Raw genomic sequence first — 72089 nt, forward strand, 5'->3', positions numbered from 1 at the left:
CCGAGGTTTGATCATCGGTATCACTCTATACCTTGTTCAACCTCGTCTCCCGACAAGTACTCTTTACTCGTACCGTGGTATGTGGTCTCTTATGAACTTATTCATATGCTTGCAAGACATTAGACGACATTCCACCGAGAGGGCCCGGAGTATATCTATCCGTCATCGGGATGGACAAATCCCACTGTTGATCCATATGCCTCAACTCATACTTTCCGGATACTTAATCCCACCTTTATAACCACCCATTTACGCACTGGCGTTTGATGTAATCAAAGTACCTTTCCAGCATAAGTGATTTACATGATCTCATGGTCATAAGGACTAGGTAACTATGTATCGAAAGCTTATAGCAAATAACTTAATGACGTGATCTTATGCTATGCTTAATTGGGTGTATCCATTACATCATTCATATAATGATATAACCTTGTTTATTAATAACATCCAATGTTCATGATTATGAAACTAATCATCTATTAATCAACAAGCTAGTTAAGAGGCTTACTAGGGACTCATTGTTGTTTACATAACACACATGTATCAATGTTTCGGTTAATACAATTATAGCATGGTATATAAACATTTATCATAAACATAAAGATATATAATAACAACTTTTATTATTGCCTCTTGGGCATATCTCCAACAAGAGGTGGCCACAAAGCCTTTGCTTTGCACTATTGCTACGAGGAGCTTGCCACCAATGAGAAGTGGATTCGAAGGAACTATGAGACCACACCAAAGAGGGCAAGGATTATCCAAAGGGAGGAGGCCGATGATGAAGATGAAGACCTCAACAAGAGATCGGAGGGTATCAAGATAGCAAAAGAGAAGAAGAAGAGGGGAGGTGTCGGCGCCTACACATCATTGAGACAAAAAAAAGCATTCCATCGAAACGCAAAGAGGACAATGAGGATAGGTGGAATGAGCTCAAAATATTGGAGGAGGAGAAGTGGTGTTCCGAATTGGCGGTGGAGGAGCGAAGGATTGCACTTGAAGAAGGAAGGATGATGAAGGAGAAGAAGATAGAAGAGGAACGGCTAGCACTTGAGAGGGATAAGTTGGACAAGGAGAGGGAGGATGCCGACCGTAACATCCTGTTCATGAACCGAAGCACATTAGATGACAAAGCTAGGGCATATTGGGAGATTGCCCGTGCGAGGATCTTTGCTCGAGAGAGTGGTGGTGGTGGTGGTCTTTGAGGTGGCCAATGATGTCTACGTGTGCTTCTATTCTTGTAGACAGTGTTGGGCCTCCAAGAGCAGAGGTTTGTAGAACATCAGCAAGTTTCCCTTACGTGGATTACCCAAGGTTTATCGAACTCAGGGAGGAAGAGTTCAAAGATATCCCTCTCAAGCAACCCTGCAATCACGATACAAGAAGTTTCTTGTGTCCCCAACACACCTAATACACTTGTCAGATGTATAGGTGCACTAGTTCGGCGAAGAGATAGTGAAATACAAGTAGTATGGATGTATATGAGTGTAAATAGCAATCTGAATAAAATATGGCAGCGAGTAAACATGCAACAGAACAGTAAATAAGCAGTGTTTGCAGTATTGGAAACAAGGCCTAGGGATCCTACTTTCACTAGTGGACACTCTCCACATTGATCACATAAATAAGTTCTCTTCCTTTGTGCTACATATACTCTTGTTTGATAATGAACACCATTCGTTGCGTAGGGCTACGAGAGCACCTCAATGCCGGAGTTAACAAGCTCCACAACATTCGGCATTCATGTTTAAGTAACCTTTAGAGCATAATAGATCTTTGCAATTTAAACCGAGTACTAACATAGCATACACACTGTCACCTTTACACTATGAAGGGGGAATAAATCACATCAATACTATCATAGTAATAATTAACTCCATAACCTACAAGAGATTATGATCATAACCTACGCCAAGAACAACACGATGCACACACTGTCACCATTACACCGTGAAGGAGGAATAGACTACTTTAATAACATCAGAAGAGTAGCACATAGACTAATAGTGATACAAAGCTCATCATATGGATCTCAATCATGCAAAGCAATTCATGAGATCATTGTATTGGGGTACAGAGAGAGAGAGAGATTAACCACATAGCTACCGGTAGAGCCCTCAGCCCCGGTGGAGAACTACTCCCTCCTCATCATAGGAGACAGCAGCGGCGATGAAGATGGCGGTGGTGTCGATGGAGATGCCTTCCGGGGGCACTTCCCCGTCCCGGCGGCGTGCCGGAACAGAGACTCATGTCCCCCGAATCTTGGCTTCGCGATGGCGGCGGCTCTGGAACTTTTCTCGTCTCGTGGCTTTTCCGTATCGAAGATTTAGGTTAGGGACCTTTAAAGAGGCGAAGAGGCGGAGTCGAAAGGCTGACGGGGCCACCACACAATAGGGCGGCGCGCCTGGCTCCTTGGTCGCGCCGCCTTGGTGTGTGGGCCCCCCAGGGCCCTCCTCTAGTGGCTCTCGGGTGTTCTGGAAGCTTCGTGGAATTATAAGATGCTGGGCGTTGATTTCGTCCAATTCCGAGAATATTTCCTTACTAGGATTTCTGAAACCAAAAACAGCGAGAAAACGGAACCGGCACTTCGGCATCTCGTCAATAGGTTAGTTCCGGAAAATGCATCAAAACGATATAAAGTGTGAACAAAACATGTAGGTATTGTCATAAAACTAGCATGGAACATAAGAAATTATAGATACGTTTGAGACGTATCAAGCATCCCCAAGCTTAGTTCCTACTCGCCCTCGAGTAGGTAAACGATAACAAGGCTAATTTCTTAAGTGACATGCTACCAACATAATCTTAATCATACTATTGTAAAGCATATGAGATGAATGAAGTGATTCAAAGCAATGGTAAAGATGATGTTTAAACAACTGAATCATATAGCAAAGACTTTTCATGAATATTACTTTCAAGACAAGCATCAATGAGTCTTGCATAATAGTTAACTCATAAGCAATAAATTCTTAGTAGAAGGCATTGAAGCAACACAAAGGATGATTAAGTTTCAGCAATTGCTTTCAACTTGTAACATGTATATCTCATGGATAGTTGTCAACACAAAGTAATATAACAAGTGCAATAAGTAAACATGTAAGAATCAATGCACACAGTTTACACAAGTGTTTGCTTCTAAGATAGAAAGAAGTAGGTAAACGGACTCCACATAAAGTAAAAGAATGGCCCTTCGCAGAGGGAAGCATGGATTACTATTTTTATGCTAGAGCTTTTCATTTTGAAAACAAGAAACAATTTTGTCAACGGTAGTAATAAATCATATGTGTTATATATAAGATATCTTATAAGTTGCAAGCCTCATGCATAGTATACCAATAGTGCCCGCACCTTGTCCTAATTAGCTTGGATTAACATGGATTATCATTGCATAACATATGTTTCAACCAAGTGTCACAAAGGGGTACCTCTATGCCGCCTGTACAAGGGTCTAAGGAGAAAGTTCGCATTGGATTTCTCGCTTTTGATCATTCTCAACTTAGACACCCATACCGGGACAACATAGACAACAGATAATGGACTCCTCTTTTTAATGCTTAAGTGATGTCTACGGGTGCTTCTATTCTTGTAGACAGTGTTGGGCCTCCAAGAGCAGAGGTTTGTAGAACAGCAGCAAGTTTCCCTCAAGTGGATCACCCAAGGTTTATCGAACTCAGGGAGGAAGAGGTCAAAGATATCCCTCTCAAGCAACCCTGCAACCACAAAGCAAGAAGTCTCTTGTGTCCCCAACACACCTAATAGGTGCACTAGTTCGGCGAAGAGATAGTGAAATACAAGTGGTATGAATGAATATGAGCAGTAGTACGGCGCCAGAAAATAGCTTGCTGGCGTGCAGATGATGGTATTGCGGGAAGTAAACATGCAGTAGAACAGTAAACAAGCAGCGATTTCAGTATTTAGGAGCAAGGCCTAGGGATCATACTTTCACTAGTGGACACTCTCAACATTGATCACATAACATAATAGATAAATGCATACTCTACACTCTCTTGTTGGATGATGAACACATTGCGTAGGATTACACGAACCCTCAATGCCGGAGTTAACAAGCTCCACAATTAAATGTTCATATTTAAATAACCTTAGAGTGCATGAAAGATCGACACGACTAAACCAAGTACTAACATAGCATGCACACTCGTCACCTTCACACCATGTAGGAGGAATAGATCACATCAATACCATCATAGCAATAGTTAACTTCATAATCTACAAGAGATCATAATCATAGCCTACGCCAAGTACTAACACGGATGCACACACTGTCACCATTACACCGTGCAGGAGGAATAAAACTACTTTAATAACATCACTAGAGTAGCACATAGATAAATTGTGATACAAAACACATTGCAATCATAAAGGGATATAAATAAGCACTTCACTATGCCATTCATAACAGTGAATAAGTATTCCGTGAAATATAGCCTAAGAGACCCACACGGTGCACACACTGTCACCTTTACACACGTGGGACAAGGAGTCTCCGGAGATCACATAAGTAAAACCCACTTGACTAGCATAATGACATCTAGATTACAAGCATCATCATATGAATCTCAATCATGTAAGGCAGCTCATGAGATTATTGTATTGAACTACATAGGAGAGAGATGAACCACATAGCTACCGGTACACCCCCGAGCCTCGATGGAGAACTACTCCCTCCTCATGGGAGAAAGCAGCGTTGATGAAGATGGCGGTGGTGTTGATGGAGAAGCCTTCCGGGGGCACTACCCGTCCCGGCGGCGTGCCGGAACAGAGACTCCTGTCCCCCAGATCTTGGCTTCGCGATGGCGGCGGCTCTGGAAGGTTTCTCGTACCGTGGCTTTTCCGTCTCGAGGTTTTAGGTCTGGGACCTTTAAATAGGCGAAGAGGCGGAGTCGGAGGGGCGACGAGGCGGCGACACGGTAGGGCCGCGCGGCCGGGGGTGGGCCGCGCCGGCCTATCATCCGGGGCCTGTGTGGCCCCCTCCGGCGGCTCTCGGGTGTTCCGGATGCTTCCGGGAAAAATAGGAACCCGGGCGTTGATTTCGTCCAATTCCGAGAATATTTCCTTACTAGGATTTACGAAACCAAAAACAGCGAGAAAACGAGAACCGGCACTTCGGCATCTTGTTAATAGGTTAGTTCCGGAAAATGCATAAATATGACATATAATGTGTATAAAACATGTAGGTATTGTCATAAAACAAGCATGGAACATAAGAAATTATAGATACGTTTGAGACGTATCAAGCATCCCCAAGCTTAGTTCCTACTCGCCCTCGAGTAGGTAAACGATAACAATGATAATTTCTTAAGTGACATGCTACCAACATAATCTTGATCCAATAATGATGTAAAGCATGTGAACTGAGATCAAATCACTCAAAGCAAATGTCTATATTGATATAAGAGATGATAATGCAAGAGTTAAACAAGCTAGAAGTTTTCATGAACTATTGCTTCAAAGACATGAAACCGCACAAAGTTCATTAAAGATGTGTTAAGTATTCAGCATAGAAGTTCTATCCTTCATTCCAAGCATCAAGTAAATTTTCACAATATAAGAAGGATTCAGTCAAGTAAACATAAACATGAACGTCATGAATCAACTGTTTCGAAGTCTACTCAACCGGTGAGCGCAAGCATTTAGTATTAGCACCAGGATGTTATGGCATAAAGAACGTTAATGGGGGTTTGGAAGGCCAATGAGAGAAAGTCTCACAAAGCTATAATTGATTACTAGACAAGAGGAAGTCTTATAATCGAAGCTATGCAAGGAGTAGTGATTGCCATGCAACGGATGCACATAGAGCTATATGTGTATGAAAGCTCTCCAATGGAACTAGTGGGGGTGCATCCAACTTGGTTGCTCACGAAGACCTAGAGCACTTTTGAGGAGGCTCATCATTGGAATATACAACCCAAGTTCTATAGTGTAAATTCCCCACATAGTTATACTAGTAAAACATGAAAACTCTCTCATATGGAGTGTAGGTGCTAAACATGAGCACAAATGATGACTAGGAATATGCAGGTGCTAAAACATGAGCACAAGTGTGGATAAAAGATAGTAATGCTGCCCCCTTTTTCTTTATTCTCTCTTTTTTTTCTTTTTCTTTTTTCTTTTTCTTTTCTTTTTTTTCTTTCTTTTCTTTTTCTTCTTTTTCTTTTTGATGGCCTCCACGGCTCTTTTCACTTTTAGGGGCAACATCCTAATATGACAACACACTTTTTGGTACAAATAACTCATAATGAATAAAACATGATGTATGAAACTGTATGCCTCTGCCAGTGTAGCAGGATGTGCAATGATCTAGCGTAACATGGGTAAACCACACATCAGCTGTATAGAATCATGCAAAGCAATATATAAATAATAAATGACAACATGGCATGTAATGTAAGATGGATGTTGCATGGCAATATATCTCGGAACAGCTATGGAAATGCTGTGGTAGGTAGGTATGGTGGCTGTTTTGAGGAGATGTATGGGCTTATGTGTAGGAGAACAAGAGAAAGTCCTCCCAAGGGTTTGGATGTACCGGCGAAGTATGCACAATTCTCAATGTGAGCAAAAGGCAATGCACAGTACCGAAGAGGCTAGCAAATTTGGATGGTGGAAGTGCCAAAAACCGTAGCTTAACATTAGTCAAAAAGAACTCACAAGCTTATTGCAAACGACTAGCAGTTTCAACATTAAGAGCATGATTTAAAATTTCACTGACCTTCAGCACAACTTAGTCATTACGATGAACCTTTAGACATGGAAAGCTATCAAGTCCAACTACTCCTTCAACTATTTAAATAGAGTTTGTAGTACGGCACAAGCTTAAAGACAACAATCCACTACTAATTTTAACTTATTTATCCAACAAGCTCTACCATCTAAATACCTCAAAACGTTTGCAAAGAATCAAGTTATCAAAGCTCAATGATCTACAAGATTATGCAAGTGTTTTATTATACCACTACCACATGCAACATTTCCTTAACCAACCGAATAGCAATGAACGAAGCAGTTTTCAACCTTCGCCATGAACATTAAAAGCTAAGAACACATGTGTTCATACGAACCAGCGGAGCATGTCTCTCTCCCACACAAGGATGAACTTATTCAAACAAAAGCAAAAACAAAAACAAACAGACGCTCCAAGTAAAGTACATAAGATGTGACCGAATAAAAATATAGTTTCAAGAGAGGAACCTGATAAATTTGTCGATGAAGAAGGGGATGCCTTGGGCATCCCCAAGCTTAGATGCTTGAGTCTTCTTGAAATATGCAGGGATGAACCACGGGGGCATCCCCAAGCTTAGACTCTTTACTCTTCTTGATCATAGTATATCATCCTCCTCTCTTGACCCTTGAAAACTTCTTCCACACCAAACTTTAAGCAAACTCATTAGAGGGTTAGTGCACAATAAAAAATTCACATGTTCAGAGGTGACACAATCATTCTTAACACTTCTGGACATTGCATATAGCTACTGGACATTAATGGATCAAAGAAATTCATCCAACATAGCAAAAGAGGCAATGCGAAATAAAAGGCAGAATCTGTCAAAACAGAACAGTCCGTAAAGACGAATTTTACAGTGGCACCATACTTGCTCAAATGGAAAAACTCAAAACTAATGAAAGTTGCGTACATATCTGAGGATCACTCACGTAAATTGGCATAATTTTCTGAGTTACCTACAGAGAATTAGGCCCAGATTCGTGATAGCAAGAAATCTGTTTCTGCGCAGTAATCCAAATCTAGTATGAACCTTACTATCAAAGACTTTACTTGGCACAACAATGCAACAAAACTAAGATAAGGAGAGGTTGCTACAGTAGTAAACAACTTCCAAGACTCAACAAAACAAAAATTGCTGTAGTAAAATAAACACATGGGTTATCTCCCAAGAAGTTCTTTCTTTATAGCCATTAAGATGGGCTCAGTAATTTCAATGATGCACTCCCAAGAAATAGTAGTTGAAGCAAAAGAGAGCATCAAAAAGCAAATTCAAAACAAATTTAAGTCTAACATGCTTCCTATGCATAGGAATCTTGTAAATAAATAAGTTCATGAAGAGCAAAGTAACAAGCATAGGAAGATAAAACAAGAGTAACTTCAAAAATTTCAAGCATATAGAGAGGTGTTTTAGTAACATGAAAATTTCTACAACCATATTTTCCTCTCTCATAATAATTTTCAGAGGCATCATGAACAAACTCAACAATATAAGTATCACATAAATCATTCTTATTCACATGCATAAAAGTATCATTACTCTCCACATAAGCATAATCAATTTTATTAGTTGTAGTGGGAGCAAATTCAACAAAGTAGCTATCATTATTATTCTCATCATCAAATATAGGAGGCAAAGTATCATCAAAGTAAATTTTCTCCTCAATGCTTGGGGGACTAAAAATATCATGCTCATCAAAGCCAGCTTCCCCAAGCTTAGAATTTTCCATAGCATTAGCAACAATAGTGTTCAAAGCATTCATATTAATAACGTTCCCATTAGTTTGCATATAAAGTTCCATGGGTTTTTTAACTCTCTCTTCAAACACATCATGTCCTAATTCAAGATAAAGTTCATAAAGATCACTCATATTTTTGTTGTTTTCCATTATGCCTAGCTAGTGTAAACAAGAAACCAAATGTCGCAATTGCAGAGTCTAAAGGAAATAACTTCGAGTACTTACAACGGCGCCAGAAAATAGCTTAGTAGCTGAGATCCGGAGTGTGAGTACCTTTTACCTTTCCTCCCCGGCAACGGCGCCAGAAAATAGCTTGATGTCTACGGGTGCTTCTATTCTTGTAGACAGTGTTGGGCCTCCAAGAGCAGAGGTTTGTAGAACGAGCAGCAAGTTTCCCTCAAGTGGATCACCCAAGGTTTATCGAACTCGGGGAGGAAGAGGTCAAAGATATCCCTCTCAAGCAACCCCGCAACCACAAAGCAAGAAGTCTCTTGTGTCCCCAACACACCTAATAGGTGCACTAGTTCGGCGAAGAGATAGTGAAATACAAGTGGTATGAATGAATATGAGCAGTAGTACGGCGCCAGAAAATAGCTTGCTGGCGTGCAGATGATGGTAGTAATATTGCGGGAAGTAAACATGCAGTAGAACAGTAAACAAGCAGCGATTTCAGTATTTAGGAGCAAGGCCTAGGGATCATACTTTCACTAGTGGACACTCTCAACATTGATCACATAACAGAATAGATAAATGCATACTCTACACTCTCTTGTTGGATGATGAACACATTGCGTAGGATTACACGAACCCTCAATGCCGGAGTTAACAAGCTCCACAATTAAATGTTCATATTTAAATAACCTTAGAGTGCATGAAAGATCGACACGACTAAACCAAGTACTAACATAGCATGCACACTGTCACCTTCACACCATGTAGGAGGAATAGATCACATCAATACCATCATAGCAATAGTTAACTTCATAATCTACAAGAGATCATAATCATAGCCTACGCCAAGTACTAACACGGATGCACACACTCGTCACCATTACACCGTGCGGGAGGAATAAAACTACTTTAATAACATCACTAGAGTAGCACATAGATAAATTGTGATACAAAACACATTGCAATCATAAAGGGATATAAATAAGCACTTCACTATGCCATTCATAACAGTGAATAAGTATTCCGTGAAATATAGCCTAAGAGACCCACACGGTGCACACATCTGTCACCTTTACACACGTGGGACAAGGAGTCTCCGGAGATCACATAAGTAAAACCCACTTGACTAGCATAATGACATCTAGATTACAAGCATCATCATATGAATCTCAATCATGTAAGGCAGCTCATGAGATTATTGTATTGAACTACATAGGAGAGAGATGAACCACATAGCTACCGGTACAGCCCCGAGCCTCGATGGAGAACTACTCCCTCCTCATGGGAGACGAGCAGCGTTGATGAAGATGGCGGTGCTGTTGATGGAGAAGCCTTCGGGGGCACTTCCCCGTCCCGGCGGCGTGCCGGAACAGAGACTCCTGTCCCCCAGATCTTGGCTTCGCGATGGCGGCGGCTCTGGAAGGTTTCTCATACCGTGGCTTTTCCGTCTCGAGGTTTTAGGTCTGGGACCTTTAAATAGGCGAAGAGGCGGAGTCGGAGGGGCGACGAGGCGGCGACACAGTAGGGCCGCGCGGCCAGGGGGTGGGCCGCGCCGGCCTATCATCTGGGGCCTGTGTGGCCCCCCTCTGGCGGCTCTCGGGTGTTCTGGATGCTTCCGGGCAAAATAGGAACCTGGGCGTTGATTTCTTCCAATTCCGAGAATATTTCCTTACTAGGATTTCTGAAACCAAAAACATCAGAAAACAGGAACTGGCACTTCGGCATCTTGTTAATAGGTTAGTTCCGGAAAATGCATAAATATGACATATAATGTGTATAAAACATGTAGGTATTGTCATAAAACAAGCATGTAACATAAGAAAATATAGATACGTTTGAGACGTATCATTAAGCATTTAACAACAAATAATATTCTCATAAGAGATTGAGGATTTGTGTCGAAACTGAAACTTCCACCATGATTCATGGCTTTAGTTAGCGGCCCAATGTTCTTCTCTAACAATATGCATACTCAAACCATTTGATCATGAAAATCTCCCTTACTTCAGACAAGACGAACATGCATAGCAACTCACATGATATTCAACAAAGGTAAAAGTTGATGGCGTCCCCAGAAACATGGTTACCGCACAACAAGCAACTTATTAAGAAATAAGATACATAAGTACATATTCTTCACCACAATAGTTTTTAAGGCTATTTTCCCATGAGCTATGTATTGTAAAGGCAAAGAATAGAAGTTTAAAGGTAGCACTCAAGTAATATACTTTGGAATGGCAGAGAAATACCATGTGGTAGGTAGGTATGGTGGACACAAATGGCATAGTTTTTGGCTCAAGGATTTGGATGCACGAGAAGAATCCCTCTCAATACAAGGTTTTGGCTAGCAAGGTTATTTGAAGCAAACTCAAGTATAAAACGGTGCAGCAAGACTCACATATGAACATATTGTAAGTATTATAAGACTTTACATCGTCTCCTTGTTGTTCAAACACCTCAACCAAAAAATATCTAGACTTAGAGAGACCAATCATGCAAACCAAATTTTAACAAGCTCTATGTAGTTCTTCATTAATAGGTGCAAAGTACATGATGCAAGAGCTTAACCATGATCTATATGAGCACAACAATTGCCAAGTATCAAATTATTCAAGACATTATACCAATTACCACATGTAGCATTTTCTGTTTCCAACCATATAACAATTAACGAAGCAGTTTTCAACCTTCGCCATGAACATTAAAAATAAAGCTAAGAACACATGTGTTCATATGAACGAGCGGAGCGTGTCTCGCTCCCACACAAGGATGAACTTATTCAAACAAAACAAAAATAAAAACAAACAGACGCTCCAAGTAAAGTACATAAGATGTGACCGAATAAAAATATAGTTTCACTAGAGGTGACCTGATAAGTTGTCGATGAAGAAGGGGATGCCTTGGGCATCCCCAATCTTAGATGCTTGAGTCTTCTTGAAATATGCAGGGATGAACCACGGGGGCATCCCAAGCTTAGACTTTTCACTCTTCTTGATCACATTATATCATCCTCCTCTCTTGACCCTTGAAAACTTCCTCCACACCAAACTCAAAACAAACTCATTAGAGGGTTAGTGCATAATCACAAATTCACATGTTCAGAGGTGACACAATCATTCTTAACACTTCTGGACATTGCCCAAAGCTACTGGAAGTTAATGGAACAAAGAAATCCATCAAACATAGCAAAAGAGGCAATGCGAAATAAAAGGCAGAATCTGTCAAAACAGAACAGTCCGTAAAGACGAATTTTCCAGGGGCACTTAACTTGCTCAGATGAAAAAGCTCAAATTTAATGAAAGTTGCGTACATATCTGAGTATCACGCACGTAAATTGGCAGATTTTTCTGAGTTACCTACAGAGAACTCTGCCCAAATTCGTGACAGACAGAAATCTGTTTCTGCGCAGTAATCCAAATCTAGTATCAACCTTGCTATCAAAGACTTTACTTGGCACAACAATGCAATAAAATAAAGATAAGAAGAGGTTGCTACAGTAGAAACAACTTCCAAGACTCAAATATAAAACAAAAATGCTGTAGTAAAATAAAGACATGGGTTATCTCCCAAGAAGTGTTTTCTTTATAGCCATTAAGATGGGCTCAGTAATTTCGATGATGCACTCTCAAAAAATAGTGGTTGAAGCAAAAGAGAGCATCAAAAGGCAAGTATGAAACAAATTTAAGCCTAACCCACTTCCTATGAAAAGGAATCTTGTACACAAATAAATTCATGAAGAACAAAGTGGCAAGCATAGAAAAGCAACACAAGTGCAATTTCAAGATTCTCAACATAAAGAGGGGAAACTTAATATTATTAAGATGCATATAACCATGTTTCCCTCTCTCATAATAACTTTCAGTAGCATCATTAATGAAATCCACAATATAACCATCACTTAAAACATTCTTATCATGGTTCATATGCATAAAAGTATCATTAATTTTGGCATAAGAAGAGTTCTTCTCATTAATAGTAATTGGAGCAAGATCATTATCAAGAATTTGAACATGGTAAACAAGTTGCATACTAAGGGAATTGTTTTTGGCAACCCAATCATAACTATGACAAGTTTCATAAGGATAGTTATAACCTATATCATAGCATTCTTTATAATAATCATCAAAGATTGGAGGCACAGTGTCATCATAAGAAATAGAATAGTTATCTTTCACAATATGTTCATCTGTGACCATACCATCATCGTTACTAGAAGGAGATGTATCAAACATAGAATGATCAGTAGCAAAAGGATTTTCAAACACCTCATCCCCAAGCTTAGAGCTTTCTATATCATTATGGGAGGAAGCATGGATAGTACTGATACTATGGCAATTATTAACATCATCATTTTCAGAATTAGTTTCCCAGAGATTTGCAATATCAAAAGTAGTGTGCTCTTTCAAATCATTATCACTAATGTAGGTAAAGGGCATAGGAAGATCATTGTACTCAGATTCATTATCATAATAATCATCAGGAGCAACATACTTACGGTTACCTATCGTTATCTCATACACGCGGGGATATGCCGTTACCTCTTTCTTTTTATTCCCCTTGTTCTTATTCTTCTTCTTCTTCTTCTTCTTCGTTCCCTTCTTCTTCTTCTCCTTCTCCTTCTCCTCGTTCCCTTCTTTAGGAGGGAGAGGCTTGATGAGAGGCTTCTCCACATAACCTGCTTTATTTCCAGAAACAATAGAAGAAACTTGGGAGGATTCCTCCTTTTCATTAATAAGTTCAAAACACACAGCGGTTTGGCAAAGTGTCATCTTCTAAAATATTTTGTATGTAAGTATTTGTATGGCAATTATCAATGCAATAAGAAAAACACCCATGCAGGACATCATCGATATCAAGATCACTCATATGTAACAAAGAGATTTTTCTTGATAACTCTTCACACCATAAAAATAAAGTAAGTTCAGCATACTGATTAGGAGTAATTTCATCATTACAATACAAATTTGCAGCACTCATGGGGTGCGAATTATCATTGGAGGAGCATTGAAAATTAAAATGACCTGCTCTATGGCAAAGTTCACAAATAAAAGGATAGAGGGCACAAACTTTTTTACCAAGATCATCTAGAGCCCTAGACCACTTTCTAGTTTTTTCATTCATATGGTGGATACAATATTCATCTTCGATTTGATTAATTCCATAGGGTCTATGCATTCCACAAAAATTAACATGCTTATAGGAAATAGCATTCTTAGGAGTTTGAGCATGTTTATTGCAATCATTAACAACAATTTCATCCTTCATACAAGCCTCTTTAAAAGGTTCATGATACTTATCAAAATTCTTCCTAGGCAATTCAAAATGAGAGGCAAAAGCTTTATAAAGATTTGCGGCAACTTGAGAGTCAAGACCATAGGTAGCACTCATATTTCGAAATTTACCAGTATCCATAAAAGTTTCAATGCATTCATAATCATAATTTATACCCGACTCTTTACCTTTGTCGTTCTCCCAATCTTCAGCGTTCTCCTCAATCCGATCAAGAAGGTCCCTTTTAAAATCTTCTTTGTTGCGCGTGCATGATCCAGAACAAGTAGTATCCAGCAAGGTTTTATCTTGAAAAGAAAGTCTTGCATAGAAATTATCAATGATGATATTACCAGGAAGCTCATGAATGGGGCATTTGAGCATTAAAGACTTCAATCTTCCCCATGCTTGGGCAATACTCTCTCCATCATGAGGCCAGAAATTATATATGCGGCTCCGGTCTTTGTGAATTTCACTTGGAGGATAGAATTTAGAATAAAATAGAGGCACAATATCCTTCCAATCAAGAGAGTCCCCATTCTTCGAAATTTGTACCAATGCGCCGCTTTACCGGACAGACGACATAGAGAATAGTTTCTTCTTCACTTCATCCATAGAGATACCTGCACACTTGAATAACCCGCATAATTCATGCAAAAACAGTAAATGATCTCCAGGATGGATAGTTCCATCCCCTTCATAGCGGTTATCCATAACACGTTCAATAAATTTCATAGGGATTTTATATGGAATACTTTCAGTAGGTGGATTTAAAATATCACAAGCATCATTAGAGTTATCGCATATGGGAGATAAAGTATTATCAGAGCAAATTTTCTCCCCTAAAGATGGGAAGCTAAAAATATCACAAAAACTAGCTTCCCCAAGCTTAGACTTCTCCATAGCATTAGCAGTAATTGCATTCATACTAATAACATTGCTACTATCATGCAAATAAAGTTCCATAGGTTTTTAAATTTTCTCATCAAACAATTCTAAATTAGGAAAAAGATTAAAAAGCTCACCAAATTTTTTGTTGTTTTCCATTATGCCTAACTAGTGAAAATAAAAACAAGAAACAAAAAGATGCAATTGCAGGATCTAAAGGAAATAGCTTCGAGCACTCACACACCGGCAACAGTGCTAGGAAATAGCTTAGTAGTCGGAGGATGTGAATACCTTTTACCTTACCTCCCCGGCAACGGCGCCAGAAAAGTGCTTGATGTCTACGTGTGCTTCTATTCTTGTAGACATGTTGGGCCTCCAAGAGAAGAGATTTGTAGAACAGCAGCAAGTTTCCCTTAAGTGGATTACCCAAGGTTTATCGAACTCAGGGACGAAGAGGTCAAAGATATCCCTCTCAAGCAACCCTGCAATCACGATACAAGAAGTCTCTTGTGTCCCCAACACACCTAATACACTTGTCAGATGTATAGGTGCACGAGTTCGGCGAAGAGATAGTGAAATACAAGTAGTATGGATGTATATGAGTGTAAATAGCAATCTGAATAAAATATGGCAGCGAGTAAACATGCAACAGAACAGTAAATAAGCGGTGTTTGCAGTATTGGAAACAAGGCCTAGGGATCCTACTTTCACTAGTGGACACTCTCAACATTGATGACATAAATAAGTTCTCTTCCTTTGTGCTACATATAATCTTGTTTGATAATGAACACCATTCGTTGCGTAGGGCTATGAGAGCACCTCAATGCCGGAGTTAACAAGCTCCACAACATTCGGCATTCATGTTTAAGTAACCTTTAGATCATAATAGATCTTTGCAATTTAAACCGAGTACTAACATAGCATACACACTGTCACCTTTACACTATGAAGGGGGAATAAATAACATCAATACTATCATAGTAATAATTAACTCCATAACCTACAAGAGATTATGATCATAACCTACGCCAAGAACAACACGATGCACACACTTGTCACCATTACACCGTGAAGGAGGAATAGACTACTTTAATAACATCACAAGAGTAGCACATAGACTAATAGTGATACAAAGCTCATCATATGGATCTCAATCATGCAAAGCAATTCATGAGATCATTGTATTGGGGTACGAGAGAGAGATTAACCACATAGCTACCGGTAGAGCCCTCAGCCCGGTGGAGAACTACTCCCTCCTCATCATAGGAGACAGCAGCGGCGATGAAGATGGCGGTGGTGTCGATGGAGATGCCTTCCGGGGGCACTTCCCCGTCCCGTCGGCGTGCCGGAACAGAGACTCCTGTCCCCCGAATCTTGGTTTCGCGATGGCGGCGGCTCTGGAACTTTTCTCGTCTCGTGGCTTTTCCGTATCGAAGATTTAGGTCAGGGACCTTTAAATAGGCGAAGAGGCTGAGTCGGAAGGCTGACGGGGCCACCACAAAATAGGGCGGCACGCCTGGCTCCTTGGCCGCGCCGCCTTGGTGTGTGGGCCCCCCAGGGCCCTCCTCTGGTGGCTCTCGGGTGTTCTGGAAGCTTCGTGGAATTATAAGATGATGGGCGTTGATTTCGTCTAATTTCGAGAATATTTTCTTACTAGGATTTCTGAAACCAAAAACAGCAGAAAACAGGAACTGGCACTTCGGCATCTCGTCAATAGGTTAGTTCCGGAAAATGCATCAAAACGATATAAAGTGTGAACAAAACATGTAGGTATTGTCATAAAACTAGCATGGAACATAAGAAATTATAGATACGTTTGAGACGTATCAGCCAAGATGGTGAAGGCCTCATTTTTGGAGCTAACTTGCATGATTTTTGGAGCTAACTTGCTCGAAAGAGGGAATGTCCAAACATAGTGAGAGTAATCATCTAAAATAACAAGATAATATTTGAACCCTAAAACACTTGGGACGGGAGAGGTCCATAAATCACAATGTAATAACTCAAACGGAAAAGTACTAGATGTAGTTGACGTGCCAAAATGTAATCTAATATGTTTGCCGCATTGACAGACATTACAAATAGAGGAATGATGATAAGAACTAGAACTAGGGATGCTAAACTCTTGCAGCATGGATGACATGGTAGTTTTATTGGGGTGACCGAGACGACGATGCCATAGGTTAACGGAGGCAATTATGGCTTGAGGTGTGGAGGTGGGTGCGGCATGGAGAGGATAGAGATCGCTCGAACTATTGTAACAAGCGAGAACCACCCCCGTTTTCAGATCCTTCACAGATAAACCAAAGGGATCAAATTCTATGGAAACATTATTGTCAATGGTGAATTGTCGAACAGAAATATTTTGAAGAATAAAATTTGGTAGATTTTTAAAATTTGTGTTTGGATTAATGATATAAGAGTGACCGGTGCATGAGATTGGAATAGAGGATCCATCGCCAATGGTGATGGTAGAAAAGGGAGATGAGGAACAAGCTGACAGAAAATCCATGTTTGAAGACATATGCGAGGAAGCACCAGAATCAAAAATCCAATCCGTAACTTCACGGTTGTTGAGTGTGAAATTGTTCATGGCAGCGAGGAAGACGGCTTGGTCCCAACTTGGTGGAGTGGTTGACGGAGCGGGAGATGCAGGCATGTACTGAAGAGCCGGAGGAGCGTCGTACATGTGGGGCAGCGACGTCGGCGGAGCCATGTATTGTTGTGGCGACACCATGTAAGTCGGTGAAGCATGGGCGGTGTAGACCTGCTGTTGAGGACGAGGTGCAAGAGGCCCGGGTGCACCGATGGAGGGGCGGAGGCCGGGACTCCAGTGGCCGGTGTAAGCTGGTGGGGCGCCGTACGGAGAGGGGGCCGACCAGGGCATTGCCAGGCCTGAACGAGACCCATCGATGGGTCATGCTGTGGCGGCCAAGGGGCCATGGCGGAGGGCGGTGGCGGTGCTGGTCGTGTCGGTGTGGGTGGAGCTGGTGCAGGAGCAGGTGGCCGCGGTGGAGGAGTCGGCGCTGGAGCGGGAGGCCGATATAAGAGATTTTTGATGTGGTAGTTGGGGCTCGAATGCCATATAGGAGGGGCCATCGGTGGTGTAGCAGGGGTAGGCAGGAGGGGCGGGCAAAGCGCTGTGTGAAACACCTGTGGAGGACGCGCGGCCTTGCGAGCTTGATTCTGAGCTTCGAGTTGCAAAATAGATCGCACTTCGGCGAAAGTTGGGTAAGGTTTGAGCAGCGGGATGAAGGCGACTTGCTTCTCAAATTGATCGCCGAGACCGACGAGAAGGGTGTTGATGAGGGTGCGGTCGTCGACGTGATCACCGAGACCGACGAGAAGGGTCACTAGTAGGAAAACCCCTATAGGCGGAGCTTAGTTCTGTGGCGCACCCCTAAGAATGCGCCACAGAATGTTATTTTGTGGTGCACCGGGAACGGTGCGCCACAAAAATAGCTTAATTTTGTGGCGCACCATGGAACCATGCGCCACAAAAACTTGGTGGGGCCCACACCCTGTCACGCCCAATCATTGGTTTTACTTTTTCTACGGCGCACTGCACTTGGTGCGCCACAGAAATAACCTATTCTGTGGCGCACTGGCCTCCGTGCGCCACAGAAATAACGTGTTCTGTGGCGCACTGTGGCAGGTGCGTCACAGATATAACTTCTCCTATATCATGGCCGTACCCCTCCCTCGCCTGTATACCACTCTCTCCTCTCTCCCTACTGCCCCGCGCCGCCGCCTTCCATGGCGAGCGCTGCCGTCGCCGTCGCCGCCGCCGCCTTCCTCCGCGAGGGCCGCATGCCGCCACGCTCCACCCATCCCCGCCACCAGCAGCACAAGCCGCTGCGGCGTGGAGGAGGAGGGCCGGCGCGGCGTCAAGGTGGAGGAGCCGCCGCCGCGTCAAGGTGGAGGAGCCGCCGCGACCTCCACCCCTGCCGTCGTCGTCGGTGAGCTCCTCCACAACTGTCGTCGTCGTCGGTGAGCTTTCTCCCCTACCCTCCCTCTTCCTCTCCCGCGCGAGCACAACGTGCTCGACGAAATTTCGTCGTCATCGGTGATGCCCTGGTTCGATCCCCTCTTTGAATTTGATGCCCTGCAGGTTTAGGGTTCATAGGAATTTGATGCCCTGGTTTAGGGTTCATTTGATGCTACTGGTTCATTTAAATGCATGAAATGCTGGTTCATTTGTTGTGCTCAGTGAGGTTAACTGTTAATCTTGATGGCTTATTACTATTGGTTCATTTGTTGTGCTCAGTGAGGTTAACTGTTAACAATTTTCTTGATGGGTTCATAGGAATTTGATGCTACTGGTTCATTTAAATGCTTGTTGTGCTCGATCAGTGAGGTTAACTGGTTCATAGTAATTCTCTGTTGGGATTAGTTTTCTGGACCCCAAGTTTTCTGGACCCCTGATGATTTACTTGATGGATTCTTGTGAGCTTATGGTATGCTACTATGCTTATAATGCTCTGATTAGTGGGATGCTTACTGGATCATGTGCATATAGTTCATATAGTTCCCTAAAAAGAAAGAATGCTCCCTGGCCAGATGCTTGATGTCTTGGCTCAGCCAATGATGCAAAGGCTGAGGCAAAAACTTGGATAAGAACAGATACTAAAATGTGTGATTTAAATGGAATGCTTATGATGGTATACTAAAATAGAGATATTCACATTAGGGAATCATGTAAATGAATGCCACTGTGGTATCCTTTGAAGAAAATGGGAAGTTTCGATGGTTTAAAAGACTAGGTGATGCTAGGTTATTAAGTTGGTCTGTCAAGGTTGGTTTTATCTCGGTTAACTTGGATAGGCTATGTGTTGTTGCTTACTTATGCATATCCATCTCTATCTGGATTGACTAGCTCGGGCTTGGCCTCTCTCTTGCCGACATCACTTGGTTACTACCAAGTGATGAATAATCCCTTATGGTACCCCAGCTTTATTTTGAACTCAAGCGAGTAATGATAAATTTCTATTTCTTGTTGGCTTTGATGAAAATAGAGATATCCACAGTAGGGGATCATGTAAATGAATGCCACTGTGGTATCCTTTGAAGAAAAAGGACTGTTTCGATGGTTTTAAAAGGCTAGGTGGTGCTAGGTGATTAAGTTGGCTACCAAGACTTGTCTCATCCGGTTAGGCTGGGATATGCTATGTGTTGTTGCTTGTTTAGGCATATATATCACTTACTTGGATTTCTCGGTTCTTGATTGGCCTCTCTTTTGCTAGCATCACTTGGTCTATATACCAAGTGATGAATAATCCCTTTGGAGCATCTGCTCCATGCATGCTATGTGTGTTTGAGCATCTTGACTTATGTCACCATGGTTGCTTGTTTGGTGGTGTTTTTGTACTTGCCGATGATTAGATGGTTGGTCGATCACTCGTACACTCGGGGGTGGAGCAAGTGAGCCTGGTGTGATGGCACAAATATCAATATCTTGTGCATCCTACCTGGCCTCACTTACTCCATCCCTAGAAGTTAATATTTGTTTCGACCAACAAAGTATGAGGCATTCCATTTAGTTCATACTAGCTACTTCTTAATTGCATTGGCCTTTCTTCCATTTTAGTGCCGATGATTAAATTGTTTGGTCACTTGTACACTCTGGGGTGGGGCCACTGAGCCTGGTGCGATGGCACAAATATCAATCTCTTGTGCATCCTACCTAACCTCGCTGACCCCATCCCTGAATGTTAATATTTCTTTCGACCAACAAAGTATGAGGCATATGATATCTAGTCGAGATACCACTTGGCTCTTTCTTCCATTTTAGTGCCGATGATTAGAATGTTTGGTCACCTATACGCCGCAATATACTTTGTAGACGGCCCCCCTTTCCCCGGCCGCCGTTCCGTGAACGAGTCCTTGACGAGACAACAACGCCGACATGTCTCTTCGGCGCAGAACCACGCCAGTCCCAGCGTCTCCCTTGTGGCCGTGTCTCCTGCGCTCTGCGCTTTTCTCCATGGCCGGACCACGATTGGACTCACCGGGGAAATAATGATAATCGCCATCACCACTATCGTCAGACTCCACAGGTGTAGAGTACTTTGCAGCAGATGCCACTTTTCTTCTCTCGCCGTCCAGTGAACGAGTCCTTGATGCAAAGACCGTGCCGGCCTCTGGGCAGGCCGGCACGGTCTTTGCATCAAGGACTCGTTCACTGCACGGTGAGGGAAGAAAAGTGGCATCTGCTGCAAACTGCTATGCTCCTGTGGAGTCTGGCGATAGTGTTGATGGAGATTATCATTATTCCCCCGGTGAGTCCAATCGTGGTCCGGCCATGGAGAAGAGCGCAGGAGACGCGGCCACAAGGGAGGCGGCTGGGACTGCTGTGGTTCTGCGCCGGAGAGGCAGATCAGCGTTGTTGTGTCGTCAAGGACCCGTTCACGGAACGGCGGCCGGGGAAAGGGGGCCCTTCGCAAAGTATACTCGCGGTGTATACTGCAACTATGGTTTCTGACCATAGTGTTTGTGTTGACCAACAATGTATGAGGCACTTATTCCATTTTGTCATTCCATTTGCTTTGAGATTTTCAAAATGCCGATGATTAAAATGTTTGGTCCCCGTACACTTGGGGGTGGCGTAAGTGAGCCTGGTAAGATAGCACAAATATCAATCTCTTGTGCATCGGACTTGGTCTCACTTACGCCATTCCTGAATGTTAATATTTGTGTTGACCAACAATGTATGAGACATTTATTCCATTTCTCTTGTGCATCGGACTTGTTGGTCTCACTTTCTTCCATTTTCATCATAGTAGGAACTGGATATGAAGACCCCGATGCAAGCGAGCCTGGTGGGTAGAGATGAGGGAGCAAAGGAGGAACCGGATGAAGACTACTTTGTATCTCGAAATTGTGAAATTTGTATGAATTAAGAGTTGTATGCAAAACATTTGTCTATATTGTTGTATAATATGATGATGATGTATAATGTTGCTATGTTATATGTGTCCATATTATATTTGTCTATATTATATCTGTATATAACCTGTATACTGTGTATAAAATCTGTATAATACACCAGGCAGTATAAAATCGAGTATACCTGTACAATGTTCTGTGGCGCACCAAAATGTAATTCAGTGGCGCACCTGTTTCTGTGGCGCAGGGGGAACCATGTGCGCCACAGAAACCTTAATTCTGTGGCGCACTGGCCACTGCGCCACAAAAACCTTATTTTTGTGGCGACGTTTCTGTGACGCACCGCCCGTGCGCCACAGAATCACTTTTTCGTGCGCCACTGATGAGGCTTTTCCTACTAGTGGGTGTTGATGAGGGTGCGGTCGTCGACGTGATCACCGAGTTCCCGAAGTTCGTTACTGATGGCCTTGATGTGTTGGTAGAAGATGGTGACGGGGGAGTCGCCTTGAGTGCTGGTGTGGAGCTCGATGTGAAGAACGTTGACGCGTGAGTCGGAGTTGTCCTGAGGCCCATAGTTGGGCAGCCGTGGCGTCGTCCGTGGAGACAAGGTTGAAGAGCTCGGTGGAGATCCTGGTGTAGATTCATTGAATGACGGTGAGGTCGTCCTTGACCCAACGTGGATCGGCGGGCCGTGGTGTCGAGGCGAGGTTGATGTGACCGCGGAGGCCATAGCGACCGAGATGAACATGAAAGAGGTGGAGCCAATGGTAAAGTTATGCTTGGAGAGATCAAGGACGATCGGGACGAACGGAGAGACGTCAGCGTTCGTGTCGGCTAGGGTAAATTGTGGGGGCTATGAATTTTGTTGGGAATTTTGGTGGAGAGTAGAGGTAGAGGAAGAAGATAGATCAGCGCCGGCGGCGGCGCGCGCCTCGGCCGCGGTCCAGAGTGGACGCGTCGGCGGTGGCGGAGTGGGCGAAGCTATCTAGGTGCGGAAAACCTAGGCGTTTGATACCATGATAGTTTGGGAGAATAATAAATTGTATTGATTTAGACAATATTACAATGTTTATATAGAAGAGAGGAGGGGGTCGGCCGGCCTAGGGTTAGATCCAAACCAAGTTAAGCTAGAGTCCTAACACAACACAAAACAAACTCTAATATTCTGAAATAAATGAATGTCAGGATACCCGTCGGATAGTCGTCAGTGACGGGCGACGCACGACCTGGAGTTCCGGCCGGAGCAGTTTGCTACGGACGGGCGTCCGGGGATTTCTTGCGGCAGGTGTGGTGGCCGCTGAGCGCCTGGAAGGATGGGTTGGAAGCGCTACCTGCTATCGCTGCAGATGATTCGCATCATCCGAAGCTTGACGATCCCGCATGGCTAGTAGTTGCCGAGGGATTGCTGGAGGATCATTCGCTTGTGCATGTCTCCTAATCACCCAGTGCCCAGTGAGAAACCGATTACACCGTCGAACCAGCCCGCACCAACCCGATAAATCTCCTCCCATCTACACGGTTTAAACCGGACCAGTCCAAGTCAAACCGCAGCACACGGACTGGTTTGAGGAACCATCAGAACCCGGAGTAAACCGGGAATGCACAGGCTTATGCATCGCTAGACCCTCCGTGCTCTTACAGATGGTGGCACGTAGGGCCTCACTGGAAACACGGACTCCATCGTCGTCCTTATAGCCATCCTTGCCAACTTGATCCCCGGCATCCTCACCCATCCCAGCCGCACAAAACCTCTTTTCCGGCCACCATTTGCTCCAACCCCTGAGCACCGCCGGCCGCCCGTAGACGCCATTCCCGCAAAAACTCACCTTCGAAGCCTACAGTGGACTGGAAATCAACACCCTCGTGGGGAAACTCCGGTCCCCCCAGAAAGAGAAACGTTTAGCCAGACTCGGTTATATGTGAAGCTGATAGAATGGGTGATAGTTTCAATTCGATTTGCAGGTAAAGTGAAAAAACCGAGCACCTGTACCGTCGGCTCTACATGTGCGGCAATCTGGAGGAGATGCAGCGGCCGGCCACACGTCTCGGGCACGACGGCGAGGCTGCTGCCGCGGCTGCAGAGAGCGGCACAGGCCGGGCGGCGACCCGGCCACAGGGGCACAGAGCGTGTGGTGGTCGGGGGAGGGAGGCGAGCTAGGAAAGGTAGGGTTTGACCCGGTCCAGCGGAAGGCGACGGATGGCAGAGTGGGCCGGTCGGCAGCTGGATCTTTCTCGGGTGCGACGCCGCAGCCGGCCGCCGGCGATCTCTTCCGAGGCAAGAAGCAGAGTAGGCGGGGGAGGAGCGCCATATGAACCCTACGCCAGGAAACTTTTTTTACTTTTTTTTTACGGGCAGGAAACTTTTTTTTATGGAATGAAGAAAGGAAAGGAGTGAGTGGACGGTGTACGGTGGCTGGCCCACACGGCAAAACGCACCGTCAAATGGCTGAGAAGCCGGGGATCGCAACGCGATTACATGCTGTGGGTAATAAGTTTATTCAATTATTTGCATCAGTATACTGATACATTACATGCTCAGTACATCATTCATCGGCATTATTGAACCATAAGCTGAGAATTGCTGACACTACCATTATTTTAACACTACCACTAAAATTGCTGACAACAGCACATAAGATGACCTTGGATGGTTCTACACTCCAATGCATAAGGTGGTTTAAAGCCTCTTCCTAAGCAAGAAGTGCCGCACGCCTCGGTAGTGCAGTTCTCCAAATCTTTGCATGAGCCTGTAACTACAAACAATACATCAAAAAAGAAATTAATTAGTAATGTAGCCCCAAAAAATTAAGAATAAAAAGTTGCAGATAATACTTTGAATATCTGTAAACAGCAGGTAAAATGCAAAAAATTGTTGCCTACTTGCTTGGCAGGAAGGTAACGTCGAAGACACGATGGCCATGAGCATGAAAGCAATAACAACCAAGTTGAGCATCCTTGGGTTGGTTTTGCTGAGCGCCATGAGGAAAACAGATGACTTATGATCGGTGTACCGTTTTGTGTGTTTATATAGACGCACGATGAAATATTAGATACGAGCTGGTTAATGTCATGCATTTATATATGTATCTCTTCCAATTAATATTAGGATATCTTGCTAGTTTAGCATAAGCACCAACAATTTTATTTTTCAAAAAATTATGTTTCTCATCATTATGACCAGGTGTTTAATATTGGTTCTTACACACAGAGCTGTAATAAAATATTTGGATATCGGCACTGCATTTATATATATATATATATCTCCCAATTAGTATGGGCATATCTTGCTAGTTTTGCATTTATTTTAAAAATAAATTATGCATTTCATCATTATGACTAGGTTTTTAATACCGGTGATTATGCATAGAACCGCAATAAAATATTTAGATATGAGCGTTGCATTTATATATGTATCTCTCCCAACTAATGTTAGCATATGTATTCCATCATTAAGGTGTGGTGTTTAATATTCGTGAGTTGGTGCCAAAATAAAATCATGTAGATATCAACACTACATTTATGTCTCCATTCTAAATTAATGTTGACATATCTGGCTCTTGCCTTTCTTTTCATACGCTAGCTTATGCTGAGTCCCAAGGCTGGAATCCAGTTCTCCTTCCCATTTCCCACATGGACCGTTCTCGATGTACCGACTTGAATATACTAAATATTACCACCTAAATACTTTGATCATGAGACTTTCCAAGCCCAATCTATAGAACTTCCACCTTCGTACGTACCTTCGTTTACTTGTCCATTTTTTATTGGCCAAGAACATGCACTCTCATGCACAGGGGTCGGCGGCTACATCAGTGACATCGGTGTCTGACTGTGATGACCTTCTCCGTGAGGTTCTTCTCCGTATAAGCTTGCCCCACTTACTCGTGCGTGCCGCCCTCGTCTCCAAACGATGGCTCCTTCAAGCCTCTTACACGGAGTTCCTCAGGTGCTTCCACGACCACCACCCGCCCTGCCTCCTCGGCTTCTGCGGTAACTACTCGCTCTGCACATACGAGTTTGTGCCGCTCCCGCAGCCTCCGGAGCTCACCGCCTTCTCACATTGTGCAGTGTCCTCATGCAACGACACCTTCGTCGCCCACCCTAGAGACCAGTTGGTCAACCACACCCATAACAAATGCCTTGTTAACGAATTAGCGCACCTTGGAACATCCGAGCAGATCATCCTAAAACTGATGCTAGCCAAAGAGTACAAATTGCATCTCCCGCCAATACCATCACATGTCAGCATTTTCCTACCCGGGGATTGGAGCCGTGACGGCATCACCTTGGTGCACTTCATAGACATGGGGCGAGAAGCCGATTCAAAGTATGCATGCTGGGATCCGGGAGATGGGGTCACACCGATAGAACCTACGTACACAGGGAGACAGCGAGGATGACTTCAAAATCGTGGTGGCATGTGCTGGTGGGCGGCAGGTCAGGTGGAGCTCGTCAAATCGTCCAAGGTGGTGGTTTTGGGGTTGGGAGAAATCCATGTCGGCTCATCAACTGATTCGTCATCTTCCTCACCATTCCATGAAATTTCGACAGAGAAATACTACGACTTAAACACATAAGTGTCTCTCCCGTATCTTTTGAAGGAGCGCCTCAGCATCCCTTGATTCACCTTGTCCCTATATCAATTCCATGTTCAATGCCAGCTGCATCGCTGTCGCATCTCGTTGTTGAAGTTCCTCGTCGATGTCCAAGCCATCATCAATTTTAGCACGTCAGGGGACCTAGGCCTCGTTCGTTCACTCGCTCCTTTTCTTCCCATCGTCCTTGCCATCACTGCTTGTGCACCCTCTGTTAGCATTATTGTTTTGTTCTAATCGTTGTCAGAATCACCTCTGATTATTCCTGTTCCAATGCCACCATATTCATGAGCTTCGTCACAGGAGTTCGAGCATCGTGTCCTCTTCAGCGTGTGAAAGTTCAATGTCGGTAACCTAGAGGGGGGCTGAATAGGTTCTACAAAATTTTCCTTGACTTGTTTGCAATTTTAGGCTTTGCGGATAAATAAAGTGGTCTAATGCAAACTAAGTGAAGCACCCTATATGAAAAAAATACAAATATCAAGAACTTCAAGCTCGATGGCTATCACAAATAAAATAGGTGGAAAGAAATAATTGAAGCACGCGGAGACGACGATGTATCCCGATGTTCACTTCCTTGAGGGGAAGCTAGTCACCGTTGGAGAGGTGCGGTACCACGAAGGACACCGAACGCCACGAAGGCACACATTCTTATCCGTGAGCTCCTTCCACGAAGTAGGAGCTCGTTCCACTATGTGAAGACCTTAGGGAGGCCTTCAATCCCGCACAAACTTTCCAGCTCGATCACAAAATTGAGACCGCTACCGCCTAGGAGTTCTCAACCTCCAAGAGTAAAACGATCGGAGAGGAAAACTTGGTACAATGGCTCAAATCGAATATGTGTGGTTGAAAGAGAGAGGATGAAGAGATCTTCGAGATGCACGGATCAACTCTCAAAAACGTTGGGCGAATCTCTCGGAATCAAGGATTTAAGGTGAGGAAAAGTGATGAAGTTTTTTGAGAGCTTTACAAATCAGATCTGGATCAATTAGAATGGCAAAGGTAAGTATCCAGAAAATTGGGGCTGCTTTATATGGAGCAAACTAGCCGTTATGAAATCCGTGCAGAAAAAAGGCTGGCCAGTACGACTGGCTTCTCGCCCGGTCATACCGGCCCAGATGGAAAAAGAAACAGGAGTGTCGGCCGGCATGACCGGCCTGGGCCCGGTCATACCGGCCCAGCTCTCTGGAAAAAGAAGCGAGGAACTGCAGCGGGATTCAGCGCGGGAATTGCGGGAGAAATCGGGCACGCGGGCCAGCGCAAGGAAAGGAAAAAGAGGCGCGCCTCGAGCGAGAACTGCGGTTGTGAGCAAGGCTAAAAGAAAAGGCACCGCGCGAGGCTGGGAGCCTGGGAGCAGAGCAGCGAAGTGCAGATTGCATGCGAGAGAGAGAATAGAATAGAGAGAGGACAGACGCGTATGACAAGCAGCAGATTCGGTGCGATTTACACAAAAATAACCCAAAACTGAAAAAAAAAGCACCCTCTGGCGAAACTATTTCACGAATCTAACCCTTTTGTGTGGCGCCCCTCTCAAGGGCGCCACACATGCCCATGTGGCGCCTCTAGCTCTGGCGCCACACACCCATCCGACGTGGCCCGTCGACGCTGAGCTGGTGACACCGATCCGACGTGGCAGCACGAGTGGCGCCGCTCTGGCCGGCGCCACACTTTGAAAGTGTGGCGCCCCTGGCAAGGGCGCCACACATTCACTTAAGTTTGGGCGCCGCGCGCGCCCAGCCCGACCCTCTTCTTTCTTTCTTCCTCTGTTCTTCTTCTCTCCTCCAAAGGCGCCCGGTTTTCTCTCTCCCCCTCTCTCCCCCCCACCAAATCAACCACCAAATCGTCAGATCTGTCCGTGGAGATCGTTCCCAACTCGTTGCTTGAGGTAATCTCCTCCGTTTCCCCTCTTTTCATCCATTGATTATGTGTATTTGCTCCAATCTATATGTGAAACCCTAGATGTGGATTTGGTTGATTTGAGGGTGGAGATGGATTTGGTTGGATGTTAGGGTTGTTGAAGTAGAAGAAATGGTAGTGTGCTAGTTTGTATGGGTAGATTATGTTGATTATGGTATCTAATGAACACATGTGTGTATGTGTTGTTCCCATTATGCTAGGGGGATGGAAAGAATTGTTCATGTTCATCATGTGGACAAGGATGCTTACTTGAAGGGAAACATAGATCCGGACCCGGAAGAGGTTGACTTGGTGTTTGACGTTAGCCCTAGCTTTGCGGAGGTGGTAGCACAAGTTAGGGTTGAGTTGAATTGGAATGAGCCAAATGATGGTATTGAGCTAGAGGGAAGGCATAATGTGGGGTTTGGAATGCACACCCGTTGGAAGATAATGCGTGGCGCCGATGCCACGGGCGCCACACAAAGAGGGTCGCCAAAACGGCTAAGTCCCAGACGATTTGTCTTACAGTATGTTTTGTGCAATTAGACATGCATCTGTGGCGCCGATGCCACGGGCGCCACCCTGTGCAATGTGGCGCCAGTGGGAAGGGCGCCACTCATTGACATGTGTTAAAACCATGAAAAATCCTACCATATTCCAACAAAACTGCCATCATGTCAAAAGCTATGTCATACACACATCATATCAACAGCCATTTCGTACACACATCATCGACATAACATCATCATACCTAACATCGTAGCACATAGTTTCATACAATTTAAGATAGAATTCAAACAACACGAAGCAACGAAGATAGAGTTGACAACACTCGACGTTCTAACTATCGGTGTCGGAGCCGGATTCGCCGGTGTGGGGGTACTGCACACGGCAGGAGGTGTCGTCGAACACCTTGACGATCATCTCGCCGTCCCCCTCGTAGAGGAAGGTGAGCTGGCAGCCGGGCTCGAGGTGGAGGTCACGGGCGAACTTGTCCCACCCCGTGTGCAGGTACATCTTGCCCCGCCCGTCGAACAGGACCTCCACGGGCCAGCGGCAGAAGTTGCAGCTAGTCTCCCGTAGCTGCAAGTGCGCCGGCTCGACGCCGTCGACGAACTCGGCGAACTTGTCCGGTAGCCGCTTGATGCCGAGTGGGTCGTCGTCGATGCGGAGGAGGAACTCGAAGCAGCGTTCGTCATGCGAAGACGAGGAGGATGCAGGTGACGGTGATCGTGGGGCCCTTGCTGCTCCACCGCGGCGGCCCCTTCCCCGGCCCGGGGGGCGCCCAGGACCGCGGCGGCCGCCCCTTCCCCGTCCTCCCGCACCGGCCATCCTACATGTTTACATTTTTGAACCATATTACGATCCATTCAACTAACAAATATGAGTTACTCCATCACAAATACTAGGCATACATGTGGGTTCATACACATACATACACATACATACATAGAGTTCATACACATACATGTGAAATTTCATATGTAGATTTCTACACATCTATGGTTCAAACACATGCATACATGAGGCTACCATCTCCAACACAAACAATACAATATAGAGTGCACAAAAGAAAAAAACATGTCTAGGGTTCATGTCCAAATCTAGCCCGATCTATGAAATTAGTGGATGAATGGAGAAGATTTGAAGGAGATTACCTTGACAAATGGATGGGGAACGATCTCCACGGACAGATCTGACGATTTGGTGGTGGATTTGGTGGGGGGGAGAGGGAGGAGAGAGAGAACCGGGTTGGGGAGGAGGGAGAGAAGAAGAGAAAGAAAGAAGAAGGGTCGGGCTGGGCGCGCGCGGCGCCCAAACTTAAGTGAATGTGTGGCGCCCTTGCCAGGGGCGCCACACTTTCAAAGAGTGGCGCCGGCCAGAGCGGCGCCACTCGTTCTGCCACGTCGGATCGGGGTCACCAGCTCAGCGTCGATGGGCCACGTCGGATGGGTGTGTGGCGCCAGAGCTAGAGGCGCCACATGGGCATGTGTGGCGCCCTTGAGAGGGGCGCCACACAAAAGGGTTAGATTCGTGAAATAGTTTCGTCGGAGGGTCAGTCTGTGCTTTTCTTTCAGTTTTGGGTTATTTTTGTGTAATTCGCCGATTCGGTGTGTTTTCTCCTCTTTTTCTCTATTTCTTTTTGGCAAAAAAAAGCGAAGCAAACTTTGAGCCTCTTTTACTTAAAAACTGAGCAAACTTTAATTATCATCGGGAGCAAAATATTGGAGAGAAAAAGATATATGCAAGGGGCGGAATATTTTTGTGGTGAACAGAAAGAGGTAGAAAGAATAGAGCAAACGCCGAACAAATTTCGAGCCACCTTTGGAGATGCGGGATAGAGGGGATCAAAGGCGGCGCATGGTGGCGAGGATAAAATGGATGAAAGATGCCAAACGAATGGGATGAAATAAATGTGATTTGAGCCAAACAACGAAATAACGACTCGACCCGCTCTTAATAGTGCGGGGTCCTATACTTCTATAAAAACCAAAAAAAGGAGACTACCTTGTCGTGCTTCGCCTTCGAGCGCTCCTTCGAACTCCGTCTCGAGATATTCCTCTCTCTTTTCTCATCTTGACCCGACATTATAAGAGGGCGAGAGAATTAACCGCATTCCGCTTGACCTTGATGACGACGCTCGTGCTTCATTCAAGCCGGAACACTTATTTGATTGCATGCTCTAGATCTTGGTCACCAATAGCTCAACTCATGAGCCTTGGAGGATTGCGACACCGTCTTCAAGGCAAACTTCTCTCTTGACATCAACTATCTTGAATCCAACAAATGGACTTCAAGCAAAACCGATGGATTATTTCTTCAAACAAAAACTCAATGGAAATATTAGTTCATATGAATTGTCATCAATTACAAAAACAAACATAGGGGCAAAGTACCCTTTCAGCGTGAAGAGAGGAGCAACGTCCTCTATTTGTTAAATCCGAGCACGACGTCTCCGACCACTTCTCTCTTAAATCCCGTCATGAGCCTTTTTTTTTATTGCAAACGTTCGATTATAAGCTTGTGCCATCTACCAATACCATGTAATATTTTCCCAACCATGTCCAAGACATTGTGCATAATATCTTGGGTTATAAGCTTTCTCACATAATTCGAATTTCGGAAAAAACCCAAGTTAATTAGGGTTTGGCCTTAATACAATTAGTGTTGCTAGTGTATACTAAACAAAGTAATTTAGTTTTATTTTAAGTTTATTTATATTTTTCATATTTATTTTCGTTGGATATTTCCTTTTAAAATGTTGTTTTTCTTACCTCCGCGATAGATTTCACGAAGAGTGACAAGGATAATTTATCAAGCAAGTAATATTGGTTGCTATGTTGACAAAATAATTCTTCTTCTTCAATGAAAGACAAGTTACACATGACTTTCGTCCTACTATTTTTGATATGCATATTTTACAAATATTTTTGTAGAAATGCATGTGTAGGAAAATTTATTCTTTGCTATCCTAGTAGAGAGAGCCATAGAATTTCTTACAATGTTCTTGTAGCCTTTTTTTTATTAAAATATGTATATTGTACGAGTGCTTAGCCAATTGCTTGGTAGATGTTGGATATGGGTTTCAAAGAACAAACCTTTTGTGAAATTTTACATACGCCCATTCTGGAGTTGTATGGTGAAAATATTTCTAAAACTGGGCGACCAGGGATAGCTACTGTGTGAGACAGGATGGTCACCTTCCCTTTTTATAGGCCACCCGATCTATGACCATACAAACGAAATTTACATAACCCTACACAGTAGCTTGTGTGTTCGTGTTATGTCTAAGGGCTGACCCTGCCTGTCTTTATATATGCAACCAAGTTAGGGTTTACAAGAGTCTTGGTCTATTACAAATTGGAGTTATCTTTCTTGTAGTTCAAGTCGATACTATATGCGGGTCAAGTTTGTCGAGTCCCTGTGCTAGTTCACATCCATAATCCGCACCGGGTATAGCAATATTGGGTACCCGAAAGGTAATGCCCACGTCACCAATATATTATTGCGCTCGGTGGGGGAAATTTTGCGCCAAGATTGTGCGAGAAAGGGATGGCGGGAGCTCACGCTCGCCCGAAAAATCACGCAGGAAGAATTTGGTCAATGATGGCATGCAAGAATACAAGATCTGTCATAGCATAAATCGCGGAAGTATTTAGCAAGAAGGCAAGTATTATTATTTGGCGTTTCTATCGCACACCAAGTGTCACGTTGTCTTGGGTGAACTGACTGCAAGCGTGAAGTTGGAAGTGGTGAGTTGAAAGCAATGATTGAAAAAGTAATTGAGCATAAATAAAAAGTGGAGCTGACGACGCCATCTTGTTGATCTGCAGGGCACTATCTGAGGCCCCTCCTCCCCTTGCCACCCAGGCCGGCCCGAAGGAGTACCACCTCATCGGACATGCAAATCAAGAGAATGTCAGCACCACACTTATTGAGAAGGCCCCCTATCCAAATCTCCCTCAGTAGTAGACTCACACCGGAGGTGCTCACCGGAGAACATCTTGGGCCACCACATGACTCCGTGCGTGAGCGCCATACGAAAGGGAACGACCAGGCAATGCGTTTGAGGTGGCCAAACACCATCGCCCCTTCTTTCCTCACCACCACGGTAGGCCAAAGAAGAGGGCAACAACCACCAGCTGACGCTACGCCTAGGAAAGGCCATATTGGAGGCTAGGACGACATGCCTCGACCCATCACCACCGCATGGACAAGGAGGAAGAATGTCACCCACCACCACCGGATCAGGCCAAGAAAACCCAACGGAAACCTCTCGGCAGAATCCCAACTACCGGCACATGACCGAACCCTACACCTACTATCTACACTAGGAACTCTGTCGCCTCTCCTCCGCCTCCCTCGACCGGCCTTGGATTGGCCCGATGGGCATGAGAGCCCTCTCAGATACTGTAGCAACGTTGGTCCTTCTTCCGAACCAAATTGGTTTCTTCGATCACATGACGTCGTTTTCGATCCTAGTCAACACATGGCATCCACATGGGCATCTCAGCTTGCCAGTTCTGTATCTTCTTCTTCATCGATCGATGCTTGCTAGCTAGCGAACGTGGTAAAAAATAGCACATCCGCACGCCAAGCTAAATGAGTACATGTCGATATTGAGTGCCGCAAATCCACATGTACAGTTCAAACCAAAATACATAAAAAACTTCTGAATTTCGTTTTTTTTTTCCTTCGAGAGGTATAGTAGATTTGCCAACGCGGCACTAGTGCCAACCCTAGTCAGTCAGCCGTTGTGCCGTGTATAAAAATGAAAACAAAAACCGAGCGAGCGCAAGAGCATTTCTCCATCTGCTGCCTTCTTTCTTCTCCAACCCTCCCTCCGCCCGCCCGGCCCCGAAATTTTTCGAAAACTCCCCAGCGCCGCCGCTTTCGGAGGCTCTCGGCGAGGGCTCGTTCGGGTTGTTGAGGCTCGCCGGAGGAGGCAGGCATGGCCGGGAAGAAGCGCGACGCGGTGAGCCTCGCCCCCGAGGGCGAGGAGAGCGCCGCCGCATCCGGCCCCAGCGTCAAGCGCGGGCCCGGCAGACCGAAGAAGGATCCCGCCGCCGTTCCCGCCAGCCCCGACTCCAAGCGCGGGCCTGGAAGACCTAAGAAGGTCCCCGACGCGGACTCCGCCGCCGCTGCCGCCAGTCCTGGCTCCAAGCCCGGCCCCGGCAGGCCTAAGAAGGTCCCCGACTCCGACGCCGCGGCCAGCCCCGGCTCCAAGCGCGGGCCAGGAAGGCCTAACAAGGTCCCCGCCCCCGCCCCCGCACCGGAACCGGGGAAAAACGACAAGGGGGAGAAGACGGCGACCCCGAAGAAGGCCAAGGCGGCCACCCCGAAGAAGGAAAAGGAGCGGGAGAAGGCGGAGCCGCCCCAGGAGGAGGGAGGCAATCTCAAGAAGCAGCAGCAGGCGTCCGGCGGAGCGGCGGCAGTGAAGCCCGCGAAGAAGAAGAAGAAGGGTGGGGAGGCGGCGGAGCCCGGATCCGGGAAGAAGAAGGGGGGCAAGCGCGGGAATGAGGAGCTGCCCGGCGAAGGGGAGAAGTCCATGCCAAAGAAGAAGAAGAAGAAGCAGGAACCCAGCGAAGGGGAGAAGCCCATGCCAAAGAAGAAGAAGCAGCAGGTGTCCGGCGAAGCCGAGAAGCCCACTCCCAAGAAGAAGAAGCAGCCGGCGTCCGGGGAAGGGGAGAAGGCCACGCCCAAGAAGAAGAAGCAGCAGGCGTCTGGCGAAGCCGAGAAGCCCACTCCCAAGAAGAAGAAGCAGCCGGCGTCTGGGGAAGGGGAGAAGCCCACGCCCAAGAAGAAGCAGGATTCTGGCGGGGCGGAGAAGACCACACCCAGCAAGGGGAAGGCCGTGCCCACACCCACAAAGAAGCCGCAGGTGGCCGGCAGCGCAGCGAAGACCACACCCAGCAAGGGGAAGCAGAATGGCATCAATGTGGCGAAGAGCGCCAAGAAAAGTCCTGGCAAACCGGAGAAGGCCACACCCAGCAAGAAGCAGCAACCATCCGACGGGGCGGAGAAGGGCACGCCGAGCAAGAGGAAGCGTGACGACGCAGAATCCCTGAAGGAGGCTAAGAACGGGAAGAAACAGAAGGCCAAGGCACCGTTGCCGCCTGCCGAGCCGGGCACTTCCATCTTCCCGATGTCGCGGGTGCGGCTGCTGATGCGGGACGAGGACGCAAGCATCCGCCCTACCAGTGAGACTGTCTTCCTCATCAGCAAGGCGTCGGTATGATTTTCCCCACTCTTACTGTAAATGCAAAATATGAAATGATATTTGTGTTCTTAGTTATTAGAAATTGATGTCCTGAGGCTTGGTATGAGGCCTCGGTAGCATTTCCATCATTTTTGCTCTGAATGCACATTATGCAATACCTTGTGTTAGCAGTTTGAAAGCGGAGGCCCGAAGCTTCATCTGACTATTCAAATGCCATAATGTAGAGTAGAATTTGTCTTAGCTATTGAGATTTTGATTGGTCATGGCATCAGCCCATCAGCGCCTACAAGGTGTTCGATTAGCTGTCTGTGGTGTTCTTACCATCACAATTTGTGTCTCTGCAGTTGGTATACTATTATGAAGTTTCCTGATCTGTCCAAAGCTTTGTGTTGAGCTAAATTTCAGCACATTCAGCTTTCTCTACTACTGCTGCTCCCAAATAGTCGTTAGTGGATGTGTGAGCACCCCTTATCCCAGTATGCCCTATCATGCTGTCTCTTTCGGCTATGACTGACATACGTGGTCCATGTTGTTGGCTTTAGTTTTGTTAAGCGAGTGCACTTGAAAATGTTTTGTTAGGACAGCAATTCTTACATAAGAGGTTGTTAATTTAAGAAACAATGTTACATAGGGAGAATACAACTGGTGTTATTTTAAGAAAAAGATTACTGTCGGTGTTAATAACTCATATTGTATTTCCAGTATTTTAGTTTCAATTGATTTGTACGCAACTGTTAGTCATCACAACTCACAAGTTACCATATATATATATATACGGAGTATGTGAATTCCAAGAAGAGCTGTCTGGTATCTAGGCATCTAGCGCATAATCAGATTTCCTGTGGTAAAAAGTAATCGTCAACCATCATATCCAAAAGAGGAGTAGCTAGAATCCCAGATTACCACAGCTCTCCGTGGCTGTTCCATGCTACTAGTCTACCATCATTGTTCCGCGGGTCTATTTGACTGCCAACAAAGGGTACACTGGGATTCTGGACAGCCGGTTTTATTGCACCAGTTGTCCTCATCAGTCGGGAGTCAAGGGTGGCGACAGTAATATGCACAAGTAGATAGCTGTTGCCCACATTCCGTTGCCTCTAATTCCTCCAATGGTTTGATCCATCTTTGTACCTTTTGCCATTTTCTACAAAATTTGGATCGCTTTTCTATTATTTTTCGAGCACCAAACAAGCAGGCTGTATGTGGAACTGATTGAAACAAGGTGTACATCCAACTGAATGAAATTTCAGGTTTCCAATCTGGCTAGGGAACTCTGATGCTTGAACTTATGGCTGCGCATGGGTTTATTTTTCTTACTGCTAAAAAAGAGACCAGCCAGGACTAGCCCTTGGCTACATATTTTTAAAGAAGAAACAACCTGAGCAGGGCACCCAGTCAAGTCTCGAACGCGGGTGAGCTGCGTGCCCACCCGCACAGCTTGCCAACAGAGTGACTCTCTGTTATGGATTTTCTTATTGCTGAAGAGATAATAATTTCCATTATTGAGTGTTCTATAATTCTCAATTCCTTGGTCGATTGGGGAAAAAGTTTTTTTTTCTTTGGTTCAAGATGATTAAACCGTCCCTGCAGGCTGCAGCATAGCAGATATATGGTAAAGTCAACATGCGTAACGGTGTAAGATTCGTTTGGCTTGACCGCAACCTGATCTCAGCCATATTTTCTTGATTCAATGCTGAACATTTGCTTTAAGTATAGTTGCAAAGGAAACACATTTTGATTGGTATACCCTTCCAATAATGCACCAAGTGATGTAGAATTTAGTTAGCAGCCAAAAAAGAGTGAGACTAATGAATTTTTACATTTACGATGTGTAGGCTTATAAGCTCTATTAGCTGATCCAAGTATCTGATTTGGACCATATTCTAGATGAATAGCATCATAATTGTTCTAGGAAAAAAAGTAGTAACTCAAAACTGCAGTATGGTATTCTGAACAAAATAACCTGACCTGCATCCCTGAAATGTTGCCTGGCCAGAAAAGAATAATCCTGAGAGGAATTTTAGCTTTGTGGAGCTCGGCAGGGAGGAAAGTATTCTTTCCCTTCTAGTTGCTATCTCTACACTTCTAGCTTCTCTATCTATCCCTAGTTCCCCACTAATTTTCATCGCAGCCAACCTTTTCTACCTTATGAGTACTTAAGTTGCCGTTTGTAACACTTATGTACTCATCCATTTTTTTTTTTTGGAAGAGGGGTCTCATGGATTCGAAGTTATTCGTCTTACTCTTGAAAAACCGACCAGCCAGTACTAGCCCTTGGCGTCATATTTAATTGTAGAAGAAACAACCTGAGGGCCCCGCTGAGTCCAAGACTCGAACGCTGGTGGGCTGCATGCGCACGTGCACAGCTTGCCAGTAGAGCGACTCTCTGTTCTCGCTTCTCTTCCCACGTAAGAGACAATAATGTCCATTAATGAATGCCCTATAATTCTCAATTCATTGGTCAATGGGGGAGGTCCTTTTTCGTCGGTGATGATTAAACAGTATCTGCATCATAACAGATAGTTGAAAAAGTCCACTCGTAACAATGTAAGATGGCAGTGTTTTATAATTAGCGTGGCTTGACAGCAAGCAGATCCCACCCATACTTTCTTGATAAAATGCTGGACATCTTTATAGTTGCACAGGCAACACAATTCGGTTGGTATATCCTTTCAATAGTGCACCAACTCATTTAGATCTTATGGGTTTCAACTCTAGCCTACCCCAACTTGTTTGGGACTGAAAGGCTTGGTTGTTGTTGTTGTTGTAGTGCACCAACTGATTTAGAATTTAGTTAGCAGCCAAAAATTGAGTGGGCTAATAATTGGTTACAATTGCGACGTGTCGGTTTATAAGCTCTATTAGCTTATTCAAGTATATGATTGGGACCATGTTGTATTTGAATAACATGATTCTTATTCTAGGAAAAAGTGCAAGTGAAAATTATATTATGGAACTCTGAATAAAAGAACCTGAGCTTCAACCTGAAGTGTTGCCTTGCCAGAAAATAATAATTCTGAGAGAATTTAGCTTTCTGGATATCGGCGGAATAGTCAGGGCCAGCATGGATGTGATATGAAAAACAACACAAGGCAAAGATAGGATCAATACAGTGAACCTCCTTCTAAAATTGCTTTGTTTCCCTGATTATTAATTAATATTTCAAAAGTTATGTGGAAAACATTTGCTGGTGTACCCAGTTTATCTTTGTTGCAACATGCAAATTTGTGATTGCAAACATTCCCTGATTATGTATATGCCTTTCATTTGGGTGTGCTCATTAACGTACGATGATTGTGTTATCTATTGAAATTTGAACTGAATACTGTTATTGTGTTATGTACTCATGTTTGCACCTGCACCTTCAGGAGTTATTCTTGGAGGCATTTGCGAAGGACGCTTACCAGAATGCCGTGAGGGAACATAAGAAGTCAATTGGCTATGATAACCTTTGTAAGTCTGTCCCTCCTTCCCAAGTTCTTAGGCTCTTTCTTCTAGGAACACATGTTTTCTTTATTGGCCATGCTTAAAGGCAATTCATATCAAAATAAAAAGTTTCCCTAGCGCATATAGGTGATGCACTTGTCATATCCCCGCAAATAGGTTATTGTACTACAGTTCCATGGTTTTACTGAGAGTATGCTATGTGATATACTCATACATCTTAAGGTGCACGTCTGTTGCTATAGGTACTTTCTTCAATATCTGTGTCATTCTCCCGCAGATAATAGTGTTGTACTGTTAGTAGTACATTGTACATTGTGTTTGTGTACCAGATTTGGTCTGGAGTTAGTTTTCCAATGAACCAGATAATGTTTACACTGGTCTTTGCTTGATGCAGAACTTTTTTTACTTCTCAGTCATACATAGCTTCTTTCTTAATTTTTTTTCCATCTGGAACCTAAAGCCATCTCCCGGATAAAAATATTGCATAGTTCTAACAGTTCCAAATTAACTTGAACCCCTGCTCTCGGATAAAAATAATGCCATGGAACATGTTTATGCATAAAGTTCATGCATAGTACTAACTTTCATGATTTGCATGCTGTTAACGGTTATATTAATATCGCCAATCCTAAGTCCTAGAGATGCTCATGGATGAACCCATCTAAGATTTACAACTGAAGTTCCCTTCTTCCCAGTTATCCCATGTTTTTATTGTCGGGTCACGAGTCCCCGTAGTTGGGCTTGTTTTTTCCTTGTTGCACTAGAATCTCACATGGACTCTGCTCTCATCTTTCAGCTGTGGCAGTGTGCAACCAGAGACGGTATAAGTTCCTGTCAGGTAAAGCTTATCCCATTCCGTTTAAATCTGCGGAAGCCCCTATTAATCATGCGACATCCTCCACATTTCTCATTTGCTGAATAGTAAGATGACTACTGACGTTCCGTTTATGCCTTGTCGTTTTCAGATTTTGTCCCGCTGAGAGTCAGGGTGGGTGATGCCCTGAAGGCTCCGGCTGTTGACCAATCTTAAGCAGGTGGTGCCCAGTACTCCATGAGGGCATGCTGTGCTAGGTTCTTCTGCAAGGCCGTGTAACGGAGACGTGAACCGCTGAAGCCGCCTGTGGAAGGAGAGTTGTTTGTATGTTCTGTATTCTGCCACGCTATGTTGAGTAGCTGCCTGTAAGAACTTGTCTTAAACCAGGTACTAGTGTTACAGTAGTGCTCCAGGAGGCGCGCTAGTTTCTGCTGCAAGTAGGGAAATGCCAACTAGCGAAGTTGGTGAGACGTGGAGTTGTTTGTATCTCAAATCTCATCCTGTAGTAGGTTGACTAGCAATATGCGAAACATGTATCTGAAAGTTCAGACTCATGCCAAAAGATGGCCATACAGGCTATCTGAATCTTGTGGTCACTCTGAACAATGGAATGGTTGTGACCTGTGTAGCATATTTTTTCACGTGAAACTTGGTGTGAAGTGCCCGAAGGAGTCGGGCCTGAAAGAAGGAAGCCGTGGTTGGAGCATGGAGCTAGAGGTTGTCTGCTAAACAAACTGCGCTGTGATTTTGTAAGGCACACTTATGCACCTTTTGGAGTCAAGAAGCAACTGGTCGAGTCAGATGCAGGCAAAATGTACTTAATTATTGTTAGCCAATTGCTTAAAATGTGTTTCAGAGAAATGCTTTGCACTTGCAGTAGAATCTAAGACTAGGACTGCATTGTGTGTTTATTCTAGCATCTGCTTTTTTCCTTCTCAACGTACGTGACATTGATCGATGTCCATCAGTTTAGGTAAAGGCAGACTTGTTGAGCTTGGCAGGGAGTAGTCACAGTCATGGTATTGCTGCTCTCACGTTTCAAAGTTCCAACGTAGCGCGGCTAAGCCACGGTCACGAAATATTTACTCTTCAGAGTGCTCGTAATTTGGTAGGCTAGGTTGCAGTTTCAGGATATAACAGCTCCCTAACCCAGCTGAATGTTGCAAAATACTTTGGCCCGCACATGGTGCTTATGAATGGGGCGCGGTTGATATCATAGCCGTTGTTATTAGTCGTGTTCCTCGAGATTCGGTCTAACATGACCCCACGTGAAAAAGGAATCTACAAATGTCATGTGTGTAAAAGCAACAGTACTTTTGGCAGTACTGCATGTACCATAGGAACAAATTGACAAAGACTTTATAAATACAACAATACTTTTCGCAGGACTACATAAACATGGCATACGGACTACATGCGCAAACAATAGAGAACTCTATAGATACAGTTCACGAAATCCATTTAAAATAATTAAATATTAGACTCATTTCGAAGAGTTCGTCGCGAGGAAGTCAAATATGCAAACAAAATCTCATTTGCATTTATTATGCGAAAGTTATACTCATTTTAGAATTAGTAGTGTATTTTAAGAAGAGAATCTTTTGCAATGAGTGAGCAAGTCGACGGATCCCATGCATGTGAAAGGCAGGGATTTCCACAGCGCCCCATTTCATAAGCACCGTTGCATTTTCGAAAATACTCCGAGTTTGGCGCCATGAACAGTGACAACGGAATATGCCATTTCATGGTATGTATACTCCGAGTTTGGCGCCAGTGACAACGGGTCCATGGGTATAATAACACCCACCATCAAACACTCGCGCTGTGCAACTTCGTGATCCAGATTTCACGATTTGTAAGTTCGTGACTAAACGCACATCCATGATAAGTTTATAGACTAAACTGGGTTTTTTTCTCTTTAGGTCAACATTTTGTTCCAAACGTCCAAGCATCCAAAAGAAATCATCGAAAAAAAGTGCCGCTATATATGTCGTGATGATTTTAAACTTGAGAGGCCATCACCAACCTTCGAATTCTTGAACCAAAATTTGAAATGGCAGATCTAGAGACATGCAAATTTACTAGTGAAGTTGGTGAGACGTGGAGTTAACATTTTGATCGATGGCATCTGCTTCTTCTCAACGTACATGACATTGACATTGATCGATGGTCATCAGTTTTAGGTAAAGACAGACTATTGTGGAGCTCGGCAGGGAGTAGTAACAGTCATGATATTTCTGCTCTCACGTTTCAAACGTAGCGCCGCTAACCCACGGTCACCAAGTACTACCTCATGATATTTCTGTTCTCATGACATGTCTACTATTCTCCAGACATGCTCGTAGTTTGGTAGGCCAGCCTGCAGTTTCAGGATATAATAACGGCTCCCTGAACCCAGATGAATGTTGCAAAATACTCCGAGTTTTGGCAGCAGAAACAGTGACAACAGAATATGCTTATGCCATCTCATGATCTGCAGGCAACTTTCGTGACCCATAATTCACGATTTGTAAGTTCGTGACCAACTGACCAATGGTCACATCCGGAGTTATTTTATAGACCAAATTACCGTATTTACTCTTTAAGTTAACATTTTGTTCCAAATGTCCAAGCATCCAAAGGAAATTATCGGAAAAAAGACGGCTATGCAGTGATGATTTGAACTTGAGAGGCCATCACCAACCTTCAAATTCTTGAACCAAAATTTGAAATGACAGATCTAGATACATATGCAGACTACATCCAGAAGGCTTGAGCATCAAATTGCCTATTGTGCCACGACACTTCATAAGAGCGGGCCGGCCGACGAGCCGTGGCCTTGGGCTCGCCGTTCTCGCCACGCTCCACCCGGAAAGTGGTCAGACGGAGTAGGCACCTGCCACCGTCGCCCCAAAACTCCTCCTTATCGCGATCGGCCTCCTCCTCTGAATCCGTCTCCTTATCCTCCTCCTCCTCCCCCTTGACCTCGAGACGGAGACGTTCCATGAGGCAGTACTCAGTGCGATCTTCGTCTGCTGTTATGGGCACCAGCTTTGCGTCGACGTGCCTCCAGCCAGCCTCACAGTGCTCGTCGAGGCGAAACAACTTCTCCTTGCCGACCTTCCACTCCGACTTAGCGGACGTGTTGTTGCCAATGCATAGGCGCCCGTCCGTCACACAAGGACCATGCATGTTCCCATCACTGGCGGCATGGAGGCCAACCCAGGCATGCAGCCCCCCGTCGTAGTGGATCTGACCGACGACCGGCATGTGCCACTTGCCTTCCCGCCTCCACCTTCGGCTCGCCGTGCTGAAGGAGAAGGTGCCACCCGACGGGCTCGTCTCCGTGGGTCTAACGGACACCAAGATTCTGTGAGGCGCCGCCGGCCTCCCGGACGATGCCTGCGCCAGGTAGGCCGTGATATCTTCCGCCGAGAACGGGAGACCCGGAGGGCTCTCGAAGCTGCTCCAGAACCATGGTGAGGTGTCCGACAGCGTCTCCCAATGCCAGAAGTAGTCTTCCTCGGCGTGGTCCGGATCAATGTCTGCAGTCAGACAGTGCAAGCTCCCGCCACGGTTGTCTGGGTCGAAACCGAAGTCATCCTGCGGCGGTTCGGAGCCGAGCATGTACAGCGTGTTCCCGACGGCCATTGCCGCTTTGTAGCCACTCCACACGAGGCCCATTGGGAGGTGAGGCGTCACGGTGAGCGCCGCCGTGTTGACGTCGTAGATGAGGACGCCGCCGATCTCGGCGCGTATGAACCGGCAATGCAGCAGCGGGCTTCTGAATTTCTGATGGTGGTGCCTGTAGCGACGATGCTGCTGCCCACGGCGGCGAACTGCACTCGCTCGCTGAGGGATCGTGAGCACCACGCGGAGGACGGGAGGCCCGCCGTCCGTATGGTGGTCATCGTGGCCTTCGCTGAGGTCCAGCTTGTGGACGCCGTAGCCGTCCTCGTGGTTGTCGAGCACCACGTATAGATGCCGCTTGGCCTTGGCGCCGTGCGGATCGCCGTTGGACTTGGATGCGTATCCTCGTGAGCTGCCGATCGGGTTGCTGCTTCCAAGAACGGAGGTGAGCTGCTGGCGGCGGAAAGGCAGGGGACGGGATAGGAGCAGGGAGTGTGGTCGAGTGAGGAAGGATCGCCACGCCCACGACATTGTACGCCGGCGGCCGGAACGCTGTAGGGTTTGGGGAATGCTCGTTGGTTCGCTCGATCCGTCAAACGGTTGATTGCGTGGTTTCAGATGGGCTATTTGTGGTAGGGTCTAGTTTGGTTTGGGCTGAACTGGATGCTAAAACGAGTCGGCGGGCTGCCAAGGTTAGGGCATGTACAAACAGTACAATAGTCTCTACTCCCATGTCATCTCTAGATTTTCTCAAAAAATGTCATCTCTAGATAGTGTAAAGACAGTCAGTACAATGCGGCGTTTCTATGGATTGTCTATAGACTCGACAGGTAGTTACAACAAGAAGGAATTCCAACAAATCATGTCAAGCTTTTACCGCAAAAAAGGGGTTCGTGAGCCCACGACCACATACAACGGGAAAAATGACCGTTGGTAGGCTCCTAATTTCATGGGAATAGACCGTCTGCAATTTTAAAGATGGGCTCTCTCATTTTCTTGGAAGTTTCCTTACACATCATTCATTTTTTCTGGCATAACTTCACCTTACAGACGGCTAAGTGTACACTGTTGTACACGTCCTTATACACTATATATGCACGATCCATTGCAGATGCAACGTGTATATCACATGAAAGTTCTCCTTGGTTGTATTGCACTGGCCCTTCTGTGACTATATTGTTCTATAATCTATACCTAATAATAAAGGAGCTAAGGTTTCTGCCAAAATTTTCGTCCAACTTTTCAATGGACTGTTTTGCCCTCCCACCAAACCACATAATACTGCACAACTGCCACCCGTACCGATTCGTTTTTTCCTTCTGTCCACCTACCGACATGGCGACATCCTTCGCTGGCTTCCTTCTGTTCGCTGTTCTCCCGTTATGGGCCGCTAGACCAGGCCGCAAGTAGATTATCTTTACCGGTACGTATACATCAGCAAATAGAAAGACACATTGACCAGCCTTGAAATAGTCCCACATCGCTGGCATATATTGACTCCCACCAGTTTATATACCTAAATCTTTTGGATTAATCCGAGCCGAGAACAACAAGCATCAGCAAATATTATGGGGACGACTTAAAAGAAGAAGGAATTGCACACTGGTCACATGCGGGGGCGGATTAAACGAGGAAGCTCAGGCTGTGGTGGCCATGCTGAAGCTCTACGGATCAGCCGAATTGGTGACATGTGGGAGCGGATTAAACGAGGAGGCTCACGCTGGTGGCATGAAGAAGCTAAGGATCAGCCGAATTTGGGAAAGGAGGTGCCTTTGGAGCCGGATGAATTCCCGTCCGGATATCCCGGCGCCTAGCGGTTGGGGATGACGCGGGCGCTGGAAGGCAGAGGAGTGGGGAGATGAAGAGGGGAACGAGAGAGAGGCCGGCGATGTGTGGGATGTGGCGGCGGATTGGGGCCTCGCGGTGCGGTCGCCGCCCAGAGACGCGCCGCGTCTGGAGATGGAGACGAGCAATTGGGGGAGCCTGGGAGGATTAGCAGGATAGCGATTGTGGTTGTGGTGGTGTCCATCCGCTGGCGGCTAGGTGCTGGGTCGGCAAGTCCTTGAGGAGGGTCTCCTTTTATTTTTTTCCATGAAACGTTTTCAATTTAAGTACTATCCAATTTAGACCGAATGAATATTATGGATTTTTTTGGTGCAGACTATAAAAACTATATTTTTAAAACTGATGATACCGTTTCGTTTTTCTATTTTGGTCCTCTACTTCGCATAGCCTCCGAGCAATCCCCCCGCCGCCAGTGCCCCTCCGAGTAATCCACCCGCTGCCAGCTCCCCTCCAACGCACCTCCCGCCGCTGGCCAGGTCGAGATCGCTACTTCGTTGGGGCTCGACCTTCTCCCCGGTGGTGCCCGCGCGACTTGCTGGTTGGCATGGAACCGGTAGGGAGGACGACCGTGGGACTCGATGGGATCCTGGTGACAAGGGATTAACTTGTCAATGCCTATGGATTATAGGCTAGGGTTTAGTTAGAAGTAGAGGGCAAGTAGATCTCGAAGGTTTCAGCCGAAAAGTACTCGACGAATATGAAAACTAGGGTTTGCAGACAATGATTCGATGATCCTCTCGTCCCTCGACCCCCCCTTTATATAGGTGGAGCCGAGGGATTCGTGCTATACAAGGATTACAGAGTCCGGGACGGTTTCTAACTCATCCCGCCAGATTTACAAATAATACTTCCTATTACAACTCTATCTTTTCCTTAAATACATCTTGGGCTGTCGAGTCTTCTTATTCTTCGGGTAGTGGGCCTTCAATAAACCCCGGGTACTATATTAGGCAGGCCCATTTGGGATGCCTATGTCAGTAGCCCCGAGATTTTGCTTGAATCGTAGAATCAGGGAAAATCTCCACTGTCTATTTTTATTCGAAAGCTTCTAACTTTTATACTTTTTCTCATAAAATTCTATATTGTACAGGGATATTGGTAGTTGGGGCTAGTTCATCTGACGGATCAGGTACTAGTTAACTGCTCTAGTGGCAATCCGCAAAAACCTACTTCAAAATCACGTCCCTGGACATGATTTCGGGATACCGGTGTAAACTTCGACGAGCGCCGCTTAAGGTCTTACCATTCCGTCGAGTCCCGGTTAAATTTATCGAGTACCTAACGCGTCCGTTAGGATTTTTCTTCGTATCCGTTGATACGGATAAAAGTAGCGGAGCGCAGTCTTCGGCGATGCCACGCCCAGCGAGAATAGGTCCGGGGTCTTACCTTCGCAATTTTGCGGCATTCGGAAATTGATCGCAACTTCGGCGTTCGAGAATATATTGTCGAGTGCTTTTCCGGCTGTTGGAATGGCACATTTTATTGAGTCAAATATGACTTATATTGCTTTCCCGATGGGAGTATATGGAGAGTTAATGATAACTCGAAATATACTCTCTTGCTTGTTCTATTTTTCCTTTGTTAATTTCATCGGGCACGCGAACAGCGTTCCCGATGGGAGTAGCCCCCGAGGCTACAGCCAAGAACTTGTGCTTGGTTGTAGGCTCAACATTTTAGTCCACCTTGTCACTATATTGCCATTATCTCTTGATATTCTTTCCTCCTTCTTCTTCTCTCTTTCTTTTTTTTTTTTTTTTTTTTATTTATCGGGTGCGCGAACAGCGCTCCTGATGGGAGTAGCCCCCGAGGCTACAGCCAAGAACTTGTGCTTGACTGTAGGCTCAACATTTTCTATATTTGCCATTGTCGAAAGTTTTCTTTTTTCGAAGTAGCCCCCGAGCATTTGGGCAAAAAACTTGTTTCTGACCAAAGGCTCCCGATGCATTCAAATAACTTATCCTGTCGCCATTCTCCTTTCTCTTGTCGACATATTTTCCCTTGTCAAATTTTCTTCAACTCTATCACTGGTCGATATTTTTCTCGCTTTGTGGGTCCATCGTTCCCACCATGTTGACACGTCGTGCAAGTGGGGGACACACGTCCTCCGCTTTTTCTGGTGCTCGTGCGGTAACGCCTATTCCCAGTAAAATACTTTTTTGCCCTTGTAACCAGAAAATCAATTCTCACCACACGATTTCCTCATCCAACGGTACACTGCTTCACCCAATTCTTATATAAACCTGTCTTCAACCTCCGTTCATCCCCTCGCTTACGCCGCTCACCTGTTCCTCTTCGCAAATCTTCCTCTCGCGCCCAATCTTCGCCGATTTCCCGCTCTCGCATACATTGCTCAATCCGCTTCCGTGGATGCCGCCGCGTGCGCGTTTGACCCGCCACAAGCACTCCGCAGTCCGCGATGGCCGCCGAAGATCTTGAATGGGAGAGATCCAAGATCTCCAACCAAGACGCCAACCTCGATGAAAAGGCTTGGCCTGATGAAGAAGGAAGGCGCCATCCGCTTTCCCGGTGAAGAAAGCTATCCCAAGCCTCCAATGGAGTATCGGGTTAGTTTCGTTGATCATCTTATCCGCGGCCTCTCTACCCCAATCCATGATTTCCTCCGCGGTCTTCTCTTTGTCTATGGGATTCAACCGCATCATCCGACCCCCAATTCCATCCTTCACATTTCTATTTTTATCACCCTTTGCGAATGCTTTCTTGGAGTCGCTCCTAATTGGGCTCTTTGGAAACGCATCTTCCGCCTCCGCCGCAATGGCTCCCACAACGTCACTTATAACATAGGTGGCGTTGTTATCTGTATTCGTATCGATGTCGATTATTTCGACGTCAAGTTTCCTGATTCTGTCCAAGGATGGCGCAAGAAGTGGCTTTACATTCACGAAGAAAGCGCCAACTCCGTTGAGCACAACATAATTCCCTTCGACGGGAGTGCCAAAATTCAGCGCCGTCGCTCCCGGGATGCCGAAGCTTCGAGGAAGAGAAAAAGGCGACGGATGCGCTCATGTCTCGCATTCGCCGGCTTCAAAATACTCGAGGCGAGGAGCTATCCGGTGTTCAAATCACTCGCTTACTTCCTTAGGATTAGAGTGCAGCCTCTTCGGGCTCGCAAAAATCCCCTTTGGACGTACTCCGGTGAAAATGACGCCAACGGAATCTCCGGTAACCTTTCCACCAAGGACTTGGAGAAGTTGGTTCGAAGACTTTCTCGCCCGGGCAAAGATCCAGCTTCCTTCTTCTTGTCGCGTGGAACCATACAGCTCCACCAATCCACTCCCCAAGGTATTTTGTCTTTCCGCGTTTTTATCTTGTTGCGCCCTTTTTTTTCCTCGCATCTCATTGTATTGTCATCTCTTTTCGTTTTCTTTGGTTTCTTATTTTTTCAGGACCATCCTAGTATAACTTCCCTTCCTCCTCTTCCTGAGGGTGGAGAAGTCGAAGAAATGACCGTCGTTGCCGACGATACTCAAGGCTCTTCTCGTCCTCGAAAGTGAAGTCGCGGGTTCTCACAAATCTGCGGCTTCTCATGAGAGAGAGGTTGAGTCCGAAGCTAGTGAATCGACTGAATCCCTTCCTCCCGCTCGTTTCTCCGAAGAACAAAAGGAAAAGGACTGAAGTCGAGGATTCTGGCATTTCTAAGGCTGAAGAAGTTGTTCCTTCTGATCCGAAGGCAGCTTATGATCCTTATTTTGAGTCCCTCATCAGCTCGTAAGTCAATTTTATCTCTCCTCATCTTTTTGATGTACTCGAAAGATTTAACTCTGTCTTGCTTTTTGTACTATCGATTTTTTTTTACTAGTGATGAGGAAGAAGTACCAGTTACTGACGTAGCTCCTCGGACCAGCACGTCACGTACTGTGCTTGTTTCAGACACGTTGGTTGAAGGAGATGAAACATCGCCTCCCCAACAAAACGTCGTCACTACTACTCCACCATCGAGCCCCCTTGTCCCTTCGCCAAAAAGGGCAAGGGTTGAAATGATCGTTGAGCCTCCTCCTCAATTGGGCAGTTCTTCCTCGCAGCTCTTGGATGATGTAAGTTTATCGAGATCTATATTTCCTCTATTTTGCTTTTGTGGACCTTTACTTTGTGTAATGCCGAAATTTTTCCCCTTCTTTCCTTCTTCTTTGACAGCCTATGATCAAGGATCTTATCCGCATTGGGTCCCAATTTATTGGGTACCGCGAGTATGCCAGCAGAGCCGAAGGTGACGACTTTTATACTTGCTGTTTTTCCTTGGTTTTTTACTCGCTGCTGCTTGTCGCTATTTTTGATCTTTCTTCTCTTCCTTTTCCTTTCTCAACAGAAAAACTTGCGGAAGCTAACCAACGTGCCGAAATACTTTCTCGGAATCTTGAGAAAAGTGAAACGGCTCGCAAGAAAGCTGAGCTTGCTGCTAGCGAAGCCAGAGCTGAAGCTGATGATGCCAAAGCAAAGGCTGCTAGTGTCGAAGAATTGCAGCAAAGGCTCAAAGATGCTGAATCTGCCTTGCACGAGCAAAAATCTGCACAGAGTTGCACGAGAACAAGGGATCATCAAGCGTCCGAATTCGCAAAGTCGACGTACACCGAGTAATATCACTTGTCCCTTCTATTTTGTTTGTACTTCTTGTTTCTTGGTTTTTGACTAATGTTCTTTCTTGTGTGGCAGCCCAAACCAACCAAGATTTTGACCTGGAAAAGCCTCGTCAATGACCCTCTTCTTGACGCACTTTCTCTTCTAGAGTCCCATGGACGCGAAATTCGTGAAGGCGTGGCCAATGCCGGTGGGGCTTTGTCGGCGTTGTTCCCCTACTTCTTCCCGAAGAAAGAGGAACCTTCGACTTTCCTTGACCTCGCCAAGATGTTCAATACATCGAAGATCTTGGGCTGAAGCTGCGCCATGAGAACATGAAGGTAGCCGTTGAAAATACTCGTTGCTCTTGTTGCCGACGGTCGCGGACTCTCGACCGGACGAAGGTTGGCGACACCGATCCGATAGAACAGTCGAGGTGGAAGTCACCGATGAAGGCGGCCAAGCCCAATACGAAGAAAATCTTGGCGTATCTCGGGATCCAGCCAACGTCGACTCCTAGTTCGTCAAGGCCGGAGGTCTAGTTGCATGCCTCTCGTTTTTCTTTTGCTTCTTTTGCTCTTGTCGCCAAAGTAGTCTTTTGGCGACACGTATTTCCCTAGCTCCACCGTAGTGCCCTTGTAATTATTCTCGAGAGATTAATGAAGAACTCTATCTTTGCCTCGTTTTTTAATGTTATTCTGTTTTAAATTTCAGTTGATATTTGATAACTATACTCCAATTCCTACTCCTTCCAATGCTTCGCCTTCTTCCCGCGCGGAGAGAACTGTTACTGATATTGCACCTGTCGATGATACCTTGTCGCAAGAATTGAATGATCTTCGACAACAACTTCAGTATGCGAAAAAGCAAACACTTGCGATGATGGAGCAGTCTCGTAAATCATCCGAAGCCGAAAAAGTTGCCCTTCGGCAAGCCCGCGAGGCTGTGGCTGCTAAGGAGATTGCTGTTTCTGAAGCTGAAAAGCGGTCACTCGAGAAAATTTCATGCTCGAGTTAATGAATGAGGCCAGTGCAGATATGTCGGGTATGTTTGTCTCGTCTTGTGATATCTTTCATCTTCATGCTATTGTCTCCTAAAGGTTGTCCCTTCGTTGTGTTGATAGGTGCCTTTATTGATGTTGCTGCCGAGGAAGAGAGGGTAAACACTAGGACAAACCTCCTTGTCAATCTTTCCTTGGACCATGGTTCTTTGTTTTGGGCCACTCCGGAGAGGACCCGCCAAATTACCGGATTTCAGGATCGTACCTCTCAAACCCGTGATTTCCTTCACTTCGTACCAAAACCTTATCTATGGTTTACAACTCCATGTTTCCTCGGAATGTCCCACCAAAAACTCTTCCCGAATTGATGGAAAGGTTCAAAGATGCTCGCAGTATCCACGATTTTGTCAAAGCACAACCGGTAGCCGGTGCCGCATTTGCTCTTATCATGCTCCAGATCTGTCACTCAAAGCTTGACCTTGCCCAAGCTGTCGAGAGGGTTCATCAAAAGGTAAAACGCCGGAGAGTTGGTGTTGATAGGATTAACACGAAAGTTACACCTATAGCCGAAGAAATGATTGAGGACCTTCTTCGGATGGATGCCGACTTTTTTGCCGATGGCCATTATGCCGACTTTCTTGGTGCTGCTCCTGAAGAGAACAGAGTTACTCTTGATGACATACTCGAATCAAGACTAGTTATTTGCTTCTTGTAGAAATTTCTTCTTTGTAGTCCATGACTATATTGTAAAGCAACCATTATATTTCTATGTTTGCCTAGCCCCCGAGTGTTTCGGTGACTTTTTACTATATTTGTATACTTGCGAGGTTGTGGACCAAGGCATTTATACATTGAAGGCAAATATGAGCCCCCGAGCTTTTACTGAGTACTATTTTGTATTTTTATTGACTCACGAGGTATTTGAATACCAAGGCAAGATTTTTTTCTTCTTTTGTTGATGAACTATATTGAAATTCGTCGGAGCGATGACTTTGGTCGCGTTGACAAAGAAAAAGGTGATATAGCCACTATCTTTATTATATTGCAGCACCGCGAGCCCGCCTCATTAAAAACCTTCTCCGGCCCCACTCGGTGCCCCGAAAAAGGAAAAGAGTGCGTCTGAAAACTCGCGGGCGTTTCGAGTACATTGAAGTTTTACAAGGACTATATTTCGACTCTAGGCGTAGAACCGCCCGAGTTGCGCCACGTTCCAGGGGTTTGGCTCCTCCACCCCTGTCTTCTTGTCCTTTATCCCGTATGCTCCTCCTCCGATTACTTCCGTGACGATGTAAGGGCCGAGCCACGGTGACTCGAGTTTTTCATGACTTTTTTGCGTGAGCCGAAGAACTAGGTCGCCCACCTGAAAAGATCTTGGCCGCAAACGTCGACCGTGGTAATTCTTCAAGTCCCGTTGATATTTGGTTACTCGAGACAATACTTCATCTCGAGCTTCATCAAGTGCGTCCACATCATCTTCTAATGCTTTTCTCGACGTTTCTTCGTCATACTCCGCGACACGTGGAGAGTTGTGCTCTATCTCGATTGGTAGTACCGCTTCGCTCCATGTACCAGAAAAAACGGAGTTTCCTGTGTCGCTGTATTTGGAGTTGTTCGGATGCTCCACAACACACTTGGTAGTTCTTCAGGCCAGGTATGTCGAGCTTTTTCTAGTGGTCCTAACAAGCGCTTCTTGATGCCATTGCAAATGATGCCATTGGCTTTCTCGACTTGCCCATTGGTTTGAGGATGTGCAACTGATGCAAAGTTCAGCTTGATACCCACCTCTTCGCAATAGTCTTTGAATTCATTGGACGTGAAGTTGCTGCCGTTGTCGGTGACGATGCTGTGGGGCACTCCAAACCTGAAGACGAGGTCTTTTATGAATTTTACTGCAGATGCTCCGTCTGGTGAATTTATCGGTTTCGCTTCTATCCACTTTGTGAATTTGTCGACGACTACTAGCATGTATTCCTTTCCTCCCGGCGACGATTTGTGTAACTTGCCAACCATGTCGAGTCCCCATTGTGCAAAGGGCCATGACAAAGGTATTGGTGCTAGCTCGCTCGCTGGAGAGTGAGGTTTTGCGGCAAACCTTTGACACGCGTCGCAAGTTCGTACTATGTCCTTAGCGTCCTCTATTGCTGTCAACCGAGTAGAATCCTGCCCGAAAAACCTTGGCTGCGATAGCTCGACTACTTGCGTGGTGGCCACATATTCCTTCATGTACGTCCTTTAGAATTATTCTTCCTTCTTCGGGTGTAACGCACCTTTGCAAGACGCCTGAAATACTTCGCTTATATAATTCTCCCTTAACCACCGTGAAAGCTTTGGAGCGTCGGATTACTCGCCTTGCCTCAACTCGGATCATCCGGTATTTCTTTCCTGAGGATATATGATATGTATGGCTGCATCCATGGTATCTGTATTACTAGGACCAGGTCTTGCTCTTCTTCTTCTTCCTCTTGCTTCTCCTTGATAGCCCCCGAGGGTTTCTTCTCCTTCTTTTTTGATTTTGTCGTCTCAGTGGATCTCTCTGTTATCTCCTCCCAAAATACACCTGGTGGGACCGCAAGGCACTCGCGACCCGATGTTTGCAAGAACGTCGGCTTCGTCGTTGCTCAATCTGCTAATATGTTTTACTTCGCATCCATCGAACAATTTCTCGAGCTCATTGTACACCTCCTTGTATGCCATCATGCTATCATTGATCTGCGTCACATTGGTTCATAACTTGCTGAGCTACCAACCGTGAGTCGCCAAAGATTTTTAGTCGAGTTGCTCCGTGGTGCTTTCGCCATCTTCATCCCGTGTATGAGAGCCTCATATTCCGCTTCATTGTTAGATGCGTTGGGGAACGTCATACGAAGGATGTACTTCAACTTGTCGCCTTCAGGTGATATGAGTACTACTCCTGCGCCAGCCCCTTCTAGCCTCTTGGACCCATCGAAGTTCATGGTCCAGGTTCTCGATAAATCTGGGGTCCTGTATTTTGCAACTCCATCCACTCTGCGATGAAGTCCGGTAGTACTTGCGACTTTATTGCTTTTCTTTTTTCATACGTGATGTCCCGAGGGGAAAGTTCTATTCCCCAAAGGGAGACACGACCCGTAGCTTCTGGGTTGTTCAGTATATTTGACAAAGGAGCTTCATTGACCACTATGATCGGGTGTGCCGAAAAATAGTGGCGCAATTTTCGTGCTGTTGTGAACACTCCATATGCTAGCTTTTGGTACTGAGGGTACCTCTGTTTCGAGGGCGACAAGACTTCGCTCACGAAGTATACTGGTCGCTGCACTCCATGGATTTTCCCTTCTTCTTCTCTTTCGACAACTAACACCGTGCTAACCACTTGGGGCGTGGCTGCAATATACAGCAGGAGAGGTTCCTTTTCCTTAGGAGCCACTAAGATTGGTGGTGTCGATATTTTTCGCTTTAGATCTTCGAAAGCTCGATCAGCTTCTTCGTTCCACTCGGAATTTATCTCCTTGCTTTATCGGCGCATAAAATGGTAGTGCTTTTTCTCCTAACCTCGGCGACGAATCCGCTCGGAGCCGCGACTCGCCCAGTTAGCTGCTCGTATTTCTTTCAACTTCGTTGGCTTCCTCATTGTTACTATGGCTTGTATTTTGTCGGGATTTGCTTCAATCCCTCTTGCTGAAACTAGAAATCCCGAAGTTCTCCTGCCGGGACCCCAAAAGAACACTTCGTCGGGTTCAGCTTGAGGCAGAATTTGTCGAGGTTGTCAAAAGTTTCTTTGAGATCCTCGATCAGCGTTGCCCCCTTTTTTGATGTTATGACGACATCATCGATGTATACTTGCACGTTTTTCCCAATCTGTGTTGCTAAACACTTCTGCATCATCCTCTCGATATGTTGCTCCCGCATTTTTTAGACCGAAGGGCATTGTCTTGTAGCAAAACACGCCGTAAGGTGTAATAAACGCTGTCTTGGCTTCATCATCTTCTTTTAGTCCGATCTGGTTATAACCGGAGTATGCATCCAAAAAGGAAAGACGTTCACAACCTGCCGTGGAGTCGATAATTTGATCGATCCTTGGGAGGGGAAAGTGATCCTTAGGGCAATGTTTGTTGAGACACGTGAAGTCGACGCACATGCGAAGGACTGTCGTGTTTTTCTTTGGCACCATCACTGGGTTAGCTACCCATGTGGCTTCTGTAGATATCTCTCTGATAAAACCAGCTTCCTCTAGTCTATTTATTTCTGATAGCATGGATTTGCGGTTTGGTTCTGAAAAGCGCCGCAAAGGTTGTCTGATTGGTTTCGCTGTTGGATCCAAATTTAGGTGGTGCTCGGCAAGTTCCCTGGGTACTCCTGGCATGTCAGCTGGACACCATGCGAAGATTTTCCAGTTCTCACGGAGGAACTCGACGAGCGCGCTTTCCTATGCGATATCCATGTTGTTTGCAATGGATGTCGTCTTTTTGGATCCGTCGGGTGAATCTCGCACCTCCTTAGAATTTTTCTCTGTGTTGAAAGTTGATTCCTTGTTTGGCCTTCCGACGTCTGGCAGTACGTCGTAATCAGTCATGCTCTTCGACGTCAAGTATTCCGCTTGCATCCCGAAGGTTTCTGACAATCGATGGAAATCCTTGTCGCACTTATCAGCTAAAGCAAAACTCCCTTTGACCGTGATTGGTCCCTTGGGTCCGTGCAATCTCCATAACAGGTATGTATAGTGTGGTACTGCCATAAATCTAGCATATGCTGGTCGTCCCAACAAAGCGTGGTACTCGCGATGGGAAATCCACGACTTCAAACTCCAGCTTCTCGATTCTATAATTTTCTCGGGTTCCAAACCGAACGTCGAGGTTGATTTTCCCCAATGGGTAACTTGGTTTCTCCGGTGTGATGCCGTGGAACCTTGTGTCCGTTGGCTTCGGGTTTGCTAAGGATATGTTCATCTTCCTCAATGTATCTCGCATACATGAGGTTTAAGCTGCTGCCACCATCTATGAATACTCGAGAAACGTCAAATCCCGCGATAACCGCCGGCGGAATGAGTGCCTGACCGCCCCGGTCGAGGAACTTGCTGCGGGTGGTCCGCTATGGTGAAGCCGATGTCTTGTCCCGACCAATTGAGGTACTCAACTCGTTGGTGGAGGCATTTTCTCTCGCCATGAACACCTGTCGCGAGATTACTTTTTGAGCTCTATTGGATGGCCTTCCCTTCCGAATCATCGACACTCGCTCCGTTGGAGTTAGGATCAACATAGGGTGGTGGTGCTGGTGCTGCCGCTATTCCGAGCTGGTGTTGATTGCCTTCCGTAATCGCGGGAGGTGGCGGTAGATGAATTTCGCTCCTAGGCTCCCGAGGGTTTCTCTCGTGCTGCTCGTGCGTGAGCGTTTTCCGCACATCCGAACATTGCTTGGAAATTTCGACAATCTTTCCGCAGTGTCCCGACTGTCTTTTCCCATTGCTATCGAGGAAAAAATGCATCCGGCACGGTCCGTTCAGCATTTCTTCGGGAGACATAAAAGGTCGTGGAAACCTTGGCCCACTATTTTGCCTCGTTACGGGAGTCGTCCCTATTATCGCCTCGCTGCTCATTGCTTCTCCGATAATCATCTCTTGTTGCTTGCTCCTGTATTTGACCGAAATCCTGCCGAAATTTGCCCTGGGGCGTCGTAATTCGGATATTGCCGAGGAAATCGTCGCCTCGTCTGATAATTTCGACTACGGTCCTCCTCTGGCGACCTGTGTCGTTTATTGTGGACAGCGTCTTCTCCGTCTGCCCATCTATTTGCTATCTCCATCAACGCGGATACTGTTTTTGGATTGGTCCTTCCCAAGTCCTCGACAAAATCTCCGCGCCCGATTCCTCGCGACAAATGCATCTATTGCTCTCTCGTCGGATATATTTTCTCGCCGAGTTTTTTATGATGTTCCACCTTTGGATGTATTTTCTCATTGACTCATCCGGCTTTTGTCGACACGCCCTCAGCTCTTCCAATGATGCGGGCTTTTTGCATGTGGATCTGAAGTTTTTGACGAAAACGTCCTCGAAACTTTCCCAGTTGTCGATGGATCCCGGCGGAAGTTTTTTGATCCAAGATCGTGCGGCTCCACTTAGGTGCACCCGAATACTTTGCATGGCTGTTGCTCTAGTTCCTCCAGCTTAGCTTTACCGTCTCGAGGTAATCGATTAGCCGATCCTCCGGGTCTTGCGGGCCGTCGAACTTTTTGAAGTGATCGGGTAACTTGAATCCCGAGGGGACTCGAGTTTTTCGGACTCTTCTCGTGAAACAAGGTAGACCACACATATCCTCGTCATTAAGCTCCGGGACCGCCGATGATCTCTTCTGCTTTGCCTTGCTCGTCGACCCTTGCTTGTACTCCCGTGTCTCTCGCTCCACTTGGTCCTTCCGGAGCTGCCGCCGTTACTCGCTCGCAGGTCGTGGACTATTTTGCCTTGCTCGCTCCTTCGGGAGGCGTTGCTACGAACGCCGTCCCCATAGCTCCAACTCCTGCCAATGCCATATTGTATAATGTTTCCCTTGGATCTCCCGGGGGTGGCTTGGATGCGAGGATGTAAGCTTGTGTCGCCATATACCCAGCTTCCGGTGTCCTAGGGATAATATTTCCTCTTGTATCTATCGACATAAAGGACATGTCGAGGTTTTGAACCAAGTACTCTCTCGTCCGCTTCGGGTATGTGTTGTAGCCTTGATCTTCCTCTCGTTCCGAGCCTCCCTGTGGCTATCACCCGAAACTCTAGATTGTCCACTTAGATCTGCCCTTCTCCTCGCTGGATGCGAAGCTGCCTCCTTTCTCCTCGTTTAGCTCAGTCGTCCGTTTTTCTATTTCTCGGGCAGTTCGTGCGAGCATATATTGATAAGCTTGCAGTTCTTGAGCTGTAGCTGTTGTCGTCATTGGTTCCGAACCATCTATGGCTTTTGCCGCTCTATCCCAGTGCTGCTCGTGGAAGTTGGACTCGACGCGTGGTGTGGGCCCGACATATTTAGTGCCCATACCTCTTCTTAGATCCGAGGGATCGACAAAAGGATTTCCCAATTGATCGAAAGCCTCCGATGTTTCCTCTTGATCTTCGATAGCATAAATCCGATGATATTTTGTACTCGGATCTATGTTGGGTTCGGTGACATCATTGTTGAGATTGATGAAGACCTTGCCCATCGTAAGAGATTTGTCGACGAAGTCGTAACTGTCGACATCGCTTGGGCCATCGCTTATATATGAGTCCGCAGATGGCCCAGACGATGCGTTGTCGAAGATCTTGGCGAGTTTCTCTCTTGCTCTGGTGCTGACGTAGCGTGTTGCCGAAGTTTCTTCTTCTGACTCAGTTGATGATGTATAGCTTGAAAATTCAGAATCGACCGCCGACGATCCCGACGAAATCGGAATTTCGACACGATACGATCCTTCTTTCTTGACGCGAAAGTGGAACCTTCCGAACGTCATCTCCAAGGGCTCCGCCAGATACGCATATGCATCCAAACGGGAGGGTGGGTGAGGAACAAAATCAACGGGACCGGTAGCGATCCGTTTACCTCGATCCATAGTGTTGCTCCCGGTTGATGATGTCGAAGATCTTGAACGTGCCATCGAGATCAGATCCTTACGCCTCTAATTCCCACGGACGGCGCCAATTGACAAGGGATTAACTTGTCAATGCCTATGGATTATAGGCTAGGGTTTAGTTAGAAGTAGAGGGCAAGTAGATCTCGAAGGTTTCAGCCGAAAAGTACTCGACGAATATGAAAACTAGGGTTTGCAGACAATGATTCGATGATCCTCTCGTCCCTCGACCCCCCCTTTATATAGGTGGAGCCGAGGGATTCGTGCTATACAAGGATTACGGAGTCCGGGACGGTTTCTAACTCATCCCGCCGGATTTACAAATAATACTTCCTATTACAACTCTATCTTTTCCTTAAATACATCTTGGGCTGTCGAGTCTTCTTATTCTTCGGGTAGTGGGCCTTCAATAAACCCCGGGTACTATATTAGGCAGGCCCATTTGGGATGCCTATGTCACCTGGTGAGGGTCAAATGCACCTGGATCCAGCGACATCGGTTATTTCCCTCTTCTCTTTGAACAAAGTTGCCTTCTTTCTCTTGGATTGATTTGAGGACTGGTTCTGCATTATGTGCAAGCGAGTATATCTGAGCATAACATTTTAATGGACCATCAGAGTAGTGAATTTCCGCTAAAACATGTGGTTTAAGTTTATTATCTGTTTGTGAGTTGCCTAAAATTTTCTACAATTTCAGTTGTAAACAAGGGGTAAACATCTTCATGTGCATATAACTCACGGACAAAAAAAATATACTGATATTTTAGTAAATCTCCAAACTACCTATATTACAATGTTGGGTTACTTAGATTTTATGAAATATATGAACACTAGCTAAAACGCAATTTGGGTTACCGAGATTTATAAGAAAAATGTTAGACTATTTAAATTAATAGAAACATATTCTTAAATATTCTCGATAGTAGTTGCGTTTATGTAATATTAAAGGAGTTAAGATTTCTGTAAAAGAAAATCGTCCACCACTTTTTTTGAACCGTTTTGCCCTTCCACCAAATTACATTATATTGCAAACTGCCACCGTACCGGTTCCTTCTTTCTATTTCTCCCCTCCCCAAGTGATTTCCAGGCTCGTTTTCCAGGCTCGAGCCGCGGTGCCTGCCGCCCTTCGGCCGCAGGAGGAAATAGCGAGCAGCCACCTCCTGCCCTGTAGGCTCGAGCCCCGATTTGGCTGTTCCGTAGTGTGAGCTTGGTTCTGGCCAAATTCTCCAACACCCGCACGAATCAAATCGTTGGGGGGTGAGCTTGGTTCCGGCCAAATTCACCATCACCGGCACTGAACAAATTGTAGTTAAAATTATCACTCCCAGTGCAACGCACGGGCACGTGTCCTAGTCTCTAAAAAAAAGACCAAAATCCTAAGGAAACTACGCGATCGACACACGGCTTAATGTGGTGCAGAATAACTACGCGATCTACATTCCTTTTTTATACCGAACTCTTTTACCTTTTATAGCTAATTCTCTAGACAACCCATGTTAACTAGTAAAATTTACAATAATGTTAGCAAGATTAACCACATAGCACTAATAATTAAGATGCACTATTTTTATCGTGTAATTTAATTAAATATTGCAAGGAAATTTAAGTTTGTTACACTACTAGGAATAAGCTTATAGCCGCACTTCTTACCGCCGGCGAGTTCGATTTGAAAATGCCAGTGGTAAGGCATGTTGGACCCTCCTCGTGTTACCGCCGGCGAGTTTATATGTAGTCGCCGGAGATAAGTCACTTACCGCCGGCGAGTAGGAATTGCAACCGCCGGGGGTAATGTGGGCTTAGAGCACTCGGATGTACCTCCCCTTACCGCCGGCGATTTGGTCTAGGAGATGCCAGGGGTAATCCAATTACCGCCGGCGAAATTAATTCACATGTGCCAGGGGTAAAGTGGGATCCTACGAGCCATTTGGACCAAAATTACCGCTGACATCTATGATTCGTTTTCGCCGGGGGTAAAATGGGATCCTGTGGGCCATTTAGGCCATTTGGCTAAAAATATCAGGCCCGCTCCACCCTCTCCTTCGGTCCTTCCCCATCCCGTCGTCTTCGAATCGGGGGATCTCGCGTTCCAACTCGGCCCCACAAAGCCACGAACCCAACTCGCTCGAAACCTAGGGTTTCGCCGACCGCTCGCCGGCGCCGCCGCCATGTACAACGGCATCGGGCTGTAGACCGCGCCCGGGTCCGGAACAAGGAGATCCTGGAGCACGACCGGAAGCGGCAGGTGGAGTTGCGGCTGGTCTCGCTGAGGGACACCCTCGAGGAGCAGGGCTACACGGAGGGCGAGATCGAGGCGCGCGTTGAGGAGAAATGGCGGCGGAGATGGACAACGACGACCTGCCGCGGAAGGACGCCAACTACACGCCGCTCACGCCGCTCTGGTTCCTGGAGCGCCCTGCGCTGGCACACCCGGGCCGGGCGTCCGTCCTGCACGGCTCCGTGCGCTACACCTGGGCCGACACCTACCGCCGGTGCCGCCGCCCACGCGCGCCGATTCGTCGGCCACGGGAGCAAGGTACGGGACGCCATCTCAATTTGACCTCCATTTCCTCCTCCCCTTTCGATGTGTGTGCCTCTACTCTGTTGTGTTCATTTGGTACTCTGCTCCTTACATATTAATTCTGTGAACTCGTACAAGTGTGTCAGTACTCAGTACAGGACATAAACAATTTTGATTGTCAATCATGATCCCGTGACAAATTAACCCTATTTATTCTAAAGTTTGACCGTGCGTTCGCTTGATAAGATTGATCAAGTCATGATAAATTTCCATTCAGAATTGGGCTGAAGTTTTATGCCATATCTAACAGACAATGGACTTAAATTTGTAGATTCAAGTTTATAGACCTCTGCACAAGTGTAAGGATCTATAACCCATTTTTTTTTCCTGCAAAGCACACACCACCAAATTCATGTCTGAATGCTAAAATAGTGAGATGTAAATAGCATTCCTACCTGACATTTGCTTCACTCAACTATTATGTTTGAATGTTCTTTTAGGATTTAAATTTCACAAGTATAAAGTACCTCTTGAGTTAAAGCTGATGATTGTCCTCATGTTTTATCTATTCACTGTACACTCTCCACTTAGGATAGAAAAGAAGTTATTTTCCGAAAAGATAGAACAATATATCAATGGAAAATAGTGGGCTACCAAGGGTGGTAGCTATGCATACACATCCAACCATTAGATCATATATAGGGAGCACAAAAGGAGCACACGGTGTTAGACATTTTCGTTTTCTCCCCATTTCAAACTATTCCCTCCGTTAGCCGTTCCACGGGAATTTTCCAAATTTTTCAACAACACCACGGTGCATATAAACCGTAGCATTTATTTTTCCAAAACTACAACAAGTACACGGTCACGGTTTGTCCTTTTTTCGAGTTGACAATGTGTGGAGATCGCACCACATTTTTTTTTAAATCCCGTGGCATGCACAACCATGACCGTAGCCGTTGCAAATGTGTGAAAACAAGTTAAATTTTCACATCTCCAGACATGTGCTTTTAGCCACCGTCCCCGTGACAATGTGTCAAAAGGATTAAAAAATGCTAAATGAGAACACGATGGATGGTCACCACCGATGCCGATACAATGTGTGAATTCACGTTAAAAAAAGAACGGTTGCTCATTTACAGTGGTTCACGGTTCAGAGCTGATCAACTACACGGAAACAATTACATTTGGGCATTTAGTCTTGTAACTCAAACCTTCCCCACTCCATTTGCATTGTTTGGACACAGCTCTCGTTACGAATTAGCCACTCAACACATGGACCGCTTCCCCACTCCATTTGCATTGTTTGGACACAGCTCTCGTTACGAATTAGCCACTCAACACATGGACCGCAACGTAGATCCATACCTTGGCTCATCGTCGCCGTCGGCCGAAGAGAAGATTGAGCAACCGCCTACCAATACCAAGGTCCAAAATGTCGCAGAAGTGAGCATCGACGACCTCCCAGATGGAGTGATTGCATCTATACTTGAATCAGTTGCAGCTTCAGCTCGTGTGCCCGCCGACTTCCTAGCCGCAACCATGACGTGAGTTTATTATTTGTTAATTTATTTTATACCCCCCCCCCCCCACACACACACACACGGTCGATCAATAAATACGTGGTTACAATCCGCTAAACGCAGGTCCAAGAGGTTCACAGAGACGGGAAGGAGCTGTCCTCAAAAAAGTCAGTGCGTGTTGCTTCGACGTCAGCGCGAAAAAATGGTCGGATGGGCCAAAAACATTCTTGCAAACATGCGCTGAAGCAGGCAACCTTGATGCAGCATATATCCTAGGGATGGTATGTTTACATTTCGCCATGTCACCGTCTAGTTTTTCTTCGCAAACGTTGCAGCATACCTCTTTCTCTAGCACTTTTTAAAATAAGTAACCCCATTTTTTGTGTAGATCACGTTCTACTGTGTCAAGTTACGTGCGGATGGCGTTGCACAGATATCATTAGCCGCAACCGGAGGGCACAAAGATGCGATCTACGCTATGGCAGTCATCATGTTCAACGGAAGCGGTGCAGGCGAGGAAAGCAGAGACATACATGGGGCCACCCATCTGTGTGCACATGCGGCATCCCTAGGACATGTCATCGCCCTAAGAGAGCTGGGGTTCTGCATACATGATGGATACGGTGTCGAACGAGACACACAAGAGGGCCGCAGACTCGTAGCCCTTGCTAGGGCCCGTGAGATGGCCGAAGCCCTCGACCATAATGGTTCTCTCTTGGGCCCAACAGAACCAGGTAAGGGGGGCCAACCTACCATAGCAAACAAGTTTATGGTAGAGTCGTTCAGAGCTGGAGATGAAACACAGATCGAGTCGGGCAACGGGGCCGACGTGTTACACATGTGCTCGAACAGCCTTTGCGGCCGGCAAGAGGCCAGAATTAGAGAGTTCCGACAGTGCTCCTTGTGCGCCATGGTTCAATATTGCTCTCGAGCATGTCAGGCGCGGCACTGGAGTCAACACGCAGCATCCTAAACGGTAGTTTGACATAGAGCAGACCGCACCGTTTTTTATCAATGTATCGATCCGTTTGTTCTATGCATTATCTAGTTTCTGCACTAGGGCTCTCCACCAAGCTATGTAACACTTTAAAGTTTATGTAAGCGCATTTGTAAGGCAGACTAATAGTCAGTTCCAAGGACTTTTTCAAATGTCTTGATAATTAACATGACACAGTGGTAGAGTTTCATTTGGCGGTATGCCTTTGAAAAAAGCAACAAGGCAACCAAACAGAGTGACGTACAAACTGAACCACACTGATGAATTTTTGCATCCACCTAGTGTTCTAGATCGTGGGACGTCATTTTTCTACTTGCATGGGGATCCAATCCACGTCCGATGGAATTTTTTTATCCCTTCACCATACAAAGTTTCCACTTCGCGAACGACGAACGTGCAAAATTCTAATCCTATTCACCACATAAAATCCCCAAGAATGGCAGCCGAAATGGATTTTCCAAGCATCTACATGAATTGACAAACAACTCACCGCACGGGCAAGATTAGATAGCATTTCGCACATAAAATATACGGTCCAAAGTACAGCAGCTTGGCTGTAAGTTTTTTTACGCCGCTAAATTGTCCAAGCCCACACCATTAATTCGAAACAACGCCGGACCAACCTAAATGTGTGCAAACGAGTTAAAAAACACACATTACATACGGTACGGTCGGAGGTACCGTTGCCGATACAAAGTGTCAAAACGTGTAAAAAAAGACATTTTTGCACACGGTATGGCACCATGAGCCAGTCACCGTCCGAACTTTCAGAAAGCTCAAGTCAAACTATAATGTAACAACGCGTTTTGCTAAATGCTACGGTTAGTTACACCACCATCTAGCAACGTCTACCGTTTAGCAAACACCATGCCCTTCCGTGTGGCAGATTTTTTTACTAAAGCTTACCGTGCCGAAGAAAATTTGTGAAAACAGGTAAAAAACTACACATTACACACGGTGTGGTGCTAGCACCTGCCACAGGCTACCGTCACCGGTGCAATTTGTCAAAAGCAGTAAAAAAGTCTAAATTTCCACACAACGGGTGATCACCACCGTTCCAGATACAATGTGTGAAAACAAGTAAAAAACGACACTTTACATACGGTATGGCGCTGGCACATGTCACAGGTCCAATTTGTCAAAAGCACTAAAAAAAGCTAAAAATCCACAAGACGGGTGGTCACCACCGTTGCCGATAGAATGTGTGGAATGATGTAAAAATGGTGTGGGAAAGTTGTGGCAGCATTTTTTCGTGCATGCGGTCACGGAGCTCAAACGACCGTTTAGTGAAAGTGCTCCTGGGTATTTGATCTGGACATGAGTTGAATCAGAACTCCTTATATCCAACGGCTGCTACCCTGTGCATAGCTACCACCCTTGGTAGAAAATCCGCGTCGATATATCAATATACCATGTTGTACTGTACTGATCATGGAGTACCAGTTCTATCAGCTAGAACTAAAGAAATAAGTAACCTGTTCTATAGCAATATTGTCCATGTTGTACTAGTACTGATATAAGTTGGTAGCCAATCCCAGGGTACTATAAGCAATATTGTTCTATGTTCTTACATATACAAACACTGAGACTGAAGTCAACTCAATATTGTTCCCTGTTCTTACAAATACATACAGGCTTTCTGGTCTCATTATTGAATGCTTAAGTTTTGAACTTGTAAATCCGTCGAAGCATCTCATGTGATCTCAGAATTCTTAAGTTCAGAATTTGCAATGCCACTCAAGCACTAAGATGATATAAGCAGTTCCATGATATCTCAGTAGATCAGTTATGCTTCTCTTATATGCATACAACAACTTATGCAGACCATCAGGTGTATATATCTAGAACATTCATTATTTGTAATGCTGGAGCTGTCTGTCTCCCCATGGTTGCTAGCTTTGTCTACCTTGCAAAGTATACAATGTGAACCTAGCTAAGACGGCGAAAGCCTAATTGTTGTCATTTGGCAGGAACTTGCAGTGGGAAGCATCACGAGCTCCACCTGCCGCAAGGGTCTTGCAATTCTAACAAACCTTTGATTTTGTAGGCTTCAAAATTCAAAAAAAAGCAGTGATGCCGTGTTGGCTCCGCCTTAGGCACCTGTCGTCGATCTGTGGACGGATCGCTGGATATTTGGACGACGATGGAAGGAGGACGGCGGTGCAGTGGCGGCGGCCGGCACCCCTGGCGCAGAGAAGGCGGCGGACGGTGCTGCAATGGCGGTGGTCGGCGGCCGTGCGCGACAGAAGCACGGCTACTGGCAGGCCGTAAGCGTGCAGGGATGCAGCGTTGAGCTCCGCCTGGCCGGATGATTGGATGTCGGCAGCCGGCGTTGCAGTGGCAGTGGTCGCTGTCGGCAAAAGCACGCGACGGAATCGTTGTGGCTGGCAGGATGAAGCGCGGCGGCGACAGAGGCGTCATTCGCCGGCGCTCGTCTGGTGTGGTTACGTTTTATTTTCTGGCCGATAGGTTCTTTTGTATTTTCTAATCGAGAGGGGTTCCAGTCCGCCTGGGATTGTCTGCCCATGTTTGTATCACCCCACTCTCTCTCCCTTTTAATATCAGTGGAGATGGAGATTATTGAAAATCTTTTTTTTTTCTTAAATTCATTACTGCTGGCGCACACCCTGCTTGCCAGGGGTAACTGATTTTTTTTTTGTTTCTTTAAATATGTACTGCTGGCGCTTACAAAATACAGATTATGTGCTGGAGGTAACACATACCCCCGGCGAATATGCAAAGATGCCGGGGATAACAGCATGTTACCACTGGCGAAAACGAAGGTGCCGGCGGTAAGGTATTACCACCGGCGAGGTGATCGCCGGCGAACGCGAAAGCGCCGGCGGTAAGCCTTTTCAGTGTGCCAGCGGTAAGTCATTTTCTAGTAGTGTTATTATGTCCATTTTAAGCCATTGTCTCTTGGTAATCTCTAGTTAAATCAAATTCTACAAATAGGAAAAATAAATAGAAAGATTGCATGTCTTCACCGATTAAGTTGATACACTTAGATGAAATGAAAGTATACATATGTATGTTTTGTATCTACTTTAGTTTTATTAAATATCACGAGCAATGATATGAAGTTGACAAATGTTTCTAGAGTGCATGAATTTCTATTATAAATGTAAAGCGAATTGTATGAACAGTTACCAACGTAATAAAAGGAGGAATCTAGAGGATACACGGTATCCATAATGATGGGCAGCACTAGGGATCGGATCCCGATTTAGGCTTCCCATCGGACCACTGTTCACCCGTACGATTGGAAGCGGCCGCACCGTACGATCGTCAAACACAGGCGCGTCTAGTTATTGAAAATTTGTGCGCCATTGAATGCTTCCGTATTAAATTCCCATTGCATGCTTCCATATTTACAATTTCCGTAATGCACGTCCAGATGTGGATATCCTTTCATTTTATTTTTTGTCGGGCTAGTTGAATATTTTTAGGAAACGAATTCCCAATATTAATTGACGATTTTTAGGAAACAAATTCCTAATATTAAGGAAGCAGATTTTGAGGAAACTATTTTTTTCCTAATCTTGCTCCCGCTGTTAATATTTGCTTCTGAATATCTTATTCCGTTTCCATTTTGGGCAAACTTTGTTTTTGTTGAATACATATATTTGTCCAATGAAACTTTGTATTTTATTTCAAAAATAAAAATCACAATACTAATTCCAGAATTGTTTCCATGGAATATGGATTTATTTTGCGAGTAAGCAAACATCGATTTTTTTTTTGCAATTGCTTCAAGCGAATAGGAGACTGTTTCTACATAAATTAAATATGCTCCTATCTGGAGACTGTTTCTATACAAATTGAATCTGCTCCTATCTAGCTAATTGAGAGATTGCTCCCATGAACACAATGTTCAACTTATAACCACATGTGTTTCCATCGTTTCGGCTAGTTGCTTCATACACTAGAAATTAGAGCTTCCGATCCATTGTATATATACAAACACCAATCAACTATGCTCCCAACAATATTAGTACACGCTTCCCGTCAATTAGAACAATGCTTCATAAATAGCATTTAAATTTCTATTCATAATTTTCTATGTTTCCATTGTTTCTTCTATTTGCTTCCTATACATCTGAATATCTGATTAGTTCCATGTCAGATTCACGAATAAAAAGGTGCTCCGAAGAAACAAATTACATGGTTTCTACAAGGATTGTTGATGCGAGAGAACAATGTGAGCATCCACCTTTGCTGGCTCGGGACAATTTTCTCGGTCGCCGACACACCGCTCGACCACGTCTTGACTGTTCTCACCTGGTTGCACTACTTTATGACCGCGAGCCTTGCACCGACGAGGCAATGCACTGACTACTCGTACCATACATCATTCTACTGTCCTGCTACAAATTGACCCTTCAAAAGACGCTCGGAAGGAGCCTCCTTCATGATGCCTACAAATTATAAAAAAAACATATCATGGAAAGTGAACATGATTTGGAAGGAAAAGAATAAGAACATGGGGCAATATGTATGTAACGAAGAAACAGTACTATCTCTATGGGAAAGTGATTACTTACACTAGCTCGGTTACCTTATGAAGCATAATTTTTCAGAGGTTATTCTACTTTGCATCTTAGGAACTGAAGTTTGCTTCAAATAAAACAATTTTTTTGTTTCCTTGCTCCACTTTCACATAAAAAATTGAACTTTGTTTTACACGTGCCAAAATAAGCTTCAAGCACATCAAATTCATGTTTCCATACACCGGACAAAATGCTTCCATGTGAATCAATTACAGAAATATCCATATACTTTGCCTCCTCTCAAAACACATTTTGATTCCAAAAACCTTACTTTGCTTCCTTCTAAAGCATATTTTATTTCCAAAATTTTTCTTCAAGGTGAATGAAGCGTGCTTTAGTTTAACACAAATGTGTTTGTTATGTTAGGGATACATGTTTCAAAAACATCACAATAATGCTTCCGTTGACAATAATATTGCTTCCATCAAAATATGAATTTTCCCTTCTAGATTAGTATGACCATCGTCACAGATTACTTACATGTGCTTCAAACAAAATGCATTGTGTTTCGAAACAGTTTAAATTTTGCTTCCATGAACAAATTAGAAAATATATAGTTTTTCATGAGAAGAAATGTGGATATAATAAGGAAGAATGAAATTCGTGCTATCAACATAACTAATCTTTAGTGGAAGCATGAAAAAATCAAATTGGAAATTAGCAGTTCTTTACCATCAGCATACATGCGTATCATTGTGTGATGTACAAACCGTACGGTACAAACCATTCAAATATCAATGGAAGTGCACGCTGGGACATGCAGGCTGCCAACATGGAGGTTGCTGCAACCTCCTGCCACGCTTGTGAGCTTCCCAGCCGCCTGGAGTGGCCAGCCTTCGCTGGTCAAAGGCATCATGCACACCTACCTCGGCGACGGCACTGCGGCGTGTTACTCGGGCTGGTGGAGAGCAGCGAGAGCACTACATTTGTAGGTTTATTCTTAAAATCATAAAACGGAAATCTAGGGAAAACAGGGAACGCTAGCATGATTGGTGGATCTTGCTGTACCTACTGCCGCTGGAGCCGAGATGTGCTCGCGCACAAGGTGAGCTGCGGCAACCGTGTTTCCCGTCGATGCCGTATTGTTGTCGGCTGTCGCGGTGGAGAAGGGCCTGCACAACCATCGGCGGAGGAAACAGTGAGCGACGAGCTGGCTAGTACAGAGACGTCGGCGATGTTTACGCGCGGTGGAACGGCATCACAAGTCGGCGTTGGTCCGGTTCAGGATAGATGCATCGCAGGGTGGAAGGACGTCACCTTCAGCCGGATCGTCAGCCAACACCAACCTGCGCCGCCTCGGACACCTACTTGCGCCGACCGCCGACCAGCGCTGCCTCGACAAAGTCTCCCGCGGCGAAGCATCATGTGTGCCGGTGCAGTAGCCCCCGAGTTGGTGTCGGCCTGGATGGGAGGATGCAACGCTGTGGGGGAGACGAGGCGAGGCGAGGCGTGAGAGTAGTGTCACAGGGACGACGGAGGAAGCAGAGCGACGAGGACGGAACGGGAGCTATGCGATGCTTCAATCGATATGTGGAGGCGTTTGGGGGAGAAGATATGGATCAACATAACTTTTTTCGTGAAAACGCAAAGCTTGCGTTTCATTGCATTAATAGAAAGAACAACGTTATAAGCCTAAGACAAGGCCAAACACCCGACCACTCAAGACAAGATGACGTCCAACGGCTGCAAGACACATTACAACAAACGCCACCGAACTACCACTGGCCTAGATGCCATCCGACAAATGCACAAGACGCAACATCATTGTGGATTTGCCTCGCACTTCAGGGATGTCCTGGCCATGCCGGGGCGACCTCGAACCCCCACAGAGCTATCCAGATGGTGTGGACCATTCAGTGGGAGGAGGAGACCCCAACAGGCCCGAGAGACTTCCACCGACTGCATAGGCCTCGAACCCGCCAGCGCTGCCCACGGCTTGAACATTGATCCACCATGCCCTGCCGCACCCCTCGCTTGTAGCAACATACACCTGCAGCCATCAGCCGAGACTCGTCGAGTGCTTCCATGTGTTTGAGAGCAGCGAAAGGATCCTCCGCGGTCCACAATCCATGTCCACCGGGGCAATCATGTTGGAATCAACATAACTGACCAGAATTTACGGCTAAAAGATGCGCAGTTAATGGAATTTTCTTTAATACAGAACCAGGCCGTCCGATGGAGACGAGATGAACGGTTTTGGAGAGGTCCGGCCATTTGCTTTCAATCGGACCCTGATACATAGTGTTTACCTAATGATTTCCTTTGTTGGTGTTGCTCGTGTATCGCTTACTTTATGGCTTGTGATGTCCTAGCACCGCCCATGGCCACGGAATATATATGTACAAACTCTAATCATGTTGGTGCGGTCAACAAATAGCTAGCCGTGCCAACTGCCGACCGCATTCACGTGCATGAATACCAGAAACAGTATATAGCTGCCTGAACTCACCTGGCTGATTTGGCAGGTAGGTGCCGAGATGCAGTTTCAGTATATAGCTGCCTGAATGTTGCTCGACATGGAGCGTCTGCGAGTTTTGGTGCGGTCAACAGCAGCTAGCCGTGTCATTTGTCTGAGAAACACTGATGTCCGCGAGCGAGCGCTAGAATTAGTGACACGGTCGTTCCTTGTCATGCCTGACAGATAGAACAAGGACAGCATCAGCTGCACGGTAACTAACTCTGAAAAAACAGAGTCCAGAATGTTCCGGCTGAAGCAGGACAGCCTACATGGCTGTACGTGCTCACGGAACTTGGCAGCGGCATTGCCACCTGGCTGGGCCACAGTTTGGTAGCCTTTGAGTTGTGGGTGGTGTAAACTGAATTTTTAAGAGAATTCACAACCAATATCAAGAAAGATCGAAAACACGAGTGCTCATGAAAAAGAAAACGCGGAAAAACAACTGGGTGGTTTGAAATGAATTTTTCGAATGTCCAATCGAATCGGCTTTCCTAAAGAAGATGCTACGAATGCAGCAATCACGGGGTCCTTCATGACCCTCTCCACGTAGAAAAATCGAAGAAGGGCTCAATCCATTGACGGAGAGGGGTACGTGGCCGTGCCGCGACTTGCGCTAGTGCAACAAATAGGTGTGCATGTCATTTACGATTCAATTTTATCAGAGGTCAATTTATTCAATTCTCATGTAAATTTTATAAACTCTCACATAAGCAGTGACATTGGCTTAAACTCCATTCACTCTCCACATCCATTCCATGCATTTCTCTCGCATCTTCATCCAATCCAGCCCGAAATCCCAATCCCACATCATGCCAAAATCCCAAATCCTTCACAGGAGCCATGTTGCCAATCGCTATGTTGCTGTGCTACTTTGCAACCATTCTTATCCTCCTCGTCATCTTTGTATGAGTTCCTCCCAACAACTTTGGTGGAAAAATGATAAGAACAAACCAATGTATATTTGGAATCAGATCTTTCTTTCTTTACTCTCTTAACACAATATACTCTATGTTCATACTAAACATTTTTGCTTATACAACTAATTATCTCAACATACGATGTTGACTGCTAATACTGAATATTATATAAGCAAGATTAACCACATAATACTAAATATAAAGATGCACGATATTATTTTGTAATTTACAATCGACTGTCAAAGATTCGTTTAAAAGGATTGTCAAGCATATTTTGCAAGGAAATTTAAGTTAGTTACATCCATTCTATTTTTAAGCCACCGACTCCTAGAAATCTCTAGTTACATATAATTATCCAAATAATAAAATTGCATGTCATCACCGATTGAGTTGTATCACTTAGATGGGACTAGTATATATATGTATGTTTTGTGTCTATTAAATATCACGACCAATCATATAAAATTTGGAAGCGTGTCTGGACTCTAGAGTGCATTTTTTTTTCCAAAATGGGAGCTACTTTCAGTACAAGTATTAGGACGATTTTTTCTTTTTGGGTACAAGTCGTTGGCCGTCATCGTCACAATGCCTTCTACGGAGGATGAAGAAGAGTACGGTGAGACATGTATTAGGACAGTTTTTGCGATTTGTTTTATTCACAAAAGAAATGCGTAAGAATAGAAGGAAGCAGAACCCTGCCATGTCGAAGAATGGGCCACGGCGCACGGACGGGCGCACAGAAGCGGGGCATACAAGCACCGTCCAAGAATGTCCTCCAAACCCGGTGGATTTTTTGGATGGCAAAAGCGAAAGATATCTGCAAAAAAAAAAATTGACCAGCGGATGAGTATTCTCGCGGCAAATAAAACCGGTAAAAAGACTTTCCCCGTGATATCCCACAGAGGTAAATAATTACTATGGTAGGTGGCGAGATGGACCAACGCTCGGTGAACTCGGGCATCTTTTGTAAGATCTGATCTTACGTGTTCACGTGTTAGTGAAGTGCAAATGAGAAGGCAAGTCATCACAAAATCTTATCTTTATATGCACAAAAGATAAATAAAACAATATAGACTTGCTTAGAGTTAATTGACACAAAAGTTGCATGCTAACCTCAGACAAGATGAAATTCTCCATACAATGCTGGTTCTCCATCGCGAGAGCATGTGCGAGATTAGAATTATTTGACATTTTTTGCGAACTTTCCAAACTGAATCATCAACTTTGATCTTGAGAAACAATAAAGTGAACGTGGCACGGGGAATGAAAAAGTTGTTAGTGTCCGTTAAACTAGGAAGGAAGCAAGCTGATGCCAACAAACATACTCAGGAGCTTGAATCTGCCGTCCACCCCGGGGCGGCGGCGAGCATTTGGTGC

The 72089-nt window shown here is 45.4% G+C and overlaps 1 protein-coding gene across 1 annotated transcript; it reads left to right on the plus strand.

Moving 5' to 3' along the window:
• The first annotated feature begins 33636 nt into the window (after positions 1-33636).
• Positions 33637-39814, plus strand: LOC124697860 (pollen-specific leucine-rich repeat extensin-like protein 1). The gene is made up of 4 exons (XM_047230393.1): positions 33637-34917; positions 38274-38358; positions 39149-39190; positions 39318-39814. Exons 1-4 carry the CDS (start codon positions 33637-33639, stop codon positions 39380-39382), a joined length of 1473 nt encoding a protein of 490 aa, XP_047086349.1. The 3' UTR covers positions 39383-39814.
• The last annotated feature ends 32275 nt before the right edge of the window (positions 39815-72089 follow it).

This window comes from Lolium rigidum, chromosome 3, assembly GCF_022539505.1.
Source record: "Lolium rigidum isolate FL_2022 chromosome 3, APGP_CSIRO_Lrig_0.1, whole genome shotgun sequence".
Classification (NCBI taxonomy): domain Eukaryota; kingdom Viridiplantae; phylum Streptophyta; class Magnoliopsida; order Poales; family Poaceae; genus Lolium; species Lolium rigidum.

Bases quoted from the DNA above. Each gene is read 5' to 3' on its own strand.
- LOC124697860 (XM_047230393.1), top strand. From the start codon at position 33,637: ATGGCCGGGAAGAAGCGCGACGCGGTGAGCCTCGCCCCCGAGGGCGAG. The intron at 34,918-38,273 runs GTATGATTTTCC...CTGCACCTTCAG, and splicing joins TCCTCATCAGCAAGGCGTCG to GAGTTATTCTTGGAGGCATT. The intron at 38,359-39,148 runs GTAAGTCTGTCC...CTCATCTTTCAG, and splicing joins AATTGGCTATGATAACCTTT to CTGTGGCAGTGTGCAACCAG.